Source organism: Lethenteron reissneri, chromosome 22, assembly GCF_015708825.2.
Source record: "Lethenteron reissneri isolate LAM-NWPU_2019-01 chromosome 22, ASM1570882v1, whole genome shotgun sequence".
Lineage (NCBI taxonomy): Eukaryota > Metazoa > Chordata > Hyperoartia > Petromyzontiformes > Petromyzontidae > Lethenteron > Lethenteron reissneri.
In genome coordinates this window covers 850,492-919,154 of record NC_083800.1, presented here as the reverse complement: position 1 = coordinate 919,154, position 68,663 = coordinate 850,492, and the positions used below count along the sequence as shown (strand labels likewise).

General features: G+C 58.1%; 4 protein-coding genes across 7 annotated transcripts in view; all 4 read left to right on the top strand.

The window, feature by feature from the left end:
- Positions 1-13,240, top strand: part of LOC133345456 (serine/threonine-protein kinase 10-like) — a 15,040-nt gene extending 1,800 nt beyond the window's left edge. The window contains exons 7-18 of one of the 3 annotated variants that reach the window (XM_061556198.1): positions 211-1,572; positions 1,884-2,014; positions 2,344-2,467; positions 2,946-3,125; positions 5,931-6,023; positions 6,831-6,920; positions 7,998-8,127; positions 8,900-9,024; positions 9,596-9,784; positions 10,144-10,269; positions 10,499-10,612; positions 10,841-13,240. In XM_061556198.1, the coding sequence (XP_061412182.1) occupies positions 211-1,572; positions 1,884-2,014; positions 2,344-2,467; positions 2,946-3,125; positions 5,931-6,023; positions 6,831-6,920; positions 7,998-8,127; positions 8,900-9,024; positions 9,596-9,784; positions 10,144-10,269; positions 10,499-10,612; positions 10,841-10,987 (2,811 nt within the window). In that variant the 3' untranslated portion in view covers positions 10,988-13,240. The remainder of the gene's footprint in view (positions 1-210; positions 1,573-1,883; positions 2,015-2,343; positions 2,468-2,945; positions 3,126-5,930; positions 6,024-6,830; positions 6,921-7,997; positions 8,128-8,899; positions 9,025-9,595; positions 9,785-10,143; positions 10,270-10,498; positions 10,613-10,840) is intronic. The other 2 variants (XM_061556199.1, XM_061556197.1) reach the window with 2 other exon arrangements.
- A 3,072-nt stretch (positions 13,241-16,312) lies between these two features.
- On the top strand, positions 16,313-27,540 carry LOC133345465 (solute carrier family 2, facilitated glucose transporter member 5-like). The gene is made up of 13 exons (XM_061556215.1): positions 16,313-16,403; positions 17,504-17,602; positions 17,963-18,123; positions 18,306-18,430; positions 18,815-18,960; positions 19,264-19,396; positions 19,964-20,151; positions 22,603-22,713; positions 23,562-23,663; positions 24,675-24,750; positions 25,035-25,162; positions 25,609-25,703; positions 26,223-27,540. The coding sequence occupies exons 1-13, from the start codon at positions 16,344-16,346 to the stop codon at positions 26,383-26,385; spliced, it is 1,587 nt and encodes a 528-aa protein (XP_061412199.1). The 5' UTR covers positions 16,313-16,343; the 3' UTR covers positions 26,386-27,540.
- A 2,148-nt stretch (positions 27,541-29,688) lies between these two features.
- On the top strand, positions 29,689-58,730 carry LOC133345470 (nucleophosmin-like). 2 transcript variants are annotated; one of them, XM_061556224.1, is made up of 11 exons: positions 29,689-29,844; positions 32,992-33,080; positions 34,088-34,207; positions 35,106-35,199; positions 35,487-35,614; positions 36,214-36,278; positions 36,635-36,713; positions 37,886-38,254; positions 53,848-53,985; positions 54,172-54,246; positions 57,699-58,730. In XM_061556224.1, exons 1-11 carry the CDS (start codon positions 29,769-29,771, stop codon positions 57,744-57,746), a joined length of 1,281 nt encoding a protein of 426 aa, XP_061412208.1. In that variant the 5' UTR covers positions 29,689-29,768; the 3' UTR covers positions 57,747-58,730. The 2 variants fall into 2 exon arrangements, with proteins under 2 accessions (XP_061412208.1, XP_061412207.1); XM_061556223.1 differs by having other exon boundaries at positions 36,632-36,713.
- Positions 58,731-62,791: 4,061 nt separating this feature from the next.
- The window catches only part of LOC133345485 (fibroblast growth factor 8-like), a 10,116-nt gene continuing 4,244 nt past the window's right edge, over positions 62,792-68,663 (top strand). Inside the window, exons 1-3 of the mRNA XM_061556250.1 lie at positions 62,792-63,805; positions 64,806-64,842; positions 67,303-67,483. Coding sequence (XP_061412234.1) covers positions 63,786-63,805; positions 64,806-64,842; positions 67,303-67,483 — 238 coding nt within the window. The 5' untranslated portion in view covers positions 62,792-63,785. The remainder of the gene's footprint in view (positions 63,806-64,805; positions 64,843-67,302; positions 67,484-68,663) is intronic.

The window sequence follows — 68,663 nt, the reverse complement described above, 5'->3', positions numbered from 1 at the left end:
GTGTATACTTTCACACGTATACACGCAGACTCGCACAAATACACACGGGCGCCCTTGCACAGGCATACACGCGAGACGCCGCTCAGCTGCTCCGTGGGGGCAGTCGTGGTCGCGGTCCACCTCACGCGCATGTGTGTGCGCGTGTGTGTGCGCGTGTGTGTGTGCGCGTGTGTGCACGTGTGTGCACGTGTGCGTACGTCTGCAAAGCAGTCGATACCTGGACACAAGCGCGCAGCCTCTGATATCAGCGTGTCCAGCCTGGAGGACGAGAAGCCACTCCCGACGCCTGCCGTGACCTCGGCCGTGACCTCGGCCGTGACCCCGGCTGTGACCCCGGCTGTGACCCCGGCCGTGACCCCGGCCGTGACCCCGGCCGTGACCCCGGCCGTGACCCCCGCCGTGACCCCCGCCGTGACCCCCGCCGTGATCCCTGCCGTGACCCCCGCCGTGACCCCCGCCGTGACCCCCGCCGTGACCCCCGCCGTGACCCCGGCCGTGACCCCCGCCGTGACCCCGGCCGCCACCCCTGTAGTCGTGCCCGAGCCCGTAACGGAACCGGCTGAGACTCGTGAAATTGTTGCCGAGATGCCCTCCGACAACAGCAAACCAGAGGACGGCGTTGCCACGGTGACCGGGTTGGCCAGCATCGTCGCCGCAGAAACGGAGGAGCGGTCCGGCGAGGGCGGTGACGAAGCTGCGGTGGCAGCGGCGGCGGAGTCCGGTGAGGAGGTGCCGCTGAAGGGAGCAATGCCCTCGTCGCAGTCCGTCGAGGTGACGATCGCGATGCTGAACGAGGTGATCGACTCGATCGAGTTTGAGGACGCAGAGGAGGAGAGCGACGAGGAGACGGACCCCGCATCCCATGACAAGATGGCATCGGCCGCGGGTGGCTCTTCGGACAACGTCGCGGTCGCGGAAGCCGCGGTGGCCGCCGCCGCCGTAACCAAACCGAGCGCCGATGGCGCGGTGAGCGTGGGCGGCGAGGAGGAGGCGGTGCCGGCGGGGGCAGCGGTGGCGGCGGTGGCGGGCGTCGCGCTACCGCCTCTGCCCCGAACGCCGTCCGTGCAGGAAGTTCCGGAGCCGCCCCCGGAATTCCGGGACGCGCCGCTGAGCGGGGAGGAGGGCGGCCGCGACACCCCCCCGCCGCCGCTCGAGTTCAGAGACGACAGCACGGAGGAGGCGTCAGCGGCTACCGGAGAGACGGGCCAGGCCGAGACGGAGGCCCTGGCGGCGCCAGCGGCGGTGCCGGCGGCGGCGCCGGTCGGCGCCAAGGCCGAGGAGGAGCGGGAGAAACAGGGGACGGGGGCGGAGGAATCGCACGAGCGAGCGGAGCCAGTCCCCGCCTCCCGCAAGGAGGAACGGAGGAGCGACGAGGAGGAGGATGAGTCGGCGGGGGGGAGGGGAACCCCGGATCCGGCGGCGCCGGAGCCCGTGCGGAACGGGCGTGCGGGCGACACGGACAGCTCGGGCGCCTCCATGTCAGATACGGGCAGCGTGGACATGAGCCTGTCCATGTACAGTGCGTTGGCGCGCAGCAAGGAGGCGGGCGGCGGGGGGTCCCTCTCGCTGCAGGTGGCACCCCACACAGCACACCACGGGAGGGGGGCTGTTTATCAACGTCAATGTCATTGTCATCATTATCATCATTGTCATCATTGTCATCATTATCATCATCGGCATGGTCATTCTTGTGGTTCAGATTTATCTACAATTGGACACTACATATATGCTTATTGTACACCGACTGTAGATCATGAGCCGTGCCGTGTGTGGGTGTGCCGCATGTAATCCATGCGGGGGGGCCTGCTGCTGCTTGTTTAAAGTTCGCGCGGCTCACACAGTTGCCCCTCCCCCTCTGTCCGCCCCCCACCACCGCGCACCAGGATATGCGTCGGGAAAAGAAGACCCTGAAGCGTACGCGACGCTTCATGGTGGACGGTGTGGAGGTGAGCGTCACCACGAGCAAGATCATCAACGACGACCACCGCAAGGACGAGGAGATGCGCTTCCTCCGGTGAGCATGGCGGGGGGTGGGTGAGTTGAGCGGGCGAGTGGGTCGACCAGTGAAGGAGTGGGGCGAGTGAGTGGGTTGGAGAGTGAATGATTAAACTCTGTGGTGAGTGAGTGGGTGATCTGCGTAGTGGATAGGTGAGTTATTTTAACGGGTGAGTCTGCAAGTGAGCTGGAGTGTTTTTACGTAATTAAGTGAAGGATTGAGCTGTGTAGTGGGTGGGTGAGTGAGTGAGCGAGCCATGTAGTGGGTATGCGAGTGAGTGGGCGGGTGAGCGGGCGAGCGAGCAGGCGCATGGGCGAGCGAGTTCCCCGTGTTGCTCGCGCGTGCAGGCGGCAGGAGCTGCGTGAGCTGCGGCTGCTGCAGAAGGAGGAGCAGAGGGCGCAGCAGGAGCTCAACAGCAAACTGACGCAGCAGAGCGAGCTGATGCTGCGTCGCTCCGAGCAGGAGGCCAACGTACCGCGCTCACCACGCGCTCGCCACGCTCTCGCCACACTAACCACGCACTCATCGTGCTCTTACCGTGCACTCGCCCACACACTCACTACTGACTCACCGCTTTCTCACAGCATCACACTCACTGCATCAAACGCACCGCATACGACGCATCACGTTCGCCAAACACTCAACACTTACAGCCTCGGAGGACCACGGCACACTCCGCACCACACACCGCACCACACACCGCACCACACACCGCACCACACACCGCACCACACACCGCACTATCGAGTTGACCCTGACGTTCGTCGTGCTCTTCAGCACCAACACGGCACACGAGGCACCGTGTTACGCGTGGTGCCGCCACGTGCGACCCAAGCAAGCTTCGACTTGGAATCAAGCGATCACCGTTTCCTCCGCCGTTACTTACCTGCCCCCTCCCTTAACCCCCCCTGCCGCCCCCCCTGCCGCCCCCTGCCGCCCCCTCCCCCAGTCGCGCAAGAAGCAGTACGAGACGGAGATCGAGACGCTGGAGCGGCAGCAGAAGCAGTCGATCGAGCGGCTGGAGGCGGATCACACGGCGCGGCTGCGCGACGAGGCGCGGCGAATCAAGGGCGAGCAGGAGCGCGAGCTGGCCAAATACCACGACGTGCTCAAGCACCGCCGCAAGGAGGTGCGCCGACGAGGGAGAGGAGGGCGGGAGGATGGCGAGCGGGCGGTGGGGGGGGCTCTCCGCCCGCCCGCTCGCGTTCTCGCGCGCTCGCCGGTTGACGTCGCGGCCTTGTTAATGTTCAGCCACGGTCACCGATTGGCGTCGACCTCGGTCCACGGACGCACGCACGTACGCGTTCTTGCGAGCGTGCTCACGTTAACAAACTCGTGTTCATGCCTAAGCGTGCGTGCCCATGCTCATTCATGAATGCATTCGATTACACGCACAAACGCACGCACGCAAGCGCTTGTGCCGAGTCCGGTGCGACGCCACCACGGATGTTGTCGACGCTTTGCGGGCCTCGCTTGGAGCGGTTGTCGTCGTTGCCGTACGTTGCGGTCGCTGGGTCTCCGTGCCGATGCTGCTGCCGCGCTCGCTACCCACGGTGACGTCTCGCGATCGGGTTCAGGTGCTCTCCGCTGTCTCCGCTCTCTCCGCTGTCTCGCGCGCTCTCCCTCCGCTTCTCACGGGACGCGGTTTCTGTCGCTGGGCGACCTCTGGGTGACCTCTGGGCGCAGCATTCCCTCCCATCGTCCGCTTGGGTGGTGTCGGTCTCCCCCCCCTCCCCCGCAGCTGTTATTGCAGTCGAGGGCTTGACTCTGATTGGTCGAATTGTATGGACAATTAGTTCAGGTCGTTGGGCCGACCCAGTGACCCCAGGCGTGATTGGTTGCATTTCTATGCCTCATGGGTATTGGCGCTGTGTTCATCAGTGGCTCCCTGGTGGTTTGGTGGCGGTGGGCGCCAGGCCGATTGTCGTGCGCCAGCTGCCGGCGCTGTCTATCCCGTCCGACTAACCTCAACCGTGACCCTGCACCGTTAGCACCCGGCGGCGCTGCCGCCCTGCGTGCCGTCTGCCTGCGCCTCCCCAGCACAGCCAGCCTCCTCGTAACAGACTTCCGAGTTCGCTTCCCACTGCACCACCTCCCAACCTCCCAACCTCTCTGCATCCCCGCACGCTCCTGCATGCTCCTGCACGCTCCTGCATCCCTGCATGCTCCTGCACACCCCTGCACGCTCTTGCAGCCTGCACGCCATTGCCTGGCAGTGACGCAGCATGCGCCCGCTCGGCTTGTAACGATCCGACCAATTCCCCCGATTCAGCGGTCGCCATTCCATTGAGGAGTCGACCGTCCTGTTGGCTTTGCTGCCGGGGTGAGGTTCTGCTCCTCCGGTGGCCGCTGGGGCTGCCGTGACCCTGCAGTGCGCGCCGCTTTCAAGACCCCCGATTGTCACGCGACGCGCGGGTCCGTGGATCGTTACTCGACCGTCCCGGCCTGTGGCGTGTCTTGCAAATCCATGATAACCCCCGTATATGTAGAGAGAGAGACAGAGATATGTACGTTGGGACACTTTACAATCCACTTGGATTGTATCGTCTCCCCACAAACAATGAGTCGATCTTTTATCCACTTAACCCCCCCCTACCTACTCTCAGCCGAGTGCCGGTGTTCCCTACGCTGCACGCGACCCGTAAACCCTGTTGTGGAGGCAGCAGCGGCGGTTGGTGGATCGCACAAATGTCGTAACGCTCCCTTCCTGTGGCGGCGGGACGGCATGATGTGGACCTCACCCGTTCCATCTGCATGGGATCGAGTATCGCCCCCCTCACGCGGAGATTTCATCCAGCTGCTCTGCTCTCCTCCCACACGTGCGGAGGCTCATTAATTGGCTGAAGACAGCTTCACACATGGAGGGGACCGCAGAGCTTGGACAGCTGTCGGCAGCGGCAGCTCACGGCCGGCTGCTGCCCTCCCGCTCGTGTGTGGCTCCCCTGCGATTGCGGGCGATGCGATTTGCACCAACGAGGCCGCCGCCGTGTATAACGATAACACGTTATTTATTATTATTAAACAAACCCCTACTCTGCTGGACAATGAGCTTTTAGCTTTCGTGGGTTATCAGGTTTGTCCAGGACAACTCCTTGGCTGCTCGCTCTGCGCGAGGCAACGGCGCGAGCTCCCGTGCCGCCACGCTTCTTTCCCTGTGCTGCCCGCTGTCCAGCTGTGGAGTGAGCCTGACCCTGCATGTTGTGTGCTGTCCAGCTGTGGAATGAGCCTGACCCTGCTTGTTGTGTGTGCTGTCCAGCTGTGGAGTGAGCCTGACCCTGCTTGTTGTGTGCGCTGTCCAGCTGTGGAGTGAGCCTGACCCTGCTTGTTGTGTGCGCTGTCCAGCTGTGGAGTGAGCCTGACCCTGCATGTTGTGTGCGCCGTCCAGCTGTGCAGTGAGCCTGACCCTGCATGTTGTGTGCGCTGTCCAGCTGTGCAGTGAGCCTGACCCTGCATGTTGTGTGCGCTGTCCAGCTGTGCAGTGAGCCTGACCCTGCATGTTGTGTGCGCTGTCCAGCTGTGCAGTGAGCCTGACCCTGCATGTTGTGTGCGCTGTCCAGCTGTGCAGTGAGCCTGACCCTGCTTGTTGTGTGCGCTGTCCAGCTGTGCAGTGAGCCTGACCCTGCATGTTGTGTGCGCTGTCCAGCTGTGGAGTGAGCCTGACCCTGCTTACTGTAAGTTCAATCCAACTGTAGAGCGAGCTTGACCCTGCTTGCCTTGTGAGCTGTTCCACCTCTTTTAGCGAGCCCGACCCTGCTTGCCACGCGTTAAACGTCCAGCCGTGGAGCGAGCCTGACCCCGCATGCTGCCACATACACGCTTAACCAGCTGTAGAGTGAGTGACCCTGCACGCTGTAGGATTCTATCCAGCCGTGGAGCGAGCCTGACCCCCGCATGGGCACCCTGACGCGGCGTGCGCCCCTCCTGCATGCCGTAGGTGTTGAGTGAAGTGGACAAACTTCCCAAAGAGCAGAGGAAAGAGCACGCAAAGCGCACCCGGGAGGATCTCGCGCTCAGGCAAAAGTCCGAGGTAACCGCCGCTGCCGCTCAAGACCCCCCCCGACCATGGTTGCGGGGGGGGGGGTGCCGCCGGGGGGGCGCCGTGGCAACCGTTGCGAGGATAAGGAGGGAAGCGCCGTGGGGGGGTGGGGGGGCGGCACCGGTGGGGGAGGGCCCCTCGTTCGCGGCCGTGGCGTCGCGTCTTTTCCACCGCGTCGTCGGATTCGTGCCGCGCCTCCCGTCGGACGCGACTCGACGACGGCGGGCACCGGGCCGCGTGCGATGGCGTCGGCGCGCTCGTCGCGGGCTGTGTGTGTGTGTGCGCGCGGACGGTTGTGTGTGTGTGTTCGTATGAGCGATAGTTGATCCGTAGCACCTGGGTCTGTCCCGTGACCCCTTGCCAGCGAGAGCCTTTCGACACTTCACGTAGCCTCAAGGTGCACCTAGCCTGGCACAAGCACGACGGTGACGTCGCCGCCACTTGGTGGCGAATGGCGGCTGTTGTTGTTGTCGTGCGACGGTGCGGACGTGTGTGGTGGTGTGCCGTGTGCTCGACTGCGAGTGTGATCATCGTAGGTTTGCGCATGTCGCCATTTGTGGAGTCGACGTGCGAAGCGGGGGGGGGGGCGTATTCGTACGTGTCAGTGACACGCGTGTTGTCGTGTGTACGTTGGTGCGTGCGTGTATTAGCGTGGTAGCGTGTGTCGTTATCCGCCGGTGTGCGTGCTTGCGGTGTTGCGTACTGGTGCGCGTGCATGTGGTCGTTCCGGCGGTGTGTGAGTTGGTGTGCTCACACCTCCCCCCCATCCCACACGGCCCCCCTCCCTCACGCTGTCAGCTGTCTCTGGGTCCACAGGGCCTGGCACAGATCCCTGTGCACAGCTTTCAGCTCTCCTCCCTCTCCCTGTGCAACGCCAAACTGCCCAGTGTAAGTGCGGGTCGCCCTCCGCTCCCTGCCACTTCCCCCGCTTCCCATCAGTGGCGTCTTGAGAACGGTGCGGGGTTGGGGGGGTGGGGGCCGACTCGCACGAGGAGGGGGGGAGGGCAAAACCATGACAGGCCACCAGAGCGCAGACCCCCCTCGGAGATAATAAATCACTGCCCTACAGATCACATGTCTTGATTGGTCGTCGTAAGAACGTTGCTGTAGGTTCCTGGCTGTAGTTGGGTTCCCTGGGTGGAGAGAGGCCGGGGACCAGGGAGTGCCACACCGGGGCCCAGGGAGGGACGGACTGGAGCTACGGGACCCTCGGCACCGCCACGGCGCCACTGATGGTGCCCGCGCTAACCCCATGCGCTTGAGTGCCGTGAGGTTGCAGTGATTAACCGCGTTTAACCGCGATTTACAGTGTGCAGTGGCTGCATTAACGAGAGCTCCCCAACCCCGACGTTGCTGCTCCCCTCCCTCCGGCATTTGTCGAGTTTAAAGTGAGGAAGTGGGGGCTATGGGCCACCATCTCGCCCATCATCGCCGTCGTCGCTTCTGTTGTCCAGGTCCCTATCTCTCCCCCCCCCCCCCCCCCCCCCCCCCAGCGGTAAATGTAACACTCCCAGGGAAACAGATGAGTATTGACATGGAGCGGTCCATTGTGCGCGGAGGAGGCTTGGTGGGGGAGGAGGCCAGACTCTGATCTCCAGTAAAAGTCTTTGGCCGCCAGATCTGCACCGGGTTTTTGCCGCTGTGCGAGACCCCGCGTGGGCCCCGCGTGCCGCGCGTGCGCTCACGGGAACAGCCTGGCGCAAACGTTCACGTGCGCGCGTTTGTGAAGATGTGTTTGTGTGTGCGTGTTGGTTAAATGACGTGCGTAGAAGGCACGTGCTGCACGTGAAATGTGTATGCTGTGTGCTGTGTGTGTGCCCGTACCTGCGTGCCCGTGTGAACGCGCGCTGTGGTGTGTGCATGTATGGCCATGTGTGCTTCTTCGCACCTGTGCCCGTGCGTGCGTCCCCGTGCCCCACCCCCCACCCCCCACCCCCCGTGGGTCCCCGTGCGCCCATGGCCCAGGAGACGGAGTTCATCACGAAGCAGCAGCAGGATCTGGACGCGGCGCTCAAGAAGATCATCATGGAGCACAAGGTGGAGGTGGCGGAGACGGAGAAGACCTGCCTCCACAACAAGCAGCAGCTGCTGCGAGGTGACGCCCCCCCCCCCCTCGCTCCCCCCTCGCTCCCCCTCACACCCCATACACGTGGAAACGGCACCGGCACCTGTTGTGTACTGGTGGTTGCGTCGGCCTTCGGGATCTCAGAGGTAGCTCTGCGGTATCCGCTTCTGCGGGCCGTTCCCTAGCACGACGATGTTGGTGTGGATTCCTCCTCTCGCTACGTGATGCCGAGGGCACAATAGACGAAAATAGCTACGAGTGCGGGCCTAGTCGCTAAAGGCTTTGACCCGCTAAAGGCCTGCATGTGCCTGGGCAACTTTAGGGCAATCTGGGCCAGCAAACTATCACCGGCAACTCGTTACCTGTTAGCAGCTACTGTAACTTGGCAGGGCGGAGTTCTGTCCGGCCAATGACAATGGTGTTTGTTGAAAATTGGCGTTGGGTGAAACGTGATTGGTCTTCAGAGCACACGACATTTGGTTAGTCATGTGACCCCTTATCTGCGTTATGATTGGATGTTGTCATCTCGGTTGCACAATAGAGGGAGCAGCGATCAGGTTCGTCCTAATTTTGGCAAATTGCATGAGCAGATCTGCCTCAAATTACTGGCACCGGGCACAAGTTTGAGGTGTGTCTTACAATGCGGAGAATATGGTGAAGGGTTTTACAGCGGCCCACAGCGCACCAACCGTTGCCAACGATGATTGGCATGAAATCTCCATGGTCACTCGCAACCCCGAGTCTCGCTTGGCGGTCGCGTTCACCGTCCCCCGCCCCCCTCGTCCCCCCCCCGCCCACTCAGCGAGGGAGGCCGGCATGTGGGATCTGGAGGAGCGGCAGATGCAGGAGCGCCACCAGCTCATGAAGCAGCAGCTCAAGGAGCAGTTCTTCCTGCAGCGGCACCAGCTGCTCAAACGCCACGACAAGGTGCGTGGAGAGGCGGTGGGGTGGGGGGGGTCTGGGGTCAAGGTTCACGTCTCTACGCCTAGAACAAGGCGTGGGGAAACCCCCCAGACTCGCGCTCCGGATGCGAGCCGGGACTCGGTGCGGCACCGCGGCCTCCTGGGGCCCACCGTGAAAACGCTCGCCTGGCACCGCGAGCGGACTGTCCGCACCGATTGGGTACTTGTTGGGGGGGCAGGGGAGGGGACGAACTTTCTGGGCTCGGCAACAACACCGTGTTCATCGACGCGGCTCGCGCCATCTCGTCGCCATCACCGCACGATGTCGGCAGGCAGGAGGTGGCCGAGGCTGCGCGCTAGTTGACGAGCGGTTGCCCGCGAGAGCGCTTGGTAGCGAGAAGCCGTCCCACCGCTGGCCCGCATCCACACGGGCCGCGACGACTTCACCGTCGCCGGTGCCTGTGGCCGTGTCCTCGTTCCACGGGCCGCTGCCCGGCCGGGGCGAGGTCACCGTCGCCTTCGACCTCGTGCCGGCGGGGGGGCGACGACGCTGTAGGCGTTAACGTCGCGACGACGCTGTCGGTGGGCGTGTGCAGGAACAGGAGCAGATGACACGCTACAACCAGCGCCTGCTGGAGGAGATGAAGGCACGCCAGGCGCAGGAGCGCGTGCGCCTGCCCAAGAACCAGCGCAGCGAGGCCAAGACGCGCATGGCCATGTTCAAGCAGAGCCTGCAGATCAACCCATCCAGCAGCGGAGAAGGCAATCGCGACCGCATCAAACAGGTCCGCCTAGCACCTTGTGAGGGCGGTGGTGGTGAGGTGCGAGGGGCGGTGGTGGTGAGGTGCGAGGGGCGGTGGTGGTGAGGTGCGAGGGGCGGTGGTGGTGAGGTGCGAGGGGCGGTGGTGGTGAGGTGCGAGGGGCGGTGGTGGTGAGGTGCGAGGGGCGGTGGTGGTGAGGTGCGAGGGCGGTGGTGGTGAGGTGCGAGGGCGGTGGTGGTGAGGTGCGAGGGCGGTGGTGGTGAGGTGTGAGGGCCGTGGTGGTGAGGTGTGAGGGGCGATGGTGGTGAGGTGTGAGCGTGGCGGTGAACCAGGCCCCCCCCCCGCCCCCTTTGCCCCCCACCCTCATATCCGGCCCCCCACAGTTTGCACAGCAGGAGGACAAGCGGCAGAAGGCGGAGCGGCAGCAGCAGCAGCAGAAGCACGACAACCAGATGCGCGACCTCGGCATGCAGTGCGAGGCGAACATGCGCGAGCTGCAGCAGATGCAGGTGATGCCAGCAGGGCGGGAGGACGCTCCCTCGCTGCCCCCCAAAACCTCCATCTCTCCCGTCTCCCCCTGATCCCCCCCTTCCCCCCCGATCCTTCCGATTCCTCTGATCTCCCTCCCCCCCCCCCCCCCCCCGATCCCTCCGATCCGGCCGCTAACGGCACTCGCCTCAAAAGTCTGTTGTCTCCACGGGGTGGGGGGTGTGGTGACCTCTGTCCGTGTCTGTGTAGAATGAGAAGTGCCACCTGCTGGTGGAGCGGGAGACGCAGAAGCTCAAGGAGCTGGACGAGCAGCACAGCGGGGAGATGCGCGAGTGGAGGGACAAGCTGAAGCCTCGCAAGCAGGTGCGTGCGCCGCTAGCGGGTGCGTGCGCCGCACGTGGGGGCCGCGGCGCCGTGGTGCCACGCGCGGGGCGAGGTTAAAGCATGGCGTTTGGCTTACCGGTGCGATGGTGCGGTGGTGCGGTGTTGACAGTAGGGTACGTTGTGACGTCCCGGTGAGGTGGTGCGGTGTAGCAACTGGGTGTGTTGTGACACCGGTGCGATGGTGTTGTTACGGCGTGGCGCGTGCAGGTGCTGGAGGAGGAGTTTGCGCGCCGGCGCCAGGAGCAGGAGATGTTCTTCAAGATGAGCAGCGACTCGGAGTGCGTCAACCCCGGCACCACCAATCGCGTGTCGCGCTTCTACCCGGTGCCCAGTATGGGCGCCAGCGGCGTGTGAAGGGAGCGCCGTGATTGCTCGCTTTCTCTCGCTCTCTCGCTCTTTCGCACACTCGCGCAGGCACGTACCGGCACGTATATTTATACACGCACATACACATGTACACACCCATACACAGCCGGGCGAGCTGCTCACACACAGGCAGGGACATGCATACATACACACGCAAGTAGCCATACACATACTTGTACACATGTTCACCGGCATATGCACACACAAAATAATCGCTTGCGCACCTCCACTCACACACGCAACAATAACTGCCAGTGACGTCACCATAGCGCCTGTGCCAGGCTAGGTGCACTTTGAGGCCACACACAGACTGAAACACACCTCCACTCACACACCCAACTTGCATACTAAAACCGCTCCACACACACAAACCTTCCATTTATACACGAATACAAAGATCCCTTCGATAGCCTTGACTGACTGTTGGGGCAAGTGCTGTTAGCGAGCACCTATGAAGGCCGGAACGCCACACGAGAGGGTGGGTGGCCAGCACCACGCCCAGCCCCCTTTGTCTCCCCAGTACCCGCATCCACCCCCCTCCAACAACAACAACCGCCGTTCGCCATCAAGTGGCGGTGACATCACCGAGGCTCCCTCCACACACACACCCTCCGCTCACTCGTACTCCCGCTCGCCCTCGACTCGCAGCCACTTGCATACAAGGCCCTCTGCTCGCCCGTTCCGCACTCACACACTCACCCACTCCGCACTCGCACACTCGTCCGCTCCGCGTTCCGCACTCGCCCACCCCTTCCAGAGTTCCTTGCCACTGCCATCGCCACGGGGGGGCAAGACGCGACCGCACTGATGCACAGCTCGTGTGCCCCCCTCTCCGCGCAGGGGGGGTGCCCTCCGCTCTCTCTCTGCCCGTGGCGCGGAGACCCCCACCCCCACGGTCGACATGCAGTCCCCCGTGCGACGTTCTTGGCGCACGGTTTGCGCGGCGCCGTTTGTTGAAATTACCGACGGGGCCACTGGGCTTGGTCACCTCCACCATGCACCGGGAAGCCGGCTCGATGACCCCGGCCCGGGACCCCCACCCCGACCCCGCTCGTGTTTGCCGCCCGCCCGCGTGGGTGGCGGTGTCCGTGAGATCTTAAACTAAAGCGGGGCGCGCGTGTTGCAGCGGCGCCCTCCTTCGTCTTTTTTTAAATGTTCGGATCGCTGCGTCCCGGCACTGAGCGCAGTGCTTGATTTATTACTTTATTATTATTGATTGTTGTTATTGTTGTTAACAATGGTAGTACTTACCAACATCAGCAGCAGGAGCAGCGGCTACGCGAGTGTAGATGCCGACTCCTAGAGCCGACACGGGGGGTGCGGGTGAGAAGGGCGGGCGGCAGGAGTCCTGTTGGGGGTTTGTGGGGGGGGGCGCAGGGGGGTGAGATTGTCCCGAAAATGGCTCGGCCTGTTGCACCAGGTGAGCCCCCCTCACCCCCAGCCCTCCCCACCCCCGTCTTGACGTTGAGCCCCCCCCCCATGCAGCAGTGCGATGAGAGGCTGTGGACATCGGCACGGAAGATGAAACAACAACACATGCACCCGTGCTCTGGTGGGGCTCGGGCCATGGGCAGGTTCAGTGGGAGGGGGGTGAGCACGAGTGCCTTGGGTGGCTGATTGGTGGGAGGCAGGTGCCCGTCTCGTGCTTTTTGGTTGTGCGCGGGCCGACGGTGGCGGGACCAAGTCTCACGGCTGGTTTGGGTACCGCGAGGTTCTGGTTGGGTAGTGCGTTAGGTGCAGGTTTATTGTCATTTGCAGGGCTGGTTGTCTACTGCGATTGGGGATTGGGGTTCGCCTCTGGTTGTTAATTGCTTAGGGACGGCCCCGTGCTCGTGGCTAGCGGGCCGAGTTGGCTCGGGTTGGAGCCATCGAGCGCTTGCCGAGTCGGCTAGGCCCCCGGGCCGCCTGCCCCGCCTGCCCCGCCTCCCCATCCGCGACTTTTCGTCTCCCCTCGTGTCCGGAGCCGATGGCGCCGCGGCTCTCCGCATCGGCGACGGCGCCTGGGCCCTCCTCGCGTTCACCGCGCGAGCGCCGGAGGAGTCGCACCGCGCGACTCCGCCGTGTCCAAGCGGCATAAGTCGCACGGAACAGAAGTCGCGCGGCCGGAAGATGCCGCGCGCCGATTTCCTCTCGACTCTTGCCGCGCCGTCGCCGCTGCGTGCACGGAGCGGCCCCGGTGGCTCTCCCTCGTCGCGCTGCCCGTGAACTCGACGATGGGAATAAAAGTCGGCTGTTTGTAAACTCGCGGCCTCCCCGACTGCGTCTCTCGCTGTTGCCGAAGGGGCAGGGTTCGTGGGGGGGGGGGGGGGTCCGTGCCAGGAGCAAGACGCCACGAGGGTGGCCAAAGCCCCGATGATGGCACCCGCACCACACCTCGACAACAACGACGCTTACCCAACAAAAAGAGATGGGGTTTAGTCCAGTGTTATTCACTCGTTTTCAGGGGGGGGGGGCGGAGAGCACTTTCGCCGACAAGTTCAGTTCAAGTTCATTTATTTGGTATAGCCCTGTGAGCCATTCGGCTCTTGAATCGGGTGCAACCGCAACAAACAAAAAACAAAAACGTGAACAAGAAAACATCTTAAAGTGACTGTGCAAACAAAAAATCCAAGAAAAGCACCGTATACCAACACTGTGCAAAAATCCCAGTGGGATACAAGTCAACAACCACAAGGCAACTTAGATTAAGGCCATCAGTCTAACTCCGTACTACAACAAACAAACATGGCCAAACCAAAATACTTTTCGAAATCAAAATAAAGCCATAAAAGCAATGAAACAGTGATCATAGGAACTGTGACCGAATTTTCACAAAAAACGACATAAACAACATGTACCACCAAATCTTGCAGCCATAGCTGGCTGCATGAGTCACTCCACAACAGCAGGAGCATCAGTCGGAGTATCAAAATGTTTCAATGCACCTTTAAGATCAGCACACTAAATCAAAACACCGGTCATACTTTGCAGCGATCATCCGGAGCGAAACATTTTATTTTAGGCCAATGAATAGCAGTGGCAGTTTGGGGTGTACAACTCCTCTAGAGCAGTTTGAGTGAAAATCTCATAGGTAGTGATTCAAGTTGCAGTTTATTGGCAATAGCATTCCAGACCCTGGGGCCATCAAAAACAAAGGCCCTTCCTCCAGTATTTGTACGACAATAGGGAATGTGAAGCTGGTAAATAAGCAAAGATCTTCGGTCATATTTGTTCTTTGAAACAGAGAGGAGATCCAGCAGGTAATCTGCGGATTTTTTTGTAAGATCTGGTGCACAAGCCGTCGAACATTAAGAGTTGTTCAGTTTCACCCAATGTAGAGATCACAGTGGTGAGTCCTATATGGGCAGTTCAATGCAAATCTTAAGGCCGAGTGATACATTGAGTCAAGCTTCTTCAGTAAAGTACTTGGGGCTGATTTATACACGATGTCACAGTAATCAAGTAGAGGCAGTACGGTAGCTTTTACCAATTCCAAACGGAACATAGACGTCGTCAGTGTGAGGGCTGCCACACTTTTGAAACCATTGGGGTTTGACAGCAGCGTGATGATGATGGGGGGTGTTGCCTTGCAATGAAGGACGCTGATTTTGACGACAGTGTTTGGGTTAAGGGGTCGAGTTGGCGTTAGTGGGTAGTGTTACAATCAGGGGTTAGAGCGGAGTTTTCCAAACTCCAGTCCTAGCGACGCTCCACTACGCCACGTCTCTCCACGTTTGCCATTTTACTCCCCATATTCAAAGAAATTAACTCACTCCACGCGCCCGATCATTGTTAAACACGTGACGTGCTGTTGATTGGGATTGGGATCGGTGTGCACGTGTTCTAACGTCACTGCGTTACTTGCTTAGATCGCCAAGTGTAGTGGATTCAACTGTTTCACAGACGTTCTCTTTGGAGGCAACACATTTATTAACACCGACACACGGGGTCACGACCCCTTAACGCAATTACCTATGGTGGTGACCACCAGGCTAACTGCACTAAGTACACGGTAACTAGCTACAAGGGACCAGGCCACAGCTTGGGTCCAGGTCCACGTGTTGGTGACTGTAGGATGTAGACGAAGATTTCTTCAGGATGAACAACAGCAGCTGCTCCCTCTGGGGACCCGGCTTATATCCTCCACGGCGTGGCCGACTCCGCCCCTTGGCCACGCCCACCTTCCAGAATCCTCGAGCAGGATCTCGGCCCTGACACGTGACCACCCCGAGCCCCCACCTGGGGGCCCTGTGCAGACTTAACCGGTCACGTGTCCTCTGGGGTCAACCGGATTGCCACGACCCTTAGTAACCCCATTCCCTGTGGCCGACACTCTCAAACCCTATCCTGTAGGGGTCGGCACTGCACCGCAGAGCGTGGTGCCACCCAGCGCTGTCAGTCAGCGCTCACCGAGCCCCTCCAGGGCCGCTGCTGCACCCACACCACGTGGTGCCCGCGATGTCGCCACACCGCACGCCGTGCCCCTCTCGGGCCGGCATGACACCGTGACATCCGCGATGTCTCCCCACACGTCGCGAGGTGGTGAGGGGGTTTGGGCATCCCTGGGCTTGGAGGGTCGGGGTTATGCCGCAGAGTTCAGGGTAGCGAGCGAGGCGCTGTTCTCTCTCCTGGTCGATCGGGGGGGCAGTGCTTGGGGGGACGACACGCGACCCTTGCAACCTGCAGCTCCTCTTCTATATCCCTCCCCCACTCCTTCCCATTGCTCCATCGCATCGGGATGTGGAGATGGGGGTCAGGGAGGCGAGGGGGGTAGCACGTGGTGGATCGTGATGATTGCGAATGCCCCTTGCGGGGCAGGGGCCGGTGAGTGGGGGCGTTTGTGAACAGCTCTTGTCGTCTTGTGTTTTAAGTTTAACCCTGAACCCCGGATAGGATCCCCCCCACCCCCTTTGCCTGGGGCTCCTTGTTAATGTAATCCGTGACCGCGGCCCGCGTCATGTGATCGCATCAGCGATGGTCGCGCGGGGTACGAGACCTGCCCCCCTCCTCCCTCCCTCCCCACTTTCGTTTGCTTCGCGCTGTTTTTGTTCCGAGCCTGAACGTGGCCGCAACCCGAGGGTCGTCGCGCCCTCGGCGCTGCTGCCCCCTGCGCCACTCCGCTGCTGGACGAAAGCCCCAAACTGCCCACCCGGGAGTTGCGTTTGACCAGACTTCACCACGCATGGTCGGCGCAGGTTGCTCAGATGTTAGCCACGGCCGTGGTGGTGGGGGGAGGGGTCTGGGGAGGGGGGAGGGGTCTCGGTGGTGGAGGGGGGAGGGGACTGGGGAGGGGGGAGGGACACGGGGACTCAGCGGCGAGTCCCCAGAGTTGAGGACCGCGGGTTGGAGTCCAGGCGAGGAGGCAATGGGCTCCCTGTCGGACAGCATTTTGGAGACCTCGGAGACACTCACGGAGACCAACGGGGTGAGTGGCGACTCCACCAGCGTCATCATCACTTTGCACATCATCATCATCACTGTCAATATCAACACGACCATAGCCATCAGCACTATCGACCCCATTATCAACAACATCATTATCATTGTCCACGACTGTCATCATCGCCGAGGCGAGCGGGTCGAGTGAGCCCGGTTGGCAACGTACGGTGCAAAAGAAGTTCAACGCACATCATTTCCACATCATCATCCTCGCCATCATTACGACAAGCATCGTCTCCATCACCGTCGACACTCATGTCTACACCACCATCAGCATCAGCATCGTCTCCATCACCGTCGACACTCATGTCTACACCACCATCAGCATCGTCCACCATCTCCCCCCGTCCTGCCCTCGCTGGGATCCAGCGCCGTGGAGGCGCGGGTTGGCGGGTCACGCACAGATTTGTTAAACTCCAAATCCCCGCGGGGCTCCGAGTGTGGCGAGACGCGGGCAGCACAGCAAGGTGGCTCTTGACGCGATCTGTGCGGTGCCACGACTCGTCTCAGCCTTCTCCGACGTCCTCACGCACGACTTTTACCGGGACAAACTCAACACAACAACAGCGTGGCCTTAACACAACAACAAAAACAAAGTACGTGATAGGCGACGTTTCGGGCAATGGCCCTTGTTCACAGTAGAGAGAGAGAGAGGCCAGAGAAGTCCAGTTGGGAGTGAGTTGGAGACGACACTTTAAACGCCGTGTGGCCTGGTCGCTTCATTGGGAGTGCACCACATTGCCCAAACGTAGCAGTGGCCTAGGACCCCCTGCTCCGTACGGTGCGAAACAATAATCTGAGATAACAATCTGAGATAACAATCTGAGCATCAACCAGACGGACTACGGCCCTCGCGACACAGCAATTCGTGTCGACGAAGATGGAAGCATCGGTACGACGATTCTTACATCTCCCATCCCTGCCCTCCTCCCCCTACCCGGCCTTGCCCCTGCCCTTGTTGCTGCCCCCCCTCTGCCTGCCCTTCCCCCCCATGCCCCCTCCTAACTGCCCTCCCATCCCATCCCCCACCCCCTGACTTCTCCTCTCGCTGCCCCCCCCCCCCGCTGCCCCCGCTGCCCCCCGCAGCGCCTCACGTGGTCGCTCTTCTCGCTGTCGCTGCTCGTGTCGCTCGGCTCCTCCGCGCTCTACGGCTACAACCTGGCCGTCGTGAACGCGCCGGCCGAGGTGAGGTCCGCGCCGCGGGTCACAGCGACGCGTTACGCCGCTTGCCGCGTGACCGGTGTGTGCGCGGTTCGGATCGGACGGGCCGCCCCGGTTAATACTGCCGCCCCGCGCCGTCTGCTTCACTCGCGGTGGACGACGAGAGGGGGAGCCGGTGACGTCGTTGGAGACGAGTGGACCCCCGTGTGTGCCCGCGGCGTCACGGTCCACGTTTTACAAACTCGAAAATTACTCAAAGTGCGATTACACGTAGCAGCAATTATCACCCCCATGTCTCCGTATCCCCAATACTCAGTGTCTTCGCGTGTCCCCCAGTCTCTGTGTCCCCGTGTCTCAGTGTCTTCACGTGTCCCCGTGTCTCAGTACATCAAGACGTTCTACAACTCGAGCTGGGCTGGCCGCTACGGCGCCTCGCTCGGCGCGGAGGGCCTCACGCTCCTCTACTCCCTCACTGTCTCCGTGTTCGCCATCGGGGGTCTCACGGGGTCCTGCCTCGTGGGGTTCCTCTGCTCGCGGCTCGGCAGGTACCCTTGTTTCCATATCCCCGTGTCCCCGTGTCCCCTCGCCCCCTGTCCCCGTGTCTCCGTGCCAGCGGGCTTCTTGTTATTTGCTCTGTTTTTGTTTGATATTTTATAAATATATACACACACACATATATATAACGAACACCACCACCATCATCTCGTCGTGGTGGTGGTGGCTGCAGGAAGGGCACGCTGGCCTACAGCTCGCTCCTCGTCTTCCTGGCCGGGGCCCTCATGGCTGCGAGCAGCGCAGCTCACTCCTTCGAGATCCTCATCCTGGGCCGCCTCGTCACGGGGGTCCACTCGGGTATGAGACCCCTATGGGTCCCCCCCCCACACAAGGGACCCCTACGGGACCCCCCCCCCCCCCCACAGATCAGTCCACGAGACCCCTACAGACCCCCCCCCTTACACAAGGGACCCCTATGGGACCCCCCCCCCACAGATCAGTCCACGAGACCCCTATGGATCACCCCCCTCACACGAGAGACCCCTATGGATCCCCACCGGGACCCCTACAAATGAATCCACGGGAGCCCCTCCAGCTCTGCTGCCCCGCCCCCCCCCCCCCCCCGTGTCTCCATCATCTCCGTTTCTGGGCAATGTTCTCACCATGACCCCCATGTGGCTGCGTTGTTGTTGTTGTTGCATTGTCCCCTGTGTACCCCCGCCCCCCGCCGTGCCCCACCAGGAATCGCTCTGAGCGTGGTCCCCATGTACCTCGGCGAGGTCGCCCCCAAGAACCTGCGCGGCTCCATGGGGCTCGTCCCCTCCATCTTCATCTGCTTGGGGGTCTTCCTCGCGCAGTTCTTCGGCCTCAGGGAGGTCCTCGGCAAGGTGAGCGGAAAGCCGCGGAAGCCCTCTCGCCCACATCTCACCTGGGGATAGAAATGTCATTTCAGTTCTCTATCCCCCCCCTCCCCCCCATCAACGACGCTCCGGGGGGAAGTCGTCTAACATCGTGTTGCGTTCAGATATCTGCGTGTATCTGAAATCCATAGAACCCCCCCCCCCCCCCCGATTAAGTGCATGGCATGTGTTAGGAACACGTGGAAGGCCCATGTCTGACGCCGTGGTGTCTTCGAAATGTGTGGCAGCCCTCACACCTGACCCCATGCCCTGCGTGCGTGCGCGAGTCAGGAGGAGTCGTGGCCGCTGGTCCTGAGCCTCATCATGGTACCCGCCTTCATCCAGGCCATGCTGCTGCCCTGGTTCCCAGAGAGTCCCCGATACCTCCTCATCGACTGCAGGGACCCCGTGTCCGCCAGGCGAGGTGAGAGGAGCCTGGGGCCCTGAGACGCCGGGGGAGAGGGGGGAGGGGTGGGAGGTGCTGCGCGTTGAGCGCCGTGACGTCGCACAGCGGCAGCGCGATCGCAGCTCGGTGCAGAGGTTCGCGGTTAGAATCCGGCAAGCCGCACCGGTTATTACTGTGGGTGTACTGCGGGTGTACCGTCTGCTTCACAGCGGATTTTATAGATCCCGTGACGGCATGGGCCATGAGTCGGCTCAGCTGTGCCGGCGTCAGGGTCCAATTTTGCTCAATTCGAAAATCACCCCACAGATTTCTCATTTTGGGATCACACACACGCAGCCATTGTCTCCCCACAACTGGCGGACGAATGCCACCAGGTCACTCCTACAAACGAGACTCGTGCTGGTCTCCTTCGAGTTCTCACCTGGATATCAACAACATCGACGGCACGCAGCGCGGCGCATTGCACGTGGCGCGCGAGCGTCGCCCTCTCTCGCGGGCGCTCGATAACAGACGCGGCGGTGCGGGCGGTGCGACCCGTGGTGTGCGCCCCCCCTCACCCCGACCCCCCCCCCCTGTCCTCCCCAGCGCTCGTGCGACTGCGCGGCACGCCCGACGTGCAGGCGGAGATGCAGGAGATGCGCACCGAGCAGCAGTCGCTGCTGGGCGTGCGCTGCGTGAGCGCATGGGGCCTCCTGCACGACCGCTCGCTCCGCTGGCAGCTGCTGTCCGTGGCGGTCATCAACCTGGGCATGCAGCTGTCGGGCATCGACGCGGTGAGCTCCGCTCCGCGTGCGGCGCCCGCGCCTCGCAGCGGGAGGCAGCATGGGTTCGATCCCCGAATCGGGCGTCTCTACGTGTGGAGTTTGAATGTTCGCGCCCTGTGAGCCCCCCCCCCCCCTCCCCGATAGCCTCAACGGACTGTTGGGGCAAGTGGTGTTAGCGAGTGGCAACCTATGAAGGCCGGCATGGCACACAAGGGGGTGGGTGGCCAGCACCACGCCCGGCCGCCTTTGCCTCCCCAGTGGCGATGTTCACTTGAGGCTGGGTCGACCACGTGCCTGGACTTACTCAATATTACACACACACCGACACGTAATACAAACCCCTTCTCACACCCACACACACAGATACACATCTGTACACGCACACCCATACGTACGCACCGCTACATGCGCACACCGTGCGCCACGAGTCTATCCTACCGCCATCAGCACTGCCGGGCAGTGTCCTCAGCCCTGATATCTGCCGCTTCCGCCTGTCCACTTCACTCATCCATCTACAGTACTCATCCACCTACAGTACTCATCCATCTACAGTACTCACCCATCTACAGTACTCATCCATCTACAGTACTCATCTACCTACAGTACTCATCCATCTACCGCCATCAGCACTGCCCGGCAGTGTCCTCAGCCCTGATATCTGCCGCTTCCGCCTGTCCACTTGACTCACCCATCTACAGTACTCATCTACCTACAGTACTCATCCATCTACAGTACTCATCCATCTACAGTACTCATCCATCTACAGTACTCATCTATCCGCAAGAGCCACGTTGAGTCGTGGGACTCTTAATGAGGAGGGCGCTGCCTCCTTGGCTGACGACGAGGAGAGACGTCCACTGCCCCGCCTCTTACCCAGGCCTCCCTCCTCCATTTAGAACCAAAATGTGTTCAGAGTTTTTGGCCGCGATACATTTCCACGTGATAAGCCACTTCGTTGAGATAACATTTGTGTCCATGTCGCTTCTGAAAAAGAGCTGTATAATAGCCTAGTGGACCTTACCTGGTAAAATAAAAAATAGCTCAGAGTTTAGTTTATTTTCTCGCAATTAATGATGAGTTGTGTTTGTTATCCACGTGGGGAGGAAACCGGAGTACCCTGAGAAATGAAACGCCTTGCACGAGAGTGGAGTCCTTGACGATAAACATCTGCCAGTTCACCCAGCGTTGGTTGAAGCCAGAGTTTGACTCTGCTGATGAGACACCGCACGTCGAAACTGTATTGAACAAATGCCGCTTGAAATGTTGCACTCCGAAAAGGCTGCGCAGTTGACGGGATGTGTAACATTTTATTTCATTCTTTTTAATGTGGAAGGACAGATATGTGAAGATGCCAATTTTTTCTGCTGCCGATTGAATCTGTGGGATGAGGAGGGCGTTTGCCTTTGTCTCATGGAGGGAGGGGAGAGGGGGTGGGGAGCTGCAGGCCGCGCCGTGTTTCACGCTCATCTTGTCGCTTCGTCACGAACCCAAAATACCACGGAGCGCGGCGCCCCAGGCTCCCGGCCCGGTGATCATTCTCCCTGTCTCCCTTGGGTCCCTGTCTCCCTGTGTGTCTCTCGCTCTCTGTCTCCCTGTGTCTTTCTCTCTCTGTCTCCCTGTGTGTCTCTCGCTCTCTGTCTCCCTGTGTCTTTCTCTCTCTGTCTCCCTGTGTGTGTCTCTCTCTGTCTCCCTGTGGGTCCCTGTCTCCCTGTGTGTGTGTCTCTCCCTGTCTCCCTGTGGGTCCCTGTCTCCCTGTGTGTGTGTCTTTCTCTGTCTCCCTGTGGGTCCCTTTCTCCCTCTCTCCCTGGGTCCCTTTCTCCCTGTCTTCCTGGGTCTCTGTCTCCCTCTCCCCCTGGGTCTCTGTCTCCCTGGGACCCCGTATGACCATGCTCCTGTTTTTCTAAACCCCTGTTTCGCAGTGCCGATTGAGCGCTGCATCAGTGTCCCTGTGCCCAAGTACTGTCGTGTCCCCGAACCTCTACGTGCTCTTGGCCCAGTCCCCCCCTTAAGTCTGCCACCCCACGTTTCCATCTCCCCATGGCTCCGTTACTCTTCCCGTGCCCCCGTGTCCCCTAAACCCCGCGTCCCCGGAGGTATCCCCGTGTCCCCGCACCCTCTGGGTCCCTTTGACCCCACGTCCCCGTGACCCCTCTCTCCGTTCCAAGGGTAGGACAAACAGGATCGGTTCAATTCCCACTCTACAGAAGGAACTGTGTTGATCTTATTGTGGAGAATTATTACAATAGAAAGCCTCCCTATTTGTCAGGAGGGTCCTGCTGTATCGGGATGTTCGGCCGATTCCATGAATGAGGGACTGACAAACAGACATGGCCAGCGTTGAGGATCATGTTGTTGATGTTTCTTTCAAGTAAAACGTCGCTTTCACTGCTCGGATTGCCAACGAATGACTGCAGCCGTGACCCTTCGACCCACGCCCCTTGCCCTCCTCTCTCGCCGCAGATCTGGTTTTACACGAACTCCATCTTTGCGAGCGCGGGGATCGGCGAGCTGAACTTGTCCTACGTGACGGTGGGGACGGGCGGCATCGAGATCCTCGCCGGGGTGCTGGGGGTGAGGCCCCCCGAGACCCCTAAACCATCCCCCCACCCCGACCTCCACTCTATCCTGGTGACCCGTGAATTACACCCAAAGCAGCCTCGTGGTCTAGAATCGATCCGAACCCAGCCTCACGACACCCCTTCGTCAGCCAGCATCCTAGTGCTGCCCTCTACTGTGTGGGTCAGAGGTCACGTTAGGGGACCACAGAGGTAGCTCTGCAGTATTCACTTCCTTGGGCCGTTCTCCAACACGAAGGGGCCGTTCTCCAAGGGATCTGGAATGGATTCGTGACGACGCGACGCCGATAGCGCGATCAACTTGTGAGAAAGACCAAAACAAGCCGGCCTCGTGACCCCTAATCCAGCCTCGTGACCCCTGAACCAGCCTCGTGACCCCTAAAACCAGCATAGTGACCCCTGTACCAACCCAAAAACTTAATGTATGCCGAAAACAACCCTAAATCACCCCATAACGTTTAAGTCAACGCCTAAACTAACTTTTAAGCTATCATCTACAATGAAACGACCGTATCCTATACAACAAACGCAACGCATTCGTCAGTAATACAGTGGTCTTTAAAGAAAAAAATATATATACTGGGTGACGTTTCAGCGCAATGGCCCTTCTTCATAGCACATAAACAAACATAAAAAAACATGAATCCTCCAACAACCATCTTGTTCAATCAACTCCTCTCGTCTCTGAAACCACCTCCTCCTTTAAGCACCACCGAGAGATGGGGCCGTGACTGATGTCCACGTGTGTCCGTGTATCTCCCTGTCTCCGTATGTCCCTGTGTATCACCGCGTGTCCCTGCGCATCCTTGCATGTCTCCCCCGTGTCTATCCCGCGTGTCCCAGGGTCTCACGATCGAGCGGCTGGGCAGACGGAAGTTGCTCATTGGGGGGTTCGTGCTCATGGGGCTCTGCTCGGCAGGGATCACCTTCTCCCTGCTGCTCGAGGTGCCGCCCGCCGGGGCCGCGAGCGCCACCGCTAGACACCCAACGCGGAGGAGGTGGGGTTAGGGCCAGTGGCTGGTTAGTTAGGGCTACTACTAGTGGTGTGTTGGTTAGGGCTACTACTAGTGGCTGCCACCGCCCACCCTGCTGCAGGCTGCAGCGCCTCCACCGTGGCCGCGCCTCTCTCGCGTGGTCACAGCGCCTCCTGGTGGCGCCCCCGGGGAGAGTACACACTTGCCCGTGCGCCGATGTGTATACATGCGTGTACACGCGTACCTGTGTGTACACGCGTTTGTGGAAGTTTTCTGACCTATCACTCCATACGAAGCTCCGGGTCTTTTCGGCCGAAGTTATTCCCTCCATTCTCTAAGGTTGCTAAATGTGGACCTCTTTCAAGGAACATCTGTGCCAGTTAGAAATATTCAGGCTGACCTGGCTACGATCCATCCTGGGTTTAACCAGGCTGGATCGTGTGAGGAGCTCACCGATTAGTTAAGGATCTGAACACAGTCCCATCATCCTCTGGCAGGCGAGGCTGGGTTACGTAGCCCGCATGACAAGCCACCACATGCTCAAGTAGCTTCTGTTTGGCCAGATAGAGGATAGAGGGGACTACACGGGTGCGGCATGGGCTGGAGAGGATTTGGAAGATATGGTACATGTGGAACAGGAGGATGTGAAACTGAGTGGACTTGCCAACTGGCACCAGAGGTGTCAAGATCAGGCTCCTCTGTGGACGAGGCTGATCTTGACCACACATTAGGAGGCTAATGGGTGGTTGGAGGCATTCGCGCTCCAGCAATAACGGAGGGCAGAGAAGCAAGTTGGCAGAGTAGGGAGCCCAAGTGGTACCACTGCCAGTATCCCGTGACCTCCTGTCAGTGAGCCTTCCACACTTCACGTGGCCTCAAAGTGCACCCAGCCTGACACAAGCGCCGTGCTGACGTCACCGCCACTGTGTGGTGAATGGCGACAGTTATTGTTGCTGTAGACGTGCCCCCGTGTGTACCGCAGGACACGGTGTCGTGGATGCCGTACGTGAGCGTGGCGTGCGTGGCGGGCATCATCGGCGGATTCTGTATTGGACCAGGTCAGTGGGACTTGACCCCTGATCTCTCTACCCATTGACCCCTGATCATTGTACCTCAACCCAAGGTCATTCACTCTCATCCCTGACCTGGAGCTGCCCTCCATCTCCACAGTCCACGTTGACCATCACGGCCACTGTCAAGATCAGTGTCATGGTCAAGGTTGGCTTCAGGGTGTTGGTCAGTGTGGTGTTGTCAGCGTCAGGCGACATCGCACTGACAGGGGTCAGGGTCTGCACATCTTTTTTTTATCCCCTCCACCCTCCCCCCCTCCCGGGCCCCACAGCGGGGATCCCGTTCATCATCACGGCGGAGCTGTTCAGGCAGTCGCACCGCCCGGCCGCCTACATCGTGGGGGGCTCCCTCAACTGGGTGTCCAACTTCACCGTGGGCTTCGTCTTCCCCTTCCTGCAGGTGAGTGGGGAGGGATGTGGTGATGAGGGAGGGCGAGAGGAAAGGGTGCGGCGGTGTGATGGATGTGTGGTGTGGGGTGAGGTGTGAGGATGTGAGCTGTGGGGTGAGAAGGATGTGTGGGTTTAGGGGGAACAGTGTGAGGTGAGGGGTGAGGGGTATCTGGGAGCACAAGTGGTACATCTGCCAGTCGTCTCAGCCAGTTAACCCATAACACCTGGGACTGTCCTGTGACTTCCGACACTTCACATGGCCTCAAAATATACCGAGCCTGGCACAAGCACTGAGGTGATGTCACCGCAACTTGAGGCTGAGTCGACCTAGTTAGAGCTGGTTTTGATTGTAATTGGCCGTGAGTGAGAATTAAACTCGGGTCGTCGGGTTGGTAGCGCAGTGCGCTGACCGCTACTCATTCCCACACGATGTCACCCCCTCCCTGGTGCCACCAGGAGAGCGCGGGCCCCTACTGCTACCTGGTGTTCGCTACCGTGTGCATCCTCACGGCCATCTACGTCTACCTGGTGATTCCCGAGACGCGCAACAGGTGTGTGCCAAATGAGGTGTGGGTGAGTGGGTGGGTGGGTGGGTGAGGGGGTGAGTGAGTGAATGAGCCACCCTTGCAGTAACGCAAGCGACTGAGCGCGGTGATAAAATAATAAATGGTGTTATTGCCAGGGCAAAAACATTCTCCCCTCTAGTATCCGATTAGTGCGGCAAAGATGTTCGTGCCGGTTTGAAGTGGCAGGCCTCATGTGACCCTCATGGACTTTGCCCACCACTACCCTAAACCATGGCTTCATTTTCAGCCGGGTTTGTCTGGGATGGCGACCCAGGAAATGTCTGCACCAGGCACGCCACATCCAGTATACCCCTCGCTATGACTAAGGATGCTAGTCTCCTATCTACTTTAGTCTTCGAGCGATCTGGGTAGGCCTCATATGGCCTTTGCAGAACGTCTAAAATGAAGTTGCAGACGGTGTCCAGCCCACGGGTCATTAGTTCCCCCCACTTCCCTGAACCCCATGACCCCTGACCCCGTGAACCTGTGACCATCTCCTTACAGGACGTTTTTGGAGATCACCGAGATGTTTGGGCGAAGGAGCCAGGCTGAGGGTGAAGGGGCGACCGGGTTACCCAAGTGGCTCCACGCCATCCGACTCCGCCGCCTCTCCTCCAAGGCCCCGCCGCTCGGCTACGGGGCCCTGTATGACAGCCTGAGCATGTGAAGGCACGAGAGGGACAGCATGTGTGCGAAATATCTTGAGTAAGAGAGACAGTATGTACGTGAAACAGCATGAGAGCATTTCAACCTTTTATGGGCGGTGCGGTGTGGGGGCGGAGTGCACACAGGCTGAGGCATAGATACTGTGCAGGAGAAATGCCGAATGTAGGCGGGAAATGCTAGCGCCACATTGCATTGACAAAACACCACAACACAACACGAAACAAACTCCTTGCGTACACAACTCACACTGATGCAATAACAAACTTTAGAACCAATGCATCCGATTGAAGGATGGACTAATTGGGGTCCCATGCCTTCACCACAGCTCAGGATCAGGTCTCCACGATGTCTGTAATTAATGCGCTGGGTCAACTCACGGAACGCATGCATGACAGTGCAACATGTCCACCTGTTGCGAATGCTGTTTTAACAACAGCCTCGTGGCAATAACGCACATGGGTTTGTAAAGTCCCAATATCCATGAGAGCCGAATGACATAGACAAGGTCATTTCACCACCACCGTATATTAAAACAACGGTGAGTGTTTACGGGGCGATTTGTTCCAGTAGCATTCGCCAGGCGTCGTCGTGCTTCTAATACCCACAATACATGAAGACAGTACATACCGACCGCATACTGTGGGTGATAAAAATAATCAACAGTTCTAAGGAATCATCATCGTCAGCCATGGTGTATCCAATGCTGGATAGAAAGCTGCCCTCCATCTTCGCCACCCCTCGTCTGTCGTGCGATGCCACAACCCATCTCGCTTCTGCATCCCAGGCTCATCTCGGAGCTCCGTGTCCGCGGTGGGCATCCTCCCGGGAGTGATTCCCTTCTTTGGCTGAACTTCTATCACCAGCAATCGTCGATTCAAGCAAAATGTCTCTGGCCAAGTCAGCAAATGTTAACGGTCAATGTGATGTCTCTAGCGTGCATTGTTCTCTGATTTGTGTTCCTCTTTCCAGTATGCAACTCGCCATGCTTTCTTGTGTTCTTTTAAAGAATTTGTTTTTATTTCTTTTGACAATGTTTGTTTCTCGTCCGTATTATCACGCCAGATCATTTTACACTCATTAGAAACTTCCGCAAGGCACACCTGGCCTCCTGGGGAACATGCCAACGTGGACCCAATGTTCCACGTTCACTGGTCTATTGCATTCCATTACGAATAAAGAAAAACAATCCTAATCATTCTGCTTTCATTTGCATCTTTATTTAATAAATTTGATCCATGTTTGCCTTCAATAATTACCCTTGATACACACCGTGTGACGTCGTCATTCCCTGCTGTGTACCTTCCCAACCATTAGTTGAATTTAAGTTTAAGATTTTACAAAACAAATGAAGACCTACCACCTAAAATGTAACGTTAATTTAAACAAAGCGGCCTCTAGTTTTGTGCGTGATATCGGTTTGTATTACGCAGTGAGGCACACGGTTGATTGGCGCTAGTTGTGTTCACGTTCTCGATGGGTGAAACATTGCGTGTCTGGCGAAGTGAGGGCATCACTACACAGTTTATTGTGTTATACAAATGAATACGCTGTTTATATTTTTAAATGCCAGTTGCTGACCACAGGCCAAAAACGCCAAGCGGCCAGCAAACAAACAGCAAAACGCATCTTTTAAAAGGGGCGAGTTTGCTACCGTGATTAAGGGTAACCGCGAGGTCATTTCGAGATAACTGTGAGATGACTGAGATAAACTGAGGTTACCATGAGGTCAGTCAAAGATAACCGTGAGGTCACTGAGATAAACTCTGAGGTAACCGCGACGTCTCTCTGCTTCCATTGTCTCGGGAGTTGGCCCGCCACACGGGGCAGGCAGAAACACCAAAAGGATGGAGGAAGCCAAAGTCATCGCAATAGCTTCCCTCCAGCCACAGGCAGGGCCGGGTTAAGATTGTGTAGGCCCCTGGGCTCCAGGTACTGGGAGGCCTCCAGTAATATTTTCCAAAGAAAATGCAATTTATTTTTACAAGGTTAACAACCAATAAAATTCAGCATTCACAAATTATATAACTTTTCACTCAATCTCTGGAAGCCCTTCCACCTGGCGGAGGCCCCTAAAGCCCCCACGCCTTGACCCGGCCCTGGCTACACGACATTATCCCTCTCATCCTCCATCTCCAAGCTGATGATGATGATGGAACGTGCCCGAGCGAGCAATCAGAACATCATCAGGGCGATGCACACATCTCCTTCATACATCCACAATTAACAAACACAAGCCAAGGCAGTGCCACTCCAAACTACGGACCCACATTATACCCCACTGCAAACTGCGCTCCTTTCACCGAGGAGGAATCGCAAAACTCCACAAACTCGTTACTTGAAGCCCTCTCGTCGTGGAGCAGCACATTTCACAGTGGCATAATAATAATAAAACAATAATAGGTTTTACCCTTGCTGGCAATAAAGAGGTTAAATATTGACTTGAAGCTTTCGTGACTACAGGAATTTATATGCTTTGGATCTTTCGGTAAAGTTACGTAGATGGTTCAAAGAAAATAACAAAAAACTACGTTTCAATCACAACACAAGTGATCTCCTGATGACGATCTCCTGATGACGATCGCTTGTGTTGTGATCGAAACGTCGTAGTTTTTTGTTATTTTCTTTGAACCATCTACGTGATTTACCCAAAGAATATAAATAAAAGAGTTGTTAAGATGTTAAAACGCCAAACGTAAACGTTTTCAAGGTATCATAATGCAAAAAGGGTAAAACCTATTCTGATATTTGGTACTGGCAAAACAAAGGTCCCAACGAATATAATAATTTACATGAATAAAACGTCCTTGAAACAAGTCCTTCTCAATCTTAACTTTGGAGCTTTCGTGACTGCAGGAATTATTATTTGGTTCTTTCGGTAAAGTCACGTATAAAGAAAAAATAATAAATTAAATAATAACATACGACGTTTCGATTGCAACACAAGCAATCATCATCAGGTATAATGAAATAGCGACATAAAATCGAACCAGAAAAAATTATAGACAGACATATAAGCAGACAGATATCACCAAGATACACACAGCGGGCAACACAGGTACAGAGAGGGGTGATCGTCTCTGTGGGGTGGCCTTAAATAGACAGAGGGGGGGCGGAGGCAGCGAGAGGGAGGGGTTAGAGACAAAATTTGCATGTCAACGAGTGCAACAAAAAGGAGTGAGCAGGCTTAGGGGGAGAAAGAGACACATTGATGCGGTCATAAACCACTTAGCTCCTCCCACCGCCACCAAGCCACGCCCACACGCCGCAGAGCCCGCCCCTTTCCGCGCTAAGCCCCTCCCCAATAGAGGCGCCCCCGCCCCCACCGAGAGCCACTGCCGCAGGGGAGTGTGGGAGCCACAAGCAGCGTGCAGCACAACAGGAGCGATGGCCGCCTTCATGGACGACAGCGCCGATATGGAGTCTCTGGACGACGTGGCGAAGCCCCAGTCCTACATCTTTGGTGAGCGGTGGGCAGAAGGAGCGGGCAGCCGGGGCAGCAGCAGCGAGAGGCGGGAGCCTCCCGGAGATAAACTCTGGGTAGAAACCCAGTGGTCGCTGCACGGTTTGATTTCATAGCGCGGATAAGATTAATTTTGCTTCGATTGGCCGTTGCGGACCACGCGGGTGATTGTGTCCGTGCTGTGATTGGTTGATGGCTGTAAATGAACCAATGGGTGGCGCAAGTTCGGGTGGTCGTTGCCGATCAGCGTTGGGAAATGTAAAGAGGCTGCGCGCGAGGCACATGGTCCGCGGCCTGCGCGCTCGCGGGGCCTGGGATTTGCCTGGCCGCGTGGCCGGAAAGTGGCCGCCTCTTGCCGCAGGGCAGAGTCTGAAGAAGCGTGTCTCCCTCTCGAGCTCGAGATTGGATCCGAGCCCTCGCGCCCGTGCGTGGTGGCGACACGAGTGTCGTTGCCGTGGAGTTGTTCTTTTGTAGCTTGCGAGCTACTTTTAAAGCCGCGTGGTGGGGCATGCGAACACGTGTTCTGGACGTGCACACGTGTCCACCCGGCCCAGCTGAACTTTAGAACGATGTATTGTGGACTTGTGCAAAAATGCATGGCAGATATATGCTTATTTATTTGTCTTTAAGATGGATAACCGCGCAATGCGAGTTAAAAAAAACCTTATTTATAAGCAGCGTATTTAAAAACGTTTAAGTTGGAAATAACAGAACCGGTTGAATTTACCATCTTATTTGGTGATGTCGCTGCTGCGTTGGCAGTGATTCACAATACATTAACTCGTTCGTCGCACATTTTTTATTTAAAGGCCGTATTATTGCTTTAATAACTACACATCTATAGAAAAAAAATGTTGCATTAAATCAGGCGAGAAACCCTGATCCCAGTGGACCATAAAACGGAAATGGCCATGCTAATATACCGTAAAGTGTAATTGCATAGTAATTAGGAATGTAAGTGTACAAAAGTTTCACCTTGGCTTGGATAAAATTTGTGAGAGGGTTAAATTAATGACGCCCAAAAGCCTCTGAAATGATATAGTCTCAACATAAAATTATTTCTTAAACACATCGTGGAGGACACGTGGTAGCCAGAGGCGATCTGCAGTACAAGCTTGAGTTCAACATTATACACTTAATCAGTCGGTGGGTGGGCTGGGCACGTGGCCATCGTAGAGCGGTTTAAATCTTAAGACTCGATGCTGCTGAGAGTATGCACTCCCAGAAGATCGTGTGGCTGATTACCAGTAAAAACCGACCGGTTTCGACACACTGCGTCGCATCATCAGTCGGGGCTTGTGTTTTTTTTATCAATGCCGGTGACCTGCTGATCTTCGAGGCAAGGAATAGGGGGACCCCTCTCTTTACGCTAGAGGGGTCCAGGTTCAACGCAACAGTATAACGTGATGTATCACTCGAGCTACGACGCTCATGATTTTGATAAAAAAAAATTGAAACCGCTATATGATGGCCACGTGGCCAGCCCACCCACCGACTGATTAAGTGTATAATGTTGAACTCAAGCTTGTGCTGTAGATAGCCTCTGGCTACCACGCGTCTTCCACGTGCGCTTTGCAACAACCAAAAACTACTGACCCGTTACTAAGAATTCACAAAGCCATTAAACTCACTAAATCTGGCATTCGCAGTGTACTACTCGCCCTTAAATGTACCGGAGCACTTTCACAATAGTTGCTAGTGAATAATAACGGTTCTGCAACTTCTTAGGATGTTACTGCCGTATATTGCAGCCGAAGAAAGCTTTGGAAATTCGTGCATTAGACAACACATTCTCAACATTAAACCGTTCTAACTATGCGTACGGGCTCGCATTAGTTTCTGTTTCATTCTTATAGTGTATGATTTCCTACAATCGCGCATCGCAACAAGGTTAATACGAAATGAACCTCCTCTGGTTCCATTCGTGCCCGCGGCTACCGGCCTGGCGCGCTTCGCCTGTGCGCACGCGCGCGTCTGCGTGATGACGTCGTGTGCGTGATGGCGTCGTGTGCGTGATGACGTCGTGTGCGTGATGACGTCCGCAGCGCCGGGGCTCGTGCGTGGTGACGTCACACCCACCACCGCGCGTTTTTGTGGAGAAGGAAGCCAATGAGCCTAAAGGGTGGCCTAATAGGGGGGGCGGGGGGGGGTCGATGAACAAATCGTCTCTTTAGTTCGAGAAATCTGGTGCCAGGAGGCACTTTAACGACTTCAACATTTGTATTAAAAATATCCAACCTTGTGTTCGAGCATGGACCACGCGTGGTGGTATCATTAAAAATCTGTCGATTTCCGTGCCTTTATTCATTCTATCGGTCACGTTTAAAGGCCGTGTGTGCTGCTCGTATGTTGAATAATGGTATTTAACACATCCTAATTAATGTATTAAATACATTCATAAATATATTGCCGAAAAGCAAACCTTTAATCAAACACTCCAACAAACAGCGTATGCTACAGTCATCTGCACGCGGACTACGCACGCCATGGCAATCGATCGCACACACGATCTTGCCAGAATGAACATCTGTGAAACAGCGGTGTATTTTATAACTTGTCAAACGTGGCATATGTATGCGTGTATGATAATGGAACATGTTTAATACCTGTTGACTTAATGATTTAATACCTGTATTCAATTGCTGCAGTAGTCGGATTACGATGTTTTTTGTTACTGTAGCAAACTGCTGTTGCATTTGATTGTATTGATTTAAATGCTTTCGTTAATTATCTCTCCGGGGTTGATAAAATAGTACCACTTTCTGGATAAGTCAACAGTGGTTGTCTTTGGATAGACTCCCCCCTGCCATAGGAATGTGGAATTTCTACCACGGGGTCTGCAGCGCTGTAAACGGTAGATGCGCAACGACAACTCGGTTCCCGTCACTTTGACTTGTTGCACGGAGAGATGCGTGCTGGGAATTACAATGACAGAGAGAAAGAGTAGCGCATGGATCATGCGCTACTCTTTAAGGGAGACGCGAGTGGGTTTGTGCAGGACGCGTAGTGGCTAGAAGGGATGATGGAAGAGAGCGGTGGCGGGTTGACAGCTAGGAATGCACTTTGCCTTGGCTCCGTGTTTGGTCCTAACCGTGCCCCTCTCTTTGCCTGTCCTCCGCGTGCGCCACCGCCCATCTCTGGGCTCAGGCTGCGAGCTCAACGCTGCCAAGAAAGTGTACAAGTTCAACCCGGAGGACGATGACGATCACGCGGAAATGCACCTGATGCTGAGTTCGGTGAGGCTGCAGCCCGTCCACCTCGCGGCTACCTCCAACCGTCGCTCCGAGGAGCTGGCGCCGAGTTAAACGAAACCCTAAATCTGAAATTTCGTACAAAAAATATTAAAAAACGTGGGGCCTGGCGGAGCACGGAGTATGCCCCCCAGGTGGCCCAGCGGGAGAGCGAGTGGCTTGCAATCGGAAGGTCGCGAGTTCAAATCCTGGTTGGGGGTTTGATTAGGCCCATCGTCCCTCGGGAGTTGATACAATGAGTAGCACTTTGTCAACAGTGGTTCTTCTGCCAATAAACTTATCCCCGTCATATGAATGTGGAATTTCCACTTGGGCCTGTAAGCAGGAGCATCGTGGGGTAGGGCAGGTGGTGGGAGTGGCTGGTTACCAGTGGCTAGTTGGCATGCTCGTTAGGGCTCTGCCGAGGGTCGATGAGGCGAGGGATACCGTATGTGGCTGGTTGACTATAGATGGAGTTCGCACTCAGGGCTGTTGAGCTTGTTTGGCTTGGGGATGGGCCAGCGGTCGTAGCTGGAGGGCTAGTTGGTTGATGTTCGGGAAGAGCCAGTAATTCGTGTCTGGTTGGCGAATATCTGAAACGCAGTCGGCAAACCATGTAAGCGGGCAGTGCATTATTATTATTTATTGTCCCGACGGCATACGAGATGGCAGCTTCTGGCGAGCGGTGCCAGCGAGGCCGAGGTGGAAGTGGTGGCCCCGTCGTTGGCGAGGGGATCCGCTTCTAGCGCCGCAGTGGACGTGCGCTCCCGCAGGTGGCGCTGTGACCCCACGAGACATTCGTGGACGCGTGGCGGCCCAGTGCCATCCAGCCAGACCCCCCATAGACAGCCCCATGCCTCCATCGTGTGGACATTCAATCACGGTTAGGGGGGCGGGCTGGGGCGTTGGTGAGTGATGGGGCGAGTGACGAAGTGTCTGGATGAGCGAGTGACGAGGTGTGTATCCCCCCCCCCTCGCCCCCCCCCCCCCGTGACCGCGTGCGTGCCCCCCAGGTGTGTGTGGCGCCCGAGGCGGAGGACCGTTTCCACGTGTTGGAGGTGACCACCCTGGGCAAGGGCGGCAAGCCGGTCACCATCCCCATCGCCACTCTCAAGCCGTCCGTCCTGCCCTCGGTGAGACCTGGTGCCCTCGCGGTAGTCGTGCACGCGCACACTGACTTTCAAAAGAGCGGCGCCACGGTGGCGTGATGTTAACTTACCGCGCCTGGTATCCGGGAGGTCCTGAGTTCAATCCTGACCCTGACGCCTGTTGTACATTTGGAATTTGCGTGTCTCTCTCTCCGTAGTCACTTGGATTTTTCTCCGGGTCCTCCGGTTTTTCCATCCGCATTTAGAAACATGCTTTTAGAGTATTTTCGCTGCTGCTCTACATTTTCACGTAAAAAGCCACTTTGTTGCACTATCGTTTGTGGCCGGGTTGCTTCTGAAAAAGAGCTACATGGCGCAGTGGGTCTTACCTGGTAAAATAAAAGAGTTAAAATAGTTTTAAAAATAGCATAGCAGTGCTTTAATTTAAACCGCGTCTGTCTCTCCGTGTCAGCGACCCAAAAAATATTTCCACACTCGACCAAACCACATCCAGAATACCTTTCGACACAGCTGTGGCAACTGTTTAAGTGCGCCAGAATATACCGAGTGAGAAACTATCCCTTGGGGTTTGCTCTTTTGTGCCCTGAGTGACCGCGTGGTAGAGTCACCGCACAGATTAGGAGCGGTGGGGCAGTGGTTAGCACACTTACCTACAAACCTTGTGACCCGAGTTCGATTCCCACTCATGACCAATAACTGTGGCAAATGTTTGAACTGATGTTGGTCCTGACTTGGCCTCAGGTGAGTCTGAGTGCTATGTGGACAACAGCACTGGGAAGACAAAGGCGGCCAGACATGGTGTTGCCTGCTTGTCCCAACCCCTCATCGGTGCACCTTGCCAGCCTTCATAGGCGCACGCCATCAGCATTTGCCCTGACAGGCTGTTAAAAGCTACGTGGGCGATCTTTGTGTGTCGGTGCAGCTCTCGCTCTCGGGGTTTGACCTGGCGGCTCCCGTGGTGCTGACGCTCAAGTGCGGCTCAGGCCCAGTCTACATCTCGGGGCAGCATGTCGCCTGTAATGACGCTCGCACGCTCACACACACTCGCACACCCGCTCACACTGTCACCCACTCACTCGCACGCTCTCACACTCGCTCACACTGTCACCCACTCACTCGCACGCTCACACACTCATACTCAGTTACCCACTCGCACACTCACTCACACTGTCACCCACTCACTCGCACGCTCACACTGTCACCCACTCACTCGTACGCTCACACACTCGCACACCCGCTCACACTTGCTACCCGGTGTTGCGATTGTTGGCATGTCTCGAGCCGTCTGTGTGTCTGTGGGCAGATCCCTGCAACGATTTCCACGACGACGACGACGACGACGATGACGATGATGACGAGGAGGAGCCGCCGAAGCTCGTGCCAGCGCCCAACAAGCGGCCTGCGCCCTTCAAGGTGCCGCAGATTGCCAAGGTGAGAGGAGAGGTGCAAGCGAGGAGGAGGAGGCACGACGTTTGCGCAGAGATTGCGGCGACGGGTCACGCACGTGAGCGAGGGCGTGCGTCAAGAGTGTTTGTTGTGTGGTGGGCAGCGGTGGCGTTGCCGTTAGCGCGCTGCACTACGAACCTGGCGACGGAGTTCAATTCCTGCTCACCACAGCTAGCATCGGTGACCATTATCTGGGCCTCCCCGTGGTCGACTATCTCCTGCGGTGTGTAAACATCAGCGGCCTGGCAACTTCCGTTGTCTCTGTGAGAGAACATACGTGCAGGGGAGCGTGAGTGATGTGCGTGGTCATCGTGCATCACGCACCACTCTTAAGATCTTTAATAAATGTGCAGTTTTCAGTAATTAATGACGAACTCATGGTCTTCAATTCGTTTTGAGCTACTTTTTAATGCGTTATATAATACATTTTGGAAACAAAATGGACGACAAATATATAAAGATTACATTTTATGACAGGCTGGGTGTGCACCATGGGGTCGTCTTTGGCCGACTGGTGCCAATCTCTCCCTCTCTCTCCCTCCCTAACTCTCAATCTCTCTCACCACACCCTCTCCCCAAACCAGAAAAAAACCAAGCTGGATGAAGATGATGAAGATGATGAAGATGATGATGACGACGATGACGACAGGTGATTGGGGGTTGTGCTCCCTGTTTCCCCATGCCCCCTCTCCCTGTGTTCTCTTGTCTCTCTCCCCCTGCTCCTCTCTCCTCTTGTCCCCGTGTGCCCGGTACACTAATCCAGTGACATGCGCACAAATAAATAGTGATCGCAGTTTGTGTCATGGGTTCATGAGACCATTAGCCACTAGAGGCCGTTCCACTCATTACAGACTTGAGATGAAAGTAATTTAATCCAAGAATCGGTTCGTGGCACGTGCATTGTGTGAACTGAGCGGACCCCAGCCCCCCCCCCCGTGTGTTCACGTGGTGTCATGCCGCGCGGTTGAACGCGCGCCCGAGTAACACCGTCTGTTCCTTAAGCAGCTACGACGACGACGATGATGACGATGACGACGATGATGAAGATGAGGAGGAGGTGCCCAAGCAGAAGGTCCTCGTGAAGGTGAGTGGAGGCTCCCCCCGTTCCTTGCCGTGCATTCCGGGTATCGGAGGCCCGTGGAGAGAGAGGAGCTGTGGGGCGCAGGCCACGGTGGAGACGACACGGGCCCCACGGCCTCCGCTTGTGGCCTCCGCTTGCGGCCTCAATGTCGCGCGATCGGCACTTGCTGCATAGATTCACGGTTCAAATCCAGCGGCCTGCCCCGATTGATACTGCGAGTGCAATAACCGTGAAAATACTACGCACCGTCGGCTTCTCCAGTGGCCGCTAAAGATTCCGCGTCGTGGGACCCAGTGAGGCTTTCTGGGTAAACGAGCGCAAAGAAACCAACAACAACTCCTTGGTTCAAGGGCAGTGGTGGAACATGAAAGGGCTGCTGCGGTTCGCTTGTGCGTTATCGCCGCGTCTGGGAGAGCGCTGCGTGTCTCCCACCGCGGGTGCACGCGCGCGATCCGTCGGGCCCAAGGTCCCGGGGGTAGGGAGTGGTGGAGGCTGCAGGTGGCCGTGCACCTGCCCACCACCAGTCTGCCACCTCGCCGCCCCCTAAACCGTGGGAAGCCGCGAGATAAACGCAACGCCGGCCGCGGTGGCGGCGGGCGTACGGTTAGAAGCGTAGTGAGTTTTAATTAGCGGGCGGCCTAATCGGCACGGGGTGATGAGATCCGTTCTGCGAGGGTGGAAGGACGCGATTGCGTGTGGGACCACCCCACACGCACTGGTGCACGTGTGCACCAGGGAGCTGTGGGTGGCGGAGCTTGGCAGTGCTGCCACCACCTGGTGCGGTGGGGCCCGTGCCAGCCCAGCCGGTGCCCCCTCCACTCCCCTCCCCCGGCGTGTATCGGGTGCTGCAGCGGCAGCAGCAACAACAACAGCGGCAGGAATTGGAATTTGTGTAACGTCTTGAGATGCGATCCATCTCGAGACTAAAATGAAAGATGGGAACTATGGGAGAAGGGAGGTCTGGGTGGGCTGGGGTCAGGGCAAGGAGATGCTGGAGAGAGAGCAACGCTGCAGCACAGCCCGGGATGGCGCAACGACCACCACAACCACGACAAGCCACGGGGGTAGTCGGGGCAGTGAGGGCCAGGGCCCTTCTCTGTGGCACTGTGGTGTTCCCAGCGATTGTTAACAGTGGCCGTTTGTGTGTCTGCGTGCGTGTGTGCGTTTGTGACAAGGCGCCTACCCTGGGCAAGGCCGCGCCTGGCCCCAAAGTGAACGGCACCCCCAACAAAAAGCCAGAGCCAGCACTGGCTAAGACGCCAGTCAAGGCAGACAAGACTCCGGCGAAGGTGGTAAAGCCACCGGCAAAGGTGGACAAGACAGCGGCAAAGGTGGACAAGACACCGGCAAAGGTGGACAAGACACCGGCTAAGGTGGACAAGACACCGGCAAAGGTGGTGAAGGCACCGGCAAAGGTGGACAAGACACCGGCTAAGGCAGAGAAGACCCCAGCCAAGGCAGCGAAAACTCCTGTCCAGACGGAGCAGGCGTCCTCGAAGGAAGGCAAAGCGGTGTCAGGGCTCAAGACACCGAAGAGCGGCGCGGTGAGTGTGACGTGTGGGTAGTCGGGTACCGCGCGACGTGTGGGTAGTCGGGTGGGTCATGGCGGCGGTGAGTGTGGCGTTGCCAAGCGGCACTTGGCCGGGGGGGAGAGGGGGATGCCCAGGGGTCGCTAGGAAAAGGGGGGGCTGTGGAGTGGGGTGGGGGGGGGGCCGCTGGCTCTCCGGCGTAACGAGGCGGCCACAGAAACGTAAACAGTTTGGATTGGACGGCTGATTAATGAGACCGCAGCCTCGGCTTGTTTGTGCCTCCGCGGCGCGCTGGACGTTACAAGCGACCTGAGGCGTCGCTTTCACCGCCGAGGGGGCAGTGCGGGGCAGCCGGGGGAGCGAGGGGCAGCCCCGGGGAGCGAGCGAGGCGTTCGAGGGTGGCGGCCGCCGTGAAGGCGCAGCGATGGGAAGTGTGGGGTGGGGGTGGGTGTGTGGGGTGGGTGTCAGGGTGGTGGGGTAGGGGTCAGGGTGGTGGGGTAGGGGTCGGTGTGTGGGGTAGGGGTCAGGGTGGTGGGGTAGGGGCAGGGTGGTGTGGTAGTGGTCGGTGTGTGGGGTAGGGGTCAGGGTGGTGGGGTGGGGGTCAGGGTGGTGGGGTGGGGGTCAGGGTGGTGGGGTGGGGGTCGGTGTGTGGGGTAGGGGTCAGGGTGGTGGGGTGGGGGTCAGGGTGGTGGGGTGGGGGTCAGGGTGGTGGGGTGGGGGTCGGCGTGGTGGGGTGGGGGTCGGCGTGGTGGGGTGGGGGTCGGCGTGGTGGGGTGGGGGTCGGCGTGGTGGGGTGGGGGTCAGGGTGGTGGGGTGGGGGTCGGTGTGTGGGGTAGGGGTCAGGTGGTGGGTAGGGGTCAGGGTGGTGGGGTAGGGGTCAGGGTGGTGGGGTAGGGGTCAGGGTGGTGGGGTGGGGGTCAGGGTGGTGGGGTGGGGGTCAGGGTGGTGGGGTGGGGGTCAGGGTGGTGGGGTGGGGGTCAGGGTGGTGGGGTGGGGGTCATGGTGGTGGGGTAGGGGTTGGTGTGTGGGGTAGGGGTCAGGGTGGTGGGGTGGGGGTCAGGGTGGTGGGGTGGGGGTCAGGGGGGTGGGGGTCGGTGTGTGGGGTGGGGGTCGGTGTGTGGGGTAGGGGTCAGGGTGGTAGGGGTCAGGGTGGTGGGGTGGGGGTCAGGGTGGTGGGGTGGGGGTCGGTGTGTGGGGTGGGGGTCAGGGTGGTGGGGTGGGGGTCGGCGTGGTGAGGTTGGGGTCGGCGTGGTGGGGTGGGGGTCGGCGTGGTGGGGTGGGGGTCGGCGTGGTGGGGTGGGGGTCAGGGTGGTGGGGTGGGGGTCAGGGTGGTGGGGTGGGGGTCAGGGTGGTGGGGTGGGGGTCGGTGTGTGGGGTGGGGGTCGGGGTGGTGGGGTGGGGGTCGGTGTGTTGGGGTGGGGGTCGGTGTGTTGGGGTGGGGGTCGGTGTGTTGGGGTGGGGGTCGGTGTGTTGGGGTGGGGGTCGGCGTGGTGGGGGTCAGGGTGGTGGGGTGGGGGTCAGGGTGGGGGTCAGGGTGGTGGGGTAGGGGTCAGGGTGGTGGGGTGGGGGTCAGGGTGGTGGGGTGGGGGTCAGGGTGGTGGGGTGGGGGTCAGGGTGGTGGGGTGGGGGTCAGGGTGGTGGGGTGGGGGTCGGCGTGGTGGGTGTGTGCGGTAAGGATTGGTGTGGTGTTCACGTATGGGTGGTGGGCGTGTGGTGGTGGTGGTGGTGGTGTTGTTGTTGTTGTTGAGATGAGCGGGGTGGTTCGTGTTTGGGGTGGGTAGCGTCGCTGTTGTGGGACCCATGGGGCGGTGTTTGTGTTCACTGTCGTTTGAACATTTTCGTGACAAAATTAGCCAACATCCTCGCATGCAAACAGCGGCGCTTTACAATTAACAACCATCAACAGCGAGCCCCATCCATCCGGCCGTGATTCTTTACTCCTTTTGTTTATTTTAAACACATGGCGGTTAAGTTTTGGACACTGCCGCTACGATTCGTCCTGCTCTCTGGGCTTCGGTCGCGGACGGTTTCCTCGCCTGCCCGCACGCACGCGCCGCCCGCAGCGATCGTTGCAGCTGCGGTCATTATGTAACGTTTAATTATTTATTAATTCATTTATTTTGCGCAGTCGCTGAGCCCAGGGCCCCGAACGTCAAACGGGCAGCGACAAACGGCACCGTGGCAGATGTACCAGGCAGACGTGTCACGCATCTCTTCAATTGAGCGAGGTTGTTGCAAGAGCTCGGAGGTGGGGGGAGAGAGACGATGACGATGGGAGAGGGAATTCCAGTGGAGAGGTGCGAGTGAAGAAGCAGGAGGAGAATGCGACGTGACCTGCAGAGTGGAGGTGGTGGTGATGGTTAAACACAGCGAGGTGACCTGCAGAGTGGTGGTGGTGATGGTTAAACACAGCGAGGTGACCTGCAGAGTGGTGGTGGTGATGCTTAAACACAGCGAGGTGACCTGCAGAGTGGAGGTGGTGGTGATGGTTAAACACAGCGAGGTGACCTGCAGAGTGGAGGTGGTGGTGATGGTTAAACACAGCGAGGTGACCTGCAGTGTGGAGGTGGTGATGGTTTAACACAGCGACGTGACCTGCAGAGTGGAGGTGGTGATGGTTAAACACAGCGACGTGACCTGCAGAGTGGAGGTGGTGATGGTTAAACACAGCGAGGTGACCTGCAGAGTGGAGGTGGTGGTGATGGTTAAACACAGCGAGGTGACCTGCAGAGTGGAGGTGGTGGTGATGGTTAAACACAGCGAGGTGACCTGCAGAGTGGAGGTGGTGGTGATGGTTAAACACAGCGAGGTGACCTGCAGAGTGGAGGTGTTGGTGATGGTTAAACACAGCGAGGTGACCTGCAGAGTGGAGGTGGTGGTGCTTAAACACAGCGAGGTGACCTGCAGAGTGGAGGTGGTGGTGCTTAAACACAGCGAGGTGACCTGCAGTGTGGAGGTGGTGGTGATGGTTAAACACAGCGAGGTGACCTGCAGTGTGGAGGTGGTGATGGTTAAACACAGTGAGGTGACCTGCAGTGTGGAGGTGGTGATGGTTAAACACAGCGAGGTGACCTGCAGTGTGTAGGTGGTGATGGTTAAACACAGCGAGGTGACCTGCAGTGTGGAGGTGGTGATGGTTAAACACAGCGAGGTGACCTGCAGAGTGGAGGTGGTGGTGATGGTTAAACACAGCGAGGTGACCTGCAGAGTGGAGGTGGTGGTGATGGTTAAACACAGCGAGGTGACCTGCAGAGTGGAGGTGGTGGTGCTTAAACACAGCGAGGTGACCTGCAGTGTGGAGGTGGTGGTGATGGTTAAGCACAGCGAGGTGACCTGCAGTGTGGAGGTGGTGATGGTTAAACACAGCGAGGTGACCTGCAGTGTGGAGGTGGTGATGGTGAAACACAGCGAGGTGACCTGCAGTGTGGAGATGGTGATGGTTAAACACAGCGAGGTGACCTGCAGTGTGGAGGTGGTGATGGTTAAACACAGTGAGGTGACCTGCAGTGTGGAGGTGGTGATGGTTAAACACAGCGAGGTGACCTGCAGTGTGGAGGTGGTGATGGTTAAACACAGTTAGGTGACCTGCAGTGTGGAGGTGGTGATGGTTAAACACAGCGAGGTGACCTGCAGAGTGGAGGTGGTGGTGCTTAAACACAGCGAGGTGACCTGCAGTGTGGAGGTGGTGGTGATGGTTAAACACAGCGAGGTGACCTGCAGTGTGGGGATGGTGATGGTTAAACACAGTGAGGTGACCTGCAGTGTGGAGGTGGTGATGGTTAAACACAGCGAGGTGACCTGCAGTGTGGAGGTGGTGATGGTTAAACACAGTGAGGTGACCTGCAGTGTGGAGGTGGTGATGGTTTAAACACAGCGAGGTGACCTGCAGTGTGGAGGTGGTGATGGTTAAACACAGCGAGGTGACCTGCAGTGTGGAGGTGGTGATGGTTAAACACAGCGAGGTGACCTGCAGTGTGGAGGTGGTGATGGTTAAACACAGCGAGGTGACCTGCAGTGTGGAGGTGGTGATGGTTAAACACAGTGAGGTGACCTGCAGTGTGGAGGTGGTGATGGTTAAACACAGTGAGGTGACCTGCAGTGTGGTGATGGTTAAACACAGTGAGGTGACCTGCAGTGTGGTGAGTGGGTGGGTTGTTGTGATCTGCAGTGTGGTGGTGGTGGTGGTTAAACACAGTGAGGTGACCTGCAGTGTGGTGAGTGGGTGGGTTGTTGTGATCTGCAGTGTGGTGGTGGTTAAACACCGTCAGGTGACCTGCAGTGTGGTGAGTGGGTGGGTTGTTGTGATCTGCAGTGAGGTGGATGAGATGAAACAGCACTGTCTGGTCGACCTGAGTGCGGGTGCAGGAATCAACGAGTGAAGTTCACAGGAATTGGTAGCAATAGAAGAGTGACGAGCGGGCGACTGACCGGAGTGAATGGGCGAGCGTTGGACCATCGGTCACCCCGAATGCTTTACTCTTTATCGGTGCGGTAGAAGCCGCGTGCAGCTCCACCCTGGCCGCGTACGACGACACAATGCCTCTTCCACCTTTGGCCAAATTTATGCGGCCGAGTGAAGCTCGGCTTTCACACAGCCAGCCCGATGGTTCAGCCTCTCTCCGCGTGCACCACCGGTCGTCCGGTCAGATACCGATTAAATCGCCGCACGCTGCTGCACGTGCCTGATTGCTGAACCTTATAGATTTCAATTAAGATAAGAAAACCTTGCCCCCCGTGGGTGCGCACCGTCACACCTCCCGAGTTCGATTCCCGCTCACGGCCCACGCATCGATTAGTAGCGAATATCTGAACCTCTCCTAAGTGTATTCGGCCTTCAATGAGGACCCACGGCCGTGTGTTAACATTTGGAAAACAAAGGCGGCTTTGCTTGGTCCTGGCCACACCCTCTCGTGCCCCGTGCCGGCCTTCGTATGTTCTCACTAACAGCACTTGCCCCAGCACTCCGCTAGAGGCTATACGGGGGAATCTTTTTTTTTGTGACGCATACACCCACGATTAGCTCGAATTAGTGTTCCGCACATCACATGGGACACCAACACAACAAGCCCCTCTGTGTTAATTTATACGGTGCCCTGTCACCTGGCCAGCGTGCACCCACCCAGTTGTATTGGAACAAGGATTGGAAATGGCGGACTGGTGCACCGCGCGGTGAGTCGCCAGAAACCCCAGGATATCGGGGAACCCGCGGAGCGAGCGGTTGACCTGCGGCGGGTGTTGGCGACGATTAGTCTGCGAGCGTGGTGACGGTGACGAGACGGAGCGATGAGCTCGGTTCATGCGCAGGCGCCGGATGGGTCGTTGCACCGCAAGGACCATGAGAGGTGGCGACTGCGGTGGCTGCATTGGCGGGAGGCCTTCATCCCGCGGTGTGTTGTGACCGTAGCTTCTGATGATGATGCGAGTGTCGTTCTGGCCTGGAAAAGGGGGGGGGGGGGGCGGTGGGGTTTTGCGACAGATGGGTTGCAGTAGTTGGGGGCATGGCCAATGGGAGAGGGGGCTGTCTGTCCGCTGCGGGCCCCCCACGGAGGTCACGGCCGCCCTGCGTTTGTTTTTCACCGTTTGACACGAGCCACTTGCGCTGAGCGCTTGAGCCCGCCGCTCCTGCGACAGCACCGCAAATATTTACGTTTATTCGCCGGGATCGCCTCGTTCATAATGGCCGAGCCGTCCAAACGTTCTCCTTTTTTCTCTGCGCTCCCTCCCTCCGTCTGTCCCTGCCAGCCCTGCGTTGTGTCATCGGCCGGCGTAAACACTCGGCCTTCGTAAATCATCTCGGGTTTTTATTCGCTGCTGTTTTGTTTTCTCTCGAGCGGCGGTAGGTCGGGGGGTGAGGGGGAGGGGGGTGTGTGAGGGGCGGCCGCCGGCTTACCCGTGTCCGCCACGTGCCGGGCCTGATCACCGACCCCCCCCCCCCCGCACCGCGGACACGCGTGCCGCTAGTGGTGGTGGTGACGATGGAGTAGTAGGCATGGTGTCTCCCCGCCGGTGGTGATGATGAGTAGGAGGCCTGGTGTGCCCGCACTGGTGGTGACGGGCGTCTGGGTTGAGCGCCAGGGCCGAGTTTAAACCGTCGCTGGGGTCAAAGTTGAAGGTCACTGAAGCTGGACAGGGTCCAAAGTGCGCCGTGTTACAAAGTGTCTGGCTTGGCTGTGACGAGGAAACTGTGAGGTTGGGGGTGGTGAGGAGGCTGTGAGGTTGGGAGTGGTGAGGAGGCTGTGGGGGGGGGGTGGTGAGGAGATTGAGGTTGGGGGTGGTGAGGAGGTTGGGGGTGGTGAGGAGGCTGTGAGGTTTGGAGTGGTGAGGAGGCTGTGGGGGGGGGGGTGGTGAGGAGATTGAGGTTGGGGGTGGTGAGGAGGTTGGGGGTGGTGAGGAGGCTGTGGGGGGGGGGGGTGGTGAGGAGATTGAGGTTGGGGGTGGTGAGGAGGTTGGGGGTGGTGAGGAGTCTGAGGTTGGTGAGGAGGCTGTGAGGTTGGGAGTGGTGAGGAGGCTGTGGGGGGGGGGGGGTGGTGAGGAGACTGAGGTTGGGGGTGGTGAGGAGGTTGGGGTGGTGAGGAGGTTGGTGGTGGTGAGGAGGTTGGTGGTGGTGAGGAAGCTGTGAGGTTGGGAGTGGTGAGGAGGCTGTGGGGGGGGGGGGTGGTGAGGAGACTGAGGTTGGGGGTGGTGAGGAGGTTGGGGTGGTGAGGAGGTTGGTGGTGGTGAGGAGGCTGTGAGGTTGGGGTGGTAGTGAGGAGGCTGCGTGGCTGTGAAGGAGTGTTGAGCGGATGTTCCAGGATGGGGGTGAGCGCAGGAGTCCGCGGAGTTCACAGGAGTGGGAATTAGCGCCACGGAGGCGGTGGCTGTCAAACAGTAATTAGTTGAAAGTTAGGCTCGAGTAAGGGTGAGGTTTATTTTAAAGCCCGTCTTGGTGGAGAATTAGTTTTAGCGTAAAGTGTAGGCGGGTTCGTTATAAACCACCGGGGCTGGGTTGCAACGGGGGGGTGGGGGGGGGCTGGGATTAAACTGTGGTTTATGTTTCAGTTGGTCAAGTTGGGGTTTCCCGTCTTGCCGAGGGGTGAGCCCAGCATGGGGGAGGGGTGGGGTGGATGGGAGGGGGGTCAGGGAGAGAAACCGCGCGCGGTGAATTGAGAAGAAAAATCCTGGGGGTTTTCAAAATAATTCTCAGCTGCACCGAGGATTCGTTTCACGGCCGCCGCTGAGCGTCCGGGCGGGCGGCGCGCCGTATATTTTCATTTCACGCAACCCCCCCCCCCTCCGATGAATAAGGCGGCTTGGGTAAATACAGATTAATTAAAATCAGGTCGTTGAGTCCGTGTCGGGCCGAGAGGAGAGTTGCGGGGGCATGGGCGGCCGTGACCCCGTGTGACCTGGCCGCCTCCCGGCAGTCGGCGCGTGCCCGTCGGCAGCTCCCGGGAATCCCGGTGAGCCTCTCCCTCGCGTGGCCGCCGCGGACAGCCGCTGCCGCTACCCGCGCCACCAACACAACCACGGCCACCGCCGCCGCCAATGCGATCTCCGCCACCACTGGCAGCGCAACTACCATCGCCGCCGCCACTACCACCGCCATTACAATCATCACCGCAGCCACCGCAGTCGCAGCGGCCTCCACCGCCGCCGCCCTCGGCACTGCCACGGCCCCCGTAGGCACGCCCGCCGTGCGCTCCTCGGGTTCGTCGCGGGGGTGGGGGAGGGGGCTGGGAGCGGGTCGTCCCGGCCCGCACCCCCCCCCACCCCCCCCCACCCCCCCCACCACGTGAGACCGGGGGCGCTCCCCGCACGACGCGCGGTGACCCCCGCGGGCAGAAACCCGCCGGTGATGAAAACATCGCGGCACTCCTCGTCCCTGCCGCTGCGGCTGCTGCTTTCGCTGCTCGGTATGTGGATAATAATAATAATAGTTACAATAAAGAAATAAAATATAAAAACAGCGGCGGAGAAACGCCCCAAAATGTTGGACCGTGTTTAAAAAAAAAATCCGCAGGGCAGCATCCGGCGCAGGGCGAGAGGAGCGGCGGCCACATGGCAGCACGGCCGCCACGCGCCAGCTCAAGAGCCCTCCTCGTAATTAGCGGCAAATTCTTCATCAAACGACGACGTGTTCTGGACTTCCCGCTCCGGCAACCCCCCCCACCGCCACCGCTCTCACCGTGACCCGGGGCGCTGGCCACGCACCGACCAACTGGAGTTTAAATGTAGCCCCAAGTTGTTTTCACTGCTCGCACACGTGTGCGTGCTAGTGTGTGTGCGTGCGTGGCAGTGTGCGTGCTAACGTGTGTGTATGTATGCGTGTCCATGCGCGTGTATGCCGCTCCCACGAGTCGCCCTGCAATGTAATTTCCAGGCCAGCCGCACCGCGTTGTGCGCTGCTCTGCCAAGCGCACGTCCCGGCCACAAACTGGGCACGACCACCTGCCCTGAACCAGAGCTCTATTTTTAACCATAACCATGTCTCAACTCTCCCCCGACTCTTACCTTGACTCTCACCTTGACTCTCACCTTAACCCAAACGCACTCACCCGTGATCACCCTCGCCAGAGTTTTTATCTCAAACCATAATGTTAACTCCAGTCCTCACCATAATTCTTAACAGCATTCGGCCTAATCGGGAATCTAACCTTAACCCCGGCAGGACGAGGGCTGGGCGGATGGGGGGGGGGGGGGCGGCGTGGTCTGTTTCGTGCGGTCCCTTTGAAGTCCGATCGTGCGGAGGAGCGGTCGAGCGCATCTTGGCCTGGCACACGCACGCACGGGCACCATCGCGATGCTCGCACACGTGTGCGCGTGCATTTGTGCGCGTGTGACTAATGTCTGAGTTTGACGAGGAACGCGAGGAATGGAGCGGGCTCTGTGGGAAATGTTTGGCGTACCTGACACGTCCCATTGACGCGCCGCGCGAGCGAGCAGGGGTGCGCACCCGCCCACAACCCCCCAGCCGCCGCGGCGCTCCGGCACATCTGCGCGTGCCGGTGGTGGTGTCTGGGTGGGAGGGTGGGTCCCGGTGCGTGCACGCGCGCATGCGTGTGCGCTTGTCTGCGTGTGTGCACGCAGCAACAGCAGCAGACGTCTGGCTGGGTGGGTCCCAGCTGTGTGTCGCTGCTTGAGTGGTGCAGCGTTGGGCGTGTGCGTGCGTGTTTGCAAACCGCACGCTTTGCCAACTCCACCGTTGTCTCATTCTGCCACGGTTCGTTGTCCCCCTCTTTTGGAGGAGGGGTGGGGGGGAGGCCTCCCCCATGCCCCCCCCCCCCTGCACCTGCAGTGCGTGCGTGGCGCTCTTCTCTGCTCGGCCTGCAGATGTGGTGGCGTGATGGGGCAGCGGGTGATGTGTGTGGTGGGGCGGGGGGTCGGTGTAGGGTGGGGGAGCAGAGCGGGCGAGTGGGCGGCGACGACACGTATTTTTGTTTGGTTTTGTTCCCTTGTGCAGCTGCTCAAGTTCAGCAGGTGCTGCGGATGGCGCGTTGTGTAATGGCGCGCTTGCGCGTGTCTATCCGCGTCGGCGTGTGTGTCGGCGTTTGCCTGTCCCGTGTGCGCGTGCGTGTTTGTCCGTGCCCGCTTGTCCGTATGTGCGTGCGTGCGCGCGCCTGCCAGCGCATGTGCACGAGCAGGGCAGCCAGCGCCCTGCGGTGGGAGCGAAGGGGTGGTGGGACAGGCGGGACCCGTTCCCCGCCTCCCCCCCCCACCCCCTCCCCACCGCCCTCCCTCCCTCTCCCGGCGCGGGTAATTCCTAGCGTTCCTCCTGCAAGCGGCCACTTCCCGTGCGAGCTGCCCACATTCCCTCCCGCCCGTCCCAGGGGACGTCTTAACCTGCTGTGCCGTTAGGGGCAGCCCAACACGGCCCCCCCCCCACCACCACCGCCGCTGCCGCCTCATCGGCCCACGCCACCCGCCCCCCTCTCACCGTCATTGTTATATTTTATTTGGTAACATTTTCTTGCGTGTGTCTGCACATTTTTTTCCCCTCTCTCGGTTTGGAGTTATTTTTTTGAAATGGCGAGCGCTAGTTGTTATTATTACCGCCACTGCCATCGCCGCCACTACCACCGCCGCTGTTGGTGGAAAAGTGGTTCTCTCCGAGGCCGAGCGCCAATGGGCGGAGATGCTGACAGCGAGCACCAGCGGGGTTGCCCACGCCAAAGCCTCGCACCGATTGACAGCTCCCACCTCACCGTGGCACGACCGGCAACCAACCTCGAGAAATTTGTCGAAGGGCCCAAGTGGCACAGGTGGTACGGGGTCAGCGGGACCCCCCCCGTAATGCAGGAGCGGGTGTCGCTGTGGATGGAGTGGTTGCGGCGCGTGCGCTCTTGTGGTGTAGGTGAAGTGGTTGCGGTAGTCGGCTGTGTAGCGTTCGCCCTGTGAGGATGCTTGCGGTTGCTTGGCGGTCTGATTGGTGAGAGGCGGTTGTTGTGGCACCCGTAATGGTAGCGGATGTGACAGTGGTTCTGATGGCTCGTGCTTGTGGTGGCGGCAGTGTAAGTGGTCGTGCTGGCAGACACGCACCGTGGGGGCTGTGTCGTTTGGTGTTTGGCCCGCGAAGTGAGAGTCTGAGTGCGTGTGTGTGTGTGTATGTGTGGGGAGCGGTGGTGTAGTGGTTAGGACACTGAAAAACAAACCCGACGACCCGAGGTCGACTCAGCCTTAATTGAGTACCTCGTGTGGGGTGTAAACATCAGCATTGGGGAAACAAAGGCGGCCACGGCGTGGTCCTAGCTACCACCCCCTCGTGCCAGGTTCTGGAGGTGCTGCTCGCTAGCCGCACTTTCCCCAACAGTCTGCTAGAGGCTCCACGGGGGATGTTTCGTTCGTTCTCTGTCGGTGCTGCAGGTGCAATGTGAAGCCCTGTGCCGGCCTCACCGCCACTGGTGGGAGTTGGAGCGTGCATGTTTTCTGTGTGCTTGCGTGCGTGTGTGTGTGTACGTCGTGTTTTTGACGCTTGTCTTTGTTATTGATGCCGTGTGTGATGTGTTGGGGTGTTTTTGGAGCTTGCTCGTGCGTGCTTGTACGTGACGTGTTTTTATTTCTATTTGGAGTATTTTCAGCTCGCGGTCTTGATAGTTGCGGTTATGGTTAGGAGTGGATTTTGTCGAACTCTGAGAACTTAAGAGGCCAAGATGAGTGGGGGTGAGTGAGCGTGTGTGTGGTGGTGTAGCAGTTAGCGCGCTGCGCTATGAACCTGGTGACCCGGGTTCGATTTCTGCTCACGGCCAGCACCGGTGATGATTATCTGAACCGGTCCTGGGCCTCCCCTAGGTCGACTCAGCCTCAAATGAGTACCCGGTGCGGTGTGTAAACATCGTCACTGGGGATACGAAGGCGGCCGGGCGTGGTGCTGGCCACCCACCGCCTCGTGTGCCGTGCCGGCCTTCATAGGTGCTCGCTAACAGCACTTGCCCCAACAATCTGTTAAGGCTGCACGGGGGATGTTTTTGATGGGTGATATGTTGGGTGAGATGGTGTGTGCGAGCGAGGTGATGAGTTGAGTGAGTGAGTTGATTTTGTCTAACCAGGTGGAAGCTCTTAGAGACCAGGATAGTCTCATTTCCAAAAGTCACCTGGCTCCTCCACCACAGTGACAGAAGCCAACTCGAGCGTGTAACTGACCACCGAGAAGCAGATCAATCCCTGTGTGTGTTGCGTGTGTGTGCGGTGTGTGTGCGTTGCGTGTGCTGTGTGTGTGTGTTGTGTGTGGTTGTGTTGTGTGTGGTTGTGTGTGTGTGGTTGTGTGTGTGTTGCGTGGTGTGTGTTGTGGTTTGTGCGGTGTGTGTGTATGTTGTGTGTGGTGCGTGTGTTGTGTGTATTGTGTGTGCGTTGCGCGCATATGGAAGAAAGCTGCGAAACGTCTGTGCAGCCCATTGGCTTGTAATCACCAACACGCCGTTTTGGCATCGGCACATCCACACAACATCACGGGTGCACGCCGGTTCAAAGCAAGAACATCTGCTGGACTATAAAGTGACGGAACAGCGATTTCAGGCCCATGTTCTTGACACCAGGACCTACCGTGGAGCTCATCTGCCCACCGACCATTGGCTTGACATTTATAAGATACGAATAACATATAGTTCGAGAGGCTTTTAATGACTGTACAGGAGGAATTTCCATCTGGTACAGATACAACGGGAGGCTGATTGATGCCCGGTTGCGGTAGAGGGATGGCTCCCTACTGGTCAAACATTTATGTTCATGATCTGGTAATTGCTGCTCATGCTGAGAAGGAATTGGAGAAGCTGCTGCTGAATCTGGAGTGTGCTTCTGAGCGGTGGGGGCTTCACCATTGGCCCCCCAAAAACAAAGCACCTGCCTGGGTATTTCATGTCATCAGATGCTCCCTTCCCTCCACTCCCCATGAGTGATGGGGCAGTTGTGTTTAAGTGTACGTACCGGGCTGTGTGCTTATGACCAGCTCCGGTTTGGCAGTGGAAGTCTCACTCCAAATCAGTTGAGTAGCATCTTTTCATCGGCTGCGTAATGCTGTTTGGAATCTACCTGGTCTTTTGCTCCATACAAAGCTCTAGGTCGTCTTGGCTACAGTCATGCCCTCCCTGCTCGATGCTTCCAAAACGTGGAGCCCTCTAAAGTAACCTCTGCATCACTGAAACATTTGCGCAGGGCTTGCCTACGAGCCATCCTGGGTTTAACCAGACTGGATTGTGTGAGAAGCTAACAGATGGCTCATCAGTGAGCTCTTCTGGCAGGTGAAGCTACTTTTTGCGGGGTCATGTATCCTACATGCCCAGCCACAATATGCCCCAAGCAACTTCTGTTTGGTTGGATAGAGGGGGCTAAATGGGTGTGGCACAGGTTATTGAAGACACGGGCTGATGTGGTACAGGAGGATGTGGCGCTGAGTGGCCTTACCGATTACTGGTACCAGCAGTGTCAAGATCAACCTCTGGAGGAGGTTAGTGAAGGATGCTGCTGAACGGTTGGAGGGAGTCGCCCTCCAAAAACAGCGGAGAGCAGAGGAGCGATGCTCACAACAACGAGCGGGGCGGCGGGTGGCTAAAGCACAGCAAGTCAACACAGTGGGGAGAACAGGTGGTGCATCTACTCGTCATCTCCGTCAGCCCATGGTCACCTGGGTGTGTCCCGTGACCTGTCGGTGAGCCCTTCCACACGTGTCCTTCGGAGTGCACCTCGCCTGGCACAAGTGCCGTGGTGACGTCACAGCCACTTGGCGGGAAACAGCGGTTGTTTTTGTTGTTGGCAATGCGTTAAGTTTGTGGTGGGTGTATGTCGTCCTTGTTGTGTGTGTTTTAATGTTGTAGTTTGTTTTGTTTGTATGCCATTAGTGTTGCCCGTGGGAGGCGCAGCAGCAGCAGCATCACGTGATTCCTGCAGGGCTTGTCTGTGGCAGGGGGCAGTCTGGGTAGAGCCAGCTGCTGCAATGAGAAGTATTGGGATTCTAGGTGAAGTCTGCGGGATTTTGCGCCGGGGGAAATGGGGATTTCCGCAATGACTTCTTCTGGGGCGTGGTGCGTGTGTGCCTACGGGGTGATTCGCGCTCAGACCTGGTAAATATCGCAAATCCACGCCGGCGTCGGTGGTTGTGCGATGTGCCGGTAATACTGCAGAAGATGATATTTTAACGGGTTTACGGTCGTGGGCTTGGTTTGGCTGTAATGGTTTGGGATGGCACTGTGCTCTGTGATGGGCTCTGTGCAGGGATTATGGGGTTGGGCAGGGGGGTGTGTGGGGGGGGGTGCACATGACTGGGCCCCTCTGCCTTTGTGAGATAACGGTATTGGTGTTGGTTAACTGCGTGTAGGAGCTGTGTGTGTGGCTGTAATTGCTTGTGTGTGTGTAGCTGTGATTGTGTGCGTGCGTAGTAGGGGAAGCGGTAGTGTGTAGTGGTTAGCGCGCTGTGCTACAGACCCGATGACCCGAGTTCTATTCCTGCTCGTGGCCAACACCGGTAGCAAATATCTGAACCGGTCCTGGGCCTGTCCTAGGTCGACTCGGCCTCAAATGAGTACCTGGTGCGATGTGTAAACATCGCCAATGGGGAGACAAAGGTGGTTGGGCCACCAATCCACCTGTCCGCCTTTACGGCCTTTATAGGTACTCACTAACAGCACTTGTGCCTGCAGTCTCTTCAGGCTACACGGGGGATCTTTGTCTTGTGTGCGTCGTAAGCCGTGTCCGTGATTGTGTGGATGCGTGTAAGTACACGTGTCGTGTGTGTGTGTAAGTACACGTGTTTGCGAATGTGTGTGCGAGCGTGGTGGTGTTTTTGTGTGTGGTGTGCACCTTTGTGTGTAATGGTTAGTGAACGCGCTGTGAACCCAGTGACCCGAATTTGATTCCTGCTTACAGCAAATCACAGTGACGAATATCTGAACCGGTCCTGGCCCCCCCCCCTCCCCCCGAGGTGTACTCGGCCTTAAATGAGTACCTGGTGTTGATGTGTAGACATCAGCGTTGGGAGACAAAGGCAGCCGGGCATGGTGCTGGCCACAACTGCCCCCCTTGTGTACCATGCCGGCTTTCACAAAGTGCCCGCAAACAGCACTTGTCCCAACGGCTATACGGGGGAGCTTTGTCTCTGTACAAGCGAGCATCGAATCAGTCCACACACCACGGTGAGACTGTCTGTGGTGCCCGCCTGTGCCCACGCGCCTGTACGCTCGGGGGGGGGCTGCACCGGAGAGATGGATCAGACGGCGCTGCCACTGCTGCTGCTGCTGCTGCACCGCTCGGGTTTCCAGGCCTGCGTTCCGCTCATTCCAGTAGCGCGGACCCTGCTCTCGCCTGCTTTTAATTTCTACTGCGGAATTTCAGATATTTTTTTTCTCTCTTTTACATTTTTTTTCTTATTTCCAATTGTAGCTGTTTGAGGTCATAGAAGAATGTAAGGGGTTGCATTCCGCTCCGTGGTACGGAGCCCCGCAAACATCCACACGTGTGCCGCGGGTCACATGACCACGCACCGCAGTAAACACGGCCGCCGCCCCCCTCCGCCCTCCTCGCCCCTCCCCTCTCCACCCCCCTCTTTCTCTCCCCTCCCTCCTCCTCCATTCATCGCTCACCCCTCCACGACCCCCAGAATCGATTTCGCAGACAGCAGCTACCTGCTTTGGTAGCCGTCGCAGCAGTGGTGTCTCGTGCGTGCATCTGTGTGGTGATAGCCGGTGGTGATGTCTAGCACCGCTGCTACAAATCCTCGTTCAAGTCCCACACACGGCCAACATAGATGGCGAATGTCTGAACTGGTCCTGGACCTGTCCCCCGAGGTTCGACTCGGACTTAAATGAGTACCTAGAGCGTTGTTTTGTTTTCTGCACTGGGGAGACAAAGGCAGCCGGGCGGAGTGCTGGCTACCCACCCACCCCCTCGTGCCGGCCCCCATAGGTTCCACTCGCCAACAGTACTTGCCCCAACAGCCTGTGCTGGTTACATGGGGAATCTTTGTTTGCGTTACGTGACATACAGATAATTCTTAATTTGTACCTGCACTCTATGTACGTCTCGTGTGACACGTACACACACACACGTGAACCTTCGAGTCACTCTTGCCTACAATCAGTGTGGTGGTGGTGTGGTTAAAGAGAGGCTACATGGGAGCTCTTTGTCTTTGTGTGTGCGCGGCGCAGGAGTCCAAGAAGGGGGAGGCCAAGCCGGTAGCCACGCCGGGTTCCAAGACCCCCAAGACCCCCAAGTCACCCAAGTCCCCTAAAGGCCCCATCTCCCTGGAGGAAGTGAAGACCAAACTGAAGGAGCAGATAGAAAAGGTCAGGGGTTGCGCCGGGGTCGCCCACGGCACAGTTCGGGGTCGGAGGGGGCGCGTCTGGATCGAGGTTGGGGGGCCGGGGGGGTGAGGGGGCTCCTCGCTAGAGGTGGTGGTGGGGGGGGGGGGCTACCCCTGTAAGTGTCTTCCCCTGTCCCCGGATTTGACGGTGTGGTTTCGTGTCGTGCAGAACATGGGCATGCCCAAGACGGAGGAGAAGTTTGGGAACTTTTTGAAGAGCTCCTTCAAGGTGGAGGACACCAAGGTGAGGGGGCCGCACTGCCGCTCAGCGGCATCGCATCTCGACACACGTGAAGGGCACCCCCGGTGGCAGCTGTCCCTGTGCAGCACAAGGCGTTTCTCGGCACGTGGCCTGTAATTCAGCATTGATCTGGTACCAGCAGGGAGCGATGATTGCTGCCGTGTGTGCGATCCCATTTCGGCAACATTTTGCAAATCTGGACCGCGACGCCGACAAGCGACGGCCTACTGTGGCATCTAACGTGAATGAGGCCCCACCCAGTGTTAACCAGGGTGGCCTGCCGGCATGCAACTGCAAACCTCCGCAGCAAGCGGCTGATGCACCACTGCTGGGCTATGTCACGGCCCCATACACCTATCATGCACCTATCATGCACCTATCATACGCTGTATACCTGTAATCTCACGTGTCATCATTCACAACCGTTCTCGCACACAGACACCTGTGATCACAACACAACACAAATTATCTTACCCACATATCATCACACACCTGCCACACACCTGACATTCCACACACCTGTCTTTGCACATGCATGCCTCTCATCACAAGCACGGGCAGTACCACCTATGCAGTCGGTCACAACCGCACACCCCTACACGCACGCCCACCTACAGTCCCTCCATGGAACCCACGCTCATTTCTATTGTGACTTTTATCCAGGAGAGCCTTGCCGAGTCTCAAGACTCTCCTTCAGGAGGATCCTGCCAGGTTTTTGCAGTAGAGGGCGATGTCGCTGCTGTTTGCGATCCCGATTCACCGATTATCAGGGAATATTTTAGCATTGAAGTGGTTTGACCAATCCCGGTTACGCAGTGTGGGTTTATGTTCGCTATGGAGGGAAATGGGGATCCCATTGTAGGGAACCCACGCAGAACAGGGGGAGAACACGCACACTCCACGCAGTACGGGGGAGAACACGCAAACTCCACGCAGTCTATAACGAGAACACGCAAACTCCACGCAGCGCGGGGAGAACACGCAAACTCCATGCAGTCTAAAGCGAGAACACGCAAATTCCACGCAGTATAAAGCGAGAACACGCAAACTCTACGCACATCGGGAGAGAACACGCAAACTCCATGCAGTATAAAGCGAGAACACGCAAACTCCACGCAGTACGGGGGAGAACACGCAAACTCCACGCAGCACGGGGAGAACACGCAAACTCCACGCAGTCTAAAGTGAGAACATGCAAACTCCACGCAGTACGGGGGAGAACACGCAAACTCCACACAGCACGGGGAGAACACGCAAACTCCACGCAGCACGGGGAGAACACGCAAACTCCACGCAGCACGGGGAGAACACGCAAACTCCACGCAGTCTAAAGTGAGAACATGCAAACTCCACGCAGTCTAGATCGAGAACACGCAAACTCCACGCAGCACGGGGAGAACACGCAAACTCCACGCAGTCTAAAGTGAGAACACGCAAACTCCACGCAGTCTAAAGTGAGAACACGCAAACTCCACGCAGTATAAAGCGAGAACACGCAAACTCCACGCAGTATAAAGCGAGAACACGCAAACTCCACGCAGTCTAAAGCGAGAACACGCAAACTCCACGCAGTATAAAGCGAGAACACGCAAACTCCACGCAGTCTAAAGCGAGAACACGCAAACTCCACGCAGCACGGGGGTCGGCCGAGTTGGGGATTGAATCCAGGCCGTAATGGCCGTGAGGCGCGCGACCGTCGGCCCTGCCGCGTCCCTCGTGCCCACGGCCACGCCGCCCAGAGACGGCGTCCTGTCTCCTCAGGGGGCGGGGGGGGCGCTGAACCTGGCGAGCAGCTCCAGGTGGGGGCGCCTGCGTGGGGACGCGGTGGCCCCCCCCCCCCCCCCCCCCCCCCCCTGGGCTGCAGGCAGGGGGGGGGGCACCACGCAGGAGATGCCTCGTGCAGAGCCTCTTGAGCCTCCGTGAGGCTTTCCTTAATAAAGGGCCGAATTATTATTGTTATAATCTTGAGCGCAGAAGTGGGCAATAATTGAGCTGTGCAGCAGTGGGTAACCGTTAAACCGTGCAGCAGTGGACCAACGCTTGCAGCAGGAGGCGACTGTCTGCTTGTGAGGCAGCGAGCATTGTCAGCGCTTGCAGCAGGAGGATTCTTCTTTTTGCTGCAGTGGGGTGGAGGGTAAGGGGGGGGAGGTCAGGGTGGTGCGGCGGTCACCCCCCCTCCCCTGTGATGTCACATGCGGTGATGTCACATCCCCGTGACGTCGCGGGGCGGTGACGTCGCCTCCCCTGGCGCAAGTCCGCCCTTTCCCGAAGCCGTGCTCACTGGCTCACTCACACGCCCCCCCCCCCCCGCATGTGTGTCGTCGCTGTCGCATCCCCGCCCGGAGATTCCATTGTGAGGAGCATGGGAAATCCTGTGCGCGCGCGTGTATGTGACAGTGTGTGCGTGCGTGCGTGCTTATGTGAGCACGTGTGTGTGTGTGTGCGCGCGCGCCAGAGCATGTGTTTGTGCACGTATGAGCGTGCGAGTGGGAAAGTGTGAGCGGGCGTGAGAGGGCGAGCGTCGTGGGTGTGTCTGCGTGCACGCGTTCGTTTGCGTGTGGGAGAGAGCGTCTGCATGAATGGATGTTTGTGAATGGAGATACACGAGTGTGAGTGCGCGTGTACGCACGCATGCCTTTGCACGTGGGTCATTGTGTTAATGTGTGCGTGAAGGGTTGTGTGTTTAGAGGGTGTGTATGAATGAGTGTCATCGTTGTGCATGTGCGTGCGTATGAAAGGATGTGCGCATGCCTGTGGAGTTGTAGCACTGCGCTACGAACCTAGCGACCGGAGTTCAATTCCCACCCACGGCCAACATCGCCGACGAATATTTGAATCGGTCTTGGGGCCTTCACGAGGTCGACTCGGCCTAAACGTAGTACCTGGTGCAGTGTGCAAACATCAGCGGTGGAGAGACAAAGGCAGCAGGGCATGCTTATGGCCACCACCCCCCTCCCCCTTGTGTGTGCCATTGCGACCTTCGGAGGTGCTCACAAACAGCTCTTGCCCCAAAAGTCTGCGAGGGGTTTGCGGGCGGGAGGGACTCTTTCACTTTGATTACAGAGAAGCCCAGTGTCTCGCAGATTCCCTCTTGCACAGACGCACTCTCTCTCGCCCCTGTCTCACAGACCGTTGGGGCAAGTGCTCTTTGCGGGCGCCTACGAAGTCCGACGAGGCACACGAGGGAGTGCGTGGCTAGCACCGCACCCGGCTGCCTTTGTCTTCCCACTGCCGATATTTATATACCGCACCAGGGGTGCTCATTTGAGGCTTGCCTTGGGGCGGCGGTCCCAGAACCGGTTCAGATATACGTCACGATAATCGATCACGAGCGCTAAGCGAACTCTGCTCACCGGGTTCACGGCGCAAAGCGCTCACCGCTTGGTCTAGCGCGTACACATTGGTGGTCGTCAGCATTGCCCTGCCACGCCTCACCTGTGCCACCCCCCGCCCAGGTCATGAAGGAGCTGTGGAGTTGGAGCTTGACGCAGACAAAGTCTTGAGGAGCTCCCGACACCCAACCCCCGGGGGGGGGGCTTCATCACAGTCCGTCCAACTGGGCCCTGTCCCCTGCCGTCCCCCCCACCTGCCAGCTCATCACCCCCCCCCCCCCCCCCTTTTAATCGCGGAGACGGCGTTAGGCATGACATTGTTTTGTGTGTGTATGTTCAGGTTTATTTGGCGCGGTTTTAACATCACACGTTTTATTACTTTTTTTACTGACGCACGAAGGGCGGCAACATTAAGTGAAGTCTGCAGAGGCCCCAAACGATCCGTTAAGTGAAGCTGCGAGAACAGCGGAGGGAGGGAGGCGGTCCGAGTTGATGCCTGGTTGCTGTCTCTTTGGGGGGGGGGGGGGTGATCTTGAGATCGTTTTGCCGACCCCAAGGAGGAGCTTCCTGCCCTAGGACAGTGTTTCTCAACCGGGGGTACGCGAGGTGATTTATAAATGTGTGAAGTTGCATACATCAGTCATGGGTGAATAATGTGTATGTATCTGCCAATATAAAATAACGAGAAAGGTTAAATCCATATGGTAACCTCGAGTGATATATCAGACATTTCTAAACTCGTTGATCGTACGCAAGGTGCAGGGTCAACGCGACCCAATCGTGTCGCGCGCACAGAGCGTCTCTTAAAGTTGCTTTCATTCGCTTTCAGTTAGCCTGTGAGGATACCTCACAAAATGGACAAGCGGTTAAAATATTGACGTTCATTAATTCGTACCTTTATTTCTCAGAACCATGTTGGGTCAGGCAAGAGATGCGGGTGGGGGGGTACAGTAGTAGCCAAACTAAGGTTGAGAACCACTGCCCTGGCAAGTTCCTGGAGGTCCCCTCGAGGTCCCTGGAGGTCCCCTCGAGGTTCCTGGAGGGTCCCCGCTGTGCCCCCCGATTGTGGTGCACCTCGTGCTTGTGGCGCCTAATGAGTTTGGCGCGGTGCGTGGCCTTTGTTACTTGTGGACAATAAAAGTGTGTTGGATACCATCCCCAGCGCGTTCTGATTTCTCTCGCACGCGTTGCATCCAACCTGCTGCAGTTTGTTTTCTTTTCCCGCGGCCCCGTGACGCCGCCGTGTTTGTGTGCGTGTCTGGGCAGCGGTGGGCCCAGTGGTCAGCGCACCGCGCTACCGACCCGGCCACCCGAGTTCTGTTTCCGCTCACGGAAAGACGTCGGTGACGAAATATCTGAACCGGCCCTTGGCCTCCCCGGGGCCGACTCGGCCTCATCGGCAGTGGGGAGCGACGAAGGCTGCGGCTGTGCGTGGTGTCCCCTCTCTCGCCACGTGCCGCTGACGGCCTTCATCCGTGCTGCTCGCGACCGGCGCTTGCCACAACAGGGCGGGGGGCGACTGCCGCTCGCCCTGCCACCTCGATGCGGCGTTAATCGGGCGTTGATTTGAGGCTGCCCAGAGTGGTGGGATAAAGCGATGGGGTGTGGGGGGGGGGGCTGCCCACCACAGGCTGACTTACACGAGTCCCCCCCCCCCCCTCCCGGCATCTGGCCACGGGCCCCCAGGAGCCTCCTGGGCATGGCTCCGTGCGTGTCCACTCGGTTACGACGAGAATGGTTCAACACGAACCGGTTAAACTGGTAACAAACGTCAGGAAACCGGTAAACGATCCCAGTAGAATCTTAAGTCGTGAATGAATGCAACCGATTTAAGAAATGTGCCTCCCCCTCCCCATTGTTTCCACTGCCGCGCCCGGAGATGGGAGCTGGGATCGAACCGGGCGACCCTCCGGTTTGCGGGTCGCGAGCGCGCTGTGTGGCGGTGGCTTCCCTTCGCTTCTCGATTTAAACAAAAAGTGTCGCTCCCTCGCATTGTTGAGCGCTGTCGGCGTGTGCGGCAAACCGATATTAACCCATTTTATGCGGTTACCGGTTACGCAAAAACCGGGTTTAATCGCCCCCGACTCGCGATCGAGTGATGCAGGGAACAGCAACGCCTGCAGTGTGGACAAAGACAAAGACGCCCCGTGTAGCCCTTCAGAGCGTTGGGCCAAGTGGCGTTGGGCAGCACGTGCTAACCACCGACGCGGCACCCAAGCGTGTCGGTGGCCATAACCACGCCCGGCCGCCTTTGTCTCTTCCATGCTGATGTGTATACACAAACACACCGGGTCCTCATTTGAGGCTGAGTCGACTTGAAGGAAGCCCAGGACCTGGACCGGTTCTGATATTTCGTCACTTGGCCGTGAGCGGGAATCGGCTTCCCCGGGGCTCGGAGCGCTGTGCACTAACCGCTGCGCCACTGCTTCCCGCACACAAAGACAAAGATCCCCCGTACAGCCTAAACAGACTTTTGGGGCAAGTGCTGTTAGCGAGCACAGATGAAGGCCGTCACGGCACACGAGGGGGTGGGTGGCCAACACCACCACCCGCCTTTGTCTTCCCATTGGCGATATTTGCACACGGCACCCGGCACACGCACGTGTACACACTTGCACACCGGCACGCGCACAGCCGTGTTTTGCCAATCCACTGCTGGATGAGGGGCTCCCCTACGTCGGGGAGAGGTCACGGTAGTTATTTGACCATACTTCACCACGCTGGTCAGTAGGGGATGGTTAAAGCCGGGGTGACTTAAAGACACGGAAGCATAGAAGTGCAGTACATTAGTGGATTGCCATTGGCACGCAGCAGCTTTGCTACAACACCAAGCACTTGAGCAGGCTCAGACCCTGCTGAGCTTCCGAGATGGGCCCCGTTCCGGGTCATTCGATCATCGGCAGGGGCCGAGAGTTCAGCCAATCACGTGATCACGCAGAGTTCCAGACATCCACTAGAGCTGCATCAGAATTACTGTCAGCAGAAAACTCGGCGTCATCGCCATCACCACGATTGACAGGTGCGTACTCAGAAACATCATCATGAGCAGCAGGCAGCTGCTTCGAAATCAGAATCGGATCGTCAGTGACATTGTTGTATCTTTATATTCACGTAATCAGTATCACGATTTCGTCACGACCATGATTAAGACTCACGTGTCCATCATCATCACGAATCGGATCTCATCGATTCTGAATCTTCGCAGCATCCGACATTCATCAGGATCGCATCAAATGAGAATTGCATCACCGCTACCGTGAAAACCACCAACATTCATAATCACATCACTACCACCATCATCACCACCATCATCATCACCATCATCATCACCATCGTCACCACCATCATCATCACCATCATCACCACCATCATCGTCACCACCATCATCACCATCATCACCACCATCATCACCATCATCATCACCACCATCATCATCACCACCATCACCATCATCATCACCATCATCACCACCATCATCACCACCATCATCACCACCATCACCATCATCACCACCATCATCACCACCATCACCACCATCATCACCATCATCACCACCATCATCACCATCATCACCATCATCATCACCATCGTCACCACCATCATCACCATCGTCACCACCATCATCACCACCATCACCACCACCATCACCACCACCATCATCACCACCATCACCACCATCATCACCACCATCATCATCACACCATCATCATCACTACCATCATCATCACCATCACCACCATCACCATCATAATCACCATCATCACCACCATCATCATCACCACCATCACCATCATAATCACCACCATCACCATCATAATCACCACCACCACCATCACCACCATCATCACCACCATCACCACCATCATCACCACCATCACAACCATCACCATCATCACCACCATCATCATCACCATCATCACCATCATCACCACCATCATCATCACCATCATCACCACCATCACCACCATCACCACCATCATCATCACCATCATCATCACCATTATCATCACCACCGTCATCATCATCATCATCACAACCATCACCATCATCACCACCATCATCATCACCATCATCACCACCATCACCACCATCACCACCATCATCATCACCATCATCATCACCATCATCATCACCACCATCATCATCACCGCCATCACCACCATCATCATCACCATCATCACCACCATCATCATCATCATCATCACCACCATCACCACTATCATCATCATCACCACCATCATCATCATCACCACCATCACCACCACCATCATCATCACCACCATCACAATCATCATCACCATCATCATCACCACCATCATCATCACCACCATCATCATCACCACCATCACCACCATCATCACCATCACCACCATTATCATCATCACCACCATCACCACCACCATCATCACCATCACCACCATCATCATCATCACCACCATCATCATCATCACCACCATCACCACCACCATCATCACCATCACCACCATCATCATCATCACCACCATCATCATCACCATCATCATCATCACCACCATCATCATCATCACCACCATCATCATCACCACCATCACCACCATCATCACCATCACCACCATCATCATCATCACCACCATCACCACCACCACCATCACCACCATCACCACCATCATCATCATCATCACCACCATCACCACCACCACCTTCATTCAGGCTCACATCAATCGTTTACGTCATCGCCATCATTCAGAATCAGAGCAGAATGACAGGATGACAGGATGAATCATGTCAATGAGAAGTACTGCAGTATCACCACCATGATCATCACCATCACTCAGAATCACATCACCACTACCCTCACCATCCATGTAACACCACCACTACCCTCACCATCCATGTAACACCATCACGACCATCACGGCCGCCGCCGCCGCCTGGGTGGGTGGAGGAGTCATTCGCCGCGCAGCTGAGTCGGGGGAGAGAGCGAGAGGGGAGAGAGGGGGGGCGAGAGGGTGAAGAGAGCGAGAGGGGAGAGAGGGGGGGAGAGCGAGAGGGGAGAGAGGGGGGGAGAGCGAGTGGGGGAGAGAGAGGTGGGGAGCGAGAGGGGAGAGAGGGGGGAGGAGTGATGCGGGGGGAGGAGGAGGAGGAGTGAGGCAGGGAGGAGGAGGAGGAGGGACACACATGCACACGCAATGTATAAATACAAAAATAAAAAAACCCAGACTCGCGTGACAATCCCGGCAGGCAGCAGCAGCAGGAGGGCGCGCGAAGGAGTCGGAGAGGAGATCTGAGACGGTGGATCGGCAGTCGCGACTCGCGGCTGCCCGCGGCGATCGTCTTGCCCTTTGCCCAGCCTTGCCCCCTGACAGCCTTGCCCCCTGACAGCCTTGCCCCCTGACAGCCTCGTGCGCCGCCGGCCCCCATCGCGTACAAGGCAGCCGTGCCCTTCGCGTCGCTCCGTCTCGCCGTCATCCCCAGGGCACCGCCCGGCTGGATTTTCCATTCTCCGTGCTGCTGCTGCTGCAGCTGTCGAGACGCGAGACGAGGGTTTTTACGAGGGGGGTGGGTGAGTGGACCTCTTACGGATTGCCCCTGCTGCCCTGCTCTACCCTGCTGCTGTTCGCTGCCCTTGCCCTGCCCTCTCGCTGCCCCTGCCCGGCACCTGCCCGGCGGCCCGGCCTCGGCTCGGAGGAGAAGCAACGCGGATTCGTCTCGTCTCGTGTGCCCCGGGGCGACTCGCGCTCCCGGGGTCTCAGCGATGCGCGGCGCTCGGCAGGGAGCGCAGCAGCAGCAGCAGCATCATCAGCAGCAGCATCATCAGCAGCATCAACAGCAGCAGCCGCAGCATCAGCAGCAGCGAGAACAAGTGGAACAGCAGTGGCGACATCGGGAGCGGCAGCCACACGAACTGCAGAATCATCATCATAGCCGTCACTATCATCAGCATCAGCAGCAGCATTATCAGCAGGAACAGCAACATAATCAGCAGCAGGAGGAGCGAAACAATCATCGCCAGCATCAACAGCAGCGGCAGCAGCAGCAGACGAAACATCATCATCATCATCAGCAGCAGCATCAGCAGCAGCAGCAGCAGAGCCAGCGTCAGTAGCGGCCAGGCTCCCGCGTGCAGTACGCGGGGCTCCGGGGGTTGTGAGTCGGCGAGTCTCCACCGCCGCGTGTCTCCCTGGCGCCCTGTGGGTCGGAGTTGAACTCGTCAGCACGGAACCCGAAGCCATGGCGAGGCTCCTGCAGCTGTGAGTCTCGCGGGCACTTAGCGGACACCCGGCCTAGCATCAGCATCATCATCGGCAGCAGCAGCATCATCAGCATCATCATCAGCAGCAGCACGGTCGTCAGTCTAGTCATCATCAGCAGCATCTCCAGCAGCCATATCAACATCATTTTCATTGCCGTTAGCAGAATAATCATCAGCAGCAGTGTCAGCAGCATCATCAGCAGCAGCATCATCCACATCCCGAACCACGCCGCTTCGTTCGCTGCCACGGGGGGTTGGGGGTGTGGGGAGTGGGGGCTCTCACCCTGACCGTGACCCTGCGTGTGTGTGTGTCAGTGTGTGTGAGCGTGTGTGTGTGTCAGTGTGTGTGTCAGTGTGTGTCAGTGTATGTGAGTGTGTATATTAGTGTCTCCTCGTGTGTGTGTATGTGTGTGTCAGTCTGTGCATGTATGTTAGTGACTGTCTGTCTGAATGCGAATGTGAGTGTGTGTCTCTGAGTGTGTCTGTGCATCTACGTGTCTGTGAGTGTGTGTCTGTGTGTGTCTCTGTATGAATCTGACGGCGGATGCTGCTGTTCTATGAGTGTGTGTGTGTCTCTGTGTATGTGTGTGTCTGTGTGTGTTCCGGCGTCTATATGTATGTGTGTGCATGTCAGTCTGTGTGTGCGTGTGCCTGTGTGTCTCTGTGACTGCGTGTGAATTTGGGGATGGGTGACGCAATGGTTAGCTCAGTGCACTGCGAACATTTCCGCCAGAATCGGCGTCCCCGCCACGGCTAACATCAGTGGCGAGAGACAGCTAAATCGGTCTTGGCCTCACCTATGTTGACTCAGCCTTAAGTAAGTGTCTGGTGAGACAAAGGTGTCCGGGCGTGGTCCACCACCGCAGAGCGCGACGGGCCGGGTTGAAATACTGTCGGTGCACGCCAAAAGCACTTGCCTCAGCAGTCCATGTGGCCTGTACGAGGACCTTTGTCTTTGTGTGTATGTGAATATGTGTGTTGTGTGTGTTTGTCTTTAGGTGTTCGCGGTTACTCACGCTCTACCTCCAAGTACAGGTGAGTGAGAGCACGCGTGCGTGTGTGAACGAGGAGGTGTGTGGGTCTCCGTCTGTCTGTGTGTATGTCTGTATGTACGAGTAGGTGTATGGGTCTCTGTATGTCTGTCTGTGTATGTGTGTCTTTATGCACGTGTCTGTGTCTTTGCCTGCATGCATGTCCATGTGTCTTTGTGTATGTCCATGTGTCTGTGTGTATGTCCATGTGTCTGTGTGTATGTCCATGTGTCTGTCTGTAGGCTGTAGGCATGCGTCTACGATGTGTGTGTACTGTGTGTGAGTCGCTCCGCGTGTCTCGCGAGTGGGGGTACAACTCGGGCCGAGAGCTACACGCGGCACCCATGCTCAAGGGCCCTCTGCTCGTTGGGGGTCAGGGTGACGGCTCTCCGCGCTGACGCTGATTGAGTCTGGCACCTCGACTGGCTTCCCACTCCCGTCCCCTCGCCTCCTCCCCTCTCCCATCCCATCGTCTCCCCTGTCACCGCCTATCCCATCGTCACCCCTTTCATCTCCCGTCCCGTCGTATCCTCTTCTTACTCCCTCGTCCCGTATCCCCTCGTCCGCCCATCCCCTCGTGCTCTCGCACCCTCGGTCCGACCTCTTCCCTAATTGGCGCAGTGCGTGTACCCACGTGGAGAGCGGTGGCGCAGTGGTTGACGCACAGTGTGCTACGAACCCAGCGACCCGAGGTCATGGGTCTCCCCTAGGTCGACTCAGCCTGAAATGAGGTTTTAGTGCGGTGGGTAGAAAACTTCACCACGAGGGAGACAAAGGCAGCTGGGCGTGGAGTTGGCCACCCACCCCTTTCGTGCGCCATCCCGGCCTTCGCAGGTGCTCGCTCGCAGCAATTGTTCCAATCGCATGATAAAGGCGACACGGGGCATCTTTGTCTTCGCGTCTGTAAATGTGTATGTCTTTGTGCGTGTATCCACACGCCTGTCTCATTGGTCGTTTAATTCGCGTTGACACGTGTGTGTTTGTAGACACACACACGCGTAGACACGTGCTCGTGTACAGTGTAGACACGTGCACGCGTGTACAGTGTAGACACGTGCACGCGTGCACATTGCGGACACGTGCGCGTGTACAGTGCGCGGCATGGCTGCTCACGTGCGCGCGCCGCGCACTGTCCCTCGCAATTAACGCGGCGTGGGAGCTGACGTCATGAGCTCACGCCAATTAGCGGGGCTGGGCGCGCGGCGCTAATTACAGAGGCGCCTCGCGTGATCTGTGATCTCCCTCACCTGTCCCCCCCCCCCGGGCCCCCACCACCAACACCTGTCCATCTCACAACGTCTGGACAAACACCCCTGACCTGTCCTGTACATCTCCCACCCGTCTCCACCTCTCGTCCACACCGACCGATGCATCTGTCTCCTGTGCGGGTCACCTCTTACCTGTGCGGGTCACCTCTTACCTGTGCGGGTCACCTCTTACCTGTCCACCCTAAGCTGCCTGTTCTCGCTTCCTCCGACTGCCTGACAGATCTCCCCATACTGTCCACTCCTGTCCGTCCACCACTCCTTGTCCACCATACCCCTACCTGTCCACCGTATCCATAAATACCTCCTGGTCGAGTGACCGTCTTACCTGTAGCCCAGGTGAGAGCACAATGGACATCACGAGCCCTTTCCCAAGGGAGACCTGGGAGATTTGATGATGGATTTGAATAATGATCTAATTCATAATTGCTCTTTTGATGGATGATGGTGTGATTGTGACTGATAAACAGTTGACAATGCTGCTGCTGATGTGATTTCAATAATAATCAATAATGGTCGATGTGAGCTGAATGTTTTAATTCTGAATACTGGATAATGATGATGGTGATGCTGATGATAGTGGTGGTGATGATGGTGATTATAGTGATGCTGATAGTGATGATAGTGATGGTGATGATAGTGTAGCTAATCGTGTCGCTCTGTCAGTGTGGATGTTCTCATCATGCTCCTCCTCATGGTGATCCCACTGCGGACGGTGGTGATGATTCTCTCTCTCTGCTTCTTTTTTCGTCACTGCTCCACTTGGGAATTCCCCTCCAAGCCGCCTCCCTCCCTCCCTCGCATCACCGCATCGCCCCCCCACAAGCTCTTTTCACAACAAATAACCTTGCTGAATGTCAACACTCGGCTTACACGCTTACCTCGTACGCATTCGCCGACCTTCACAAGGAGTGCTGTTTGTCGCTGGCCTCTTGACGTTTTCGGCTTTTGTGCCCGTCTCCACCCCCCCCCTCTAATCCCCCGTGCATCCATGCCCCCCGCGACTGGCCACAGAGTTGACCCGCATCCTCTTGGTGTGTTTGTTGTAACTTGCCAACCCCCCCCGCCCCCCCGTACTGGAAATCTGCCAAAAAGAGTTCCATAGCCCAGGACGAATCGAGATTCTGATTCCCATTGTGGACCATTGACGCGTGCCCCCCGCAACCCTCCACGACTCTCGCCCCCCCCCCCCCCCCCAGTTAGTGTCGCCCACGCCGTCGCCGGACTTCGGGCGCCACGTGCAGAAGGAGGCGCAGCACACGGACGAGGCGTCGCGGCGGCACGTGCGCACCTACCAACTCTACTCGCGCACCAGCGGCAAGCACGTGCAGGTGCTGGGCCGCAACATCGAGGCACGCGGAGACGACGGAGACCCGCACGGTGAGGGGGGGGCAGGGGGGGCGAGGGGGGGGGCAGGGGGGGCGAGGGGGGGGGGGCAGGGGGGGGGCGAGGGGGGGGGGGCAGGGGGCCAGGCGCTGGGGCGTCAGGACGTCGCGCCGCGCAGCGAGCGTGGAGGCACCACATGGGGCATTAATACCAGGGGGGGGGCATTACCACCAGGGGGGGGGCATTACCACCAGGGGGGGGCATTAATACTGGGGGGGGGGGGGGGGTTGCCGTCACGAGCACTGCACTCGCGGTGTAGCCACTCTCGCTGCTGCGCTCTCAGTTGCTGCCCGTGGTGGCCCCGGTACTCGAGGCGGGGGGGGGGGGGCCGTGGGGGCTCCGCCAGTTCCCACGCCCAGGTGCAGCCGCCCTCCCCCCTCCCTCCTTTTCCTTCTTCCCCCCTCCCCCCTCCCCTCTCCCCCCTCCCCTCTCCATTCCTTCCCTGCATCTCTCTCCCTCTCGCCTCCCTCCCCCTTTCCCTTATTCCCCCCCCCCGCACCGCCTTCTCCCCCTCCCTTCCCCCCTCTCCATTCCTTCCCCCCGCCCGCCCGCCCGCCATCCCCACTCCCTCTGCCCCCCTCCCCTCCCCCACCTGCCCCCCTCCCCTCCCCACCTGCCCCCCTCCCTCCCACCCCTCCCCCACCTACCCCCTCCCTCCCCTCCCCCACCTACCCCCCTCCCTTCCCTCCCCCTCCCTCCCCTCCCCCACCTGCCCCCCCTCCCTCCCCTCCCCCACCTGCCCTCACCATCTCGCCCTGCCGTGCACTGGAGACGGAGCAGGCGATGTCTGCTCCAAGTCGACGCGAGGTGCGGCGCCTTGGCGCGCCCACGAGGCTCGTGCAGTGTCGCCCACCACCACCACCACCATCATGACCACCGTCAGCCATGATCAATCCACTGCTGGATCAGGACCACGGCCAAGTCGTGGCCATCACTCACGATCCTGCGACATAACAATCCGTCCAGCAGCCGCGCACGAGCCGATCCCGTCGCTCCATCTCCCCCGCGGGCGCCCCCCTCCCTGAACGCGTTCCATTCCTTGGCTCCCTGTCTGTCATTGCTCTTGACCGTCAGTCAGCGTCCTTGACGCGTCCCGCCCAATGCCCCGCGCACGTGGCGGCTGGAGCGACGTCTTTCACCTGCCCCTGTGATGTAGTTGAGTCCCAACCGGTCA

What these genes read in the sequence shown, in the direction of transcription:
- LOC133345470 (XM_061556223.1), top strand. Translation starts at nt 29,769, where the DNA reads ATGGCCGCCTTCATGGACGACAGCGCCGATATGGAGTCTCTGGACGAC. An exon ending in GCCCCAGTCCTACATCTTTG is followed by an intron (nt 29,845 to 32,991) that starts GTGAGCGGTGGG and finishes CTCTGGGCTCAG; the next exon opens with GCTGCGAGCTCAACGCTGCC. An exon ending in TGAAGGAGCAGATAGAAAAG is followed by an intron (nt 53,986 to 54,171) that starts GTCAGGGGTTGC and finishes CGTGTCGTGCAG; the next exon opens with AACATGGGCATGCCCAAGAC.
- LOC133345465 (XM_061556215.1), top strand. Translation starts at nt 16,344, where the DNA reads ATGGGCTCCCTGTCGGACAGCATTTTGGAGACCTCGGAGACACTCACG. An exon ending in TCGTGAACGCGCCGGCCGAG is followed by an intron (nt 17,603 to 17,962) that starts GTGAGGTCCGCG and finishes CCCGTGTCTCAG; the next exon opens with TACATCAAGACGTTCTACAA. An exon ending in CCTTCTCCCTGCTGCTCGAG is followed by an intron (nt 23,664 to 24,674) that starts GTGCCGCCCGCC and finishes TGTGTACCGCAG; the next exon opens with GACACGGTGTCGTGGATGCC.